The 71,568-nt window shown below is 42.3% G+C and overlaps 1 protein-coding gene across 1 annotated transcript; it reads right to left on the bottom strand.

Annotated features, from left to right (window-relative positions):
• Window positions 1-20,413: 20,413 nt before the first annotated feature.
• Window positions 20,414-54,379, bottom strand: LOC306989703 (uncharacterized protein). The gene is made up of 11 exons (XM_079595623.1): window positions 54,304-54,379; window positions 54,034-54,100; window positions 53,879-53,902; window positions 52,673-53,044; window positions 52,498-52,572; window positions 49,384-49,764; window positions 49,216-49,302; window positions 49,019-49,114; window positions 21,482-48,796; window positions 21,160-21,198; window positions 20,414-21,024 (listed from the first exon to the last, which is right to left on the bottom strand). Exons 2-9 carry the CDS (start codon window positions 54,098-54,100, stop codon window positions 21,510-21,512), a joined length of 28,389 nt encoding a protein of 9,462 aa, XP_079451749.1. The 5' UTR covers window positions 54,304-54,379; the 3' UTR covers window positions 20,414-21,024; window positions 21,160-21,198; window positions 21,482-21,509.
• Window positions 54,380-71,568: the final 17,189 nt, after the last annotated feature.

Below are 71,568 nucleotides of genomic sequence, written 5' to 3'. Positions count from 1 at the left end.
CAAGCTGCTCGTTTTGTAATGCTATCATGTTTGCCCTAGAGATACGCTTGAGCTTTTGTGCTGTTCTCGGCGGGTCTGTTGCCACAGATCTATATGGTCTTTTAAAATACTCGACAGGGGGTGTTTGATTACCCTGATGTATTCAGAGAGAGTGAAAAGAGACAGAAAGGCACAGAAGAGAGCATGTGCTTGAAAAGGGGCTCTTAAGTATGTATTTTTCTTCTGTAATACTTTAAATGCTTTCTCTTGTCAGCTCAATTTGCAGAATCAACTATAATAAGTGTGCCATTATTAGGTTGACTAACCTGGAAAGTGTAAGATTGTGATAATTTTAATGCAATAAAAATGTGCAGCATGAAGCAAACCACACTGAACAGAATACCTTCCTTTTCCAGAGTGAGGAATGAAAAATTTGCACAAACCTGAATAATACAATAAATGCATGTTGTGTTGTTACGTCATTAAAAAAATTATAAAATAATGTTTCACACAAAACAGAATTAAAATGCAATACATTTTGATTTAACACTAAAAGTGTTTTGTTGTGTGTGGTAATATTGCACAAATATGCTTCGCACATGCTTCATATTATGCCACAAAAAAAAAATCTATTAACCTTAAAGTACTAAAAATCGAATTAAAAAGACTGTATCTTCTGTCAGAAAGATGACACCTGAATTTGATTAATAAAATGTTTTATACAAAACTGAATTAAAATGCAACACATTTTAATTTATCACTAACTTAACACTTAGTAGTTATTGTTGTATGTGGTAATATTTCACAAATATGACTTTGCATATTAAAATACTAGACACATACACACAGCAAGTTATTACCATTTTTTATCCACTGCAACGTGGAAAATGTGTCTTCCATACTGAAACCAGACCTTTTCTAATGCAGGGCCTCAGGCCATGAGAAAACACACACACACACACACACACACACACACACACACACACACACACACACACACACACACACACACACACACACACACACACACACACACACACACACACACACACACACACACACACACACGCACGCACGCACGCAGGAGTGTCTGCAGCGAGATCATGTCGAGATCAGATCTAGTGCTTAAGCAAACGGTCCAGATGACTCAGATTGAAGGACCGCCGGCTGACAGATTCCTCATGAAATAAGCGGAACAGAAGCAGCTGGAGGCTTCAAGTCTACAGGGACATTTTCCCTCCGTTCGACTCATTCAGATATAACAAGCACAAATATCCCTGCAACTCTCCTGGGCAAATTCAGATTCAACAAACATGCATTTGATTTGATTGTATTATTCAAGTTTATGCAAATTACCCATTGGAAATGGAAAGTTAAGTCATGCGCATTGCATTATGGGAAACGGTATTCTGCGCAGTATTCTGTGCAGTGTTTTGCTGTACTTTTTACTGCACAAAAAGCATCTTAGTCACAGTTTTACACTTTTCAATGAATTATAGTTAACTTTGCATATTAATCTAAGATGTGAAAAGGTCTTTTAACATGCAAATTTCACTCACACTCTGCAAATTCTGATAAATCACTTACAGATCCAGCACCTTCCTTCCTTCCTTCCTTCCTTCCTTCCTTCCTTCCTTCCTTCCTTCCTTCCTTCCTTCCTTACTTCCTTCCTTCCTTCCTTCCTTCCTTCCTTCCTTCCCCTTCCTTCCCCTTCATTCCTTCCTTCCTTCCTTCCTTCCTTCCCTTCCTTCCTTCCTTCCTTCCTTCCTTCCTTCCTTCCTTCCTTCCTTCCTTCCTTCCTCCCTTCCTTCCTTCCTTCCTTCCTTCCTTCCTTCCTTCCTTCCTTCCTTCCTTCCTTCCTTCCCTTCCTCCCTTCCTTCCTTCCCTTCCTTCCTTCCTTCCTTCCTTCCTTCCTTCCTTCCTTCCTTCCTTCCTTCCTTCCTTCCTTCCTTCCTTCCTTCCTTCCTTCCTTCCCTTCCTCCCTTCCTTCCTTCCCTTCCTTCCTTCCTTCCTTCCTTCCTTCCTTCCTGTGATACATTTATTTTAATTATTAAGTGATACATTTATTTTACGTTATTAAGTGATACATTTTTATTTTACGTTACAAAAAAGATACATTTTTGGGAATTTTTTTTTTTTTTCATTTATATGCTCTTTAATTGTTTTTTATTGTCTTGTGACTTCATTGCAATTTCTAATAAAAAAAGAAAAAAAAATCAACAAATTCTAATAACCATTAAAAAAATATCTAAACACGTATTCTAATTACTTTAGTTTACATATCGGGTATAGTATAATATTTAAAAGATGGCATTTAGAATTAAATAAAATAACATTTAATATTTGTGTAATCATCATTTCATAAAAGCAAACTGGCAGTGCTGTATTTTAAATATATTCACTCTGCTCTGCTTTGTGTCTGATGGCCTTTAACTGTGATAGATGTTGACGATATCTCACCTGACTCAACTATCAGTACGTTCCTCTGATTCTGTTGTTTACATCGTGGTAATCGTAGCTAAGGCGCTGATCTGTAAAACCATTTCAAGTAAACACACCCCGTGAATGCACCAAAACTAACTTTTCCATTTGAACCCCAATAACCGCACGGCTCCAGCTGTGACTCGTTCGCACTTTAATGTCCTCTTATTTGAGTGAAACTTTTCTGTCTGTCAACAGAAATAAAGCTATAGGGATCTTCACCGCCTTTTGCACAGGCCCATTGAGATAACCATTAACCAACACGCACTCTCGCTGTTTCGGGATAGCGGTAATAATAATAATCCAGAAATAAGTCGTGGAGTTTGGGCTAGTTAATCGTGTGGTTCCTGGAGGGGGCCACATTAACAGTAAGTGAGTGTAAGTGACAGAGATTGGCCTAAGTACAATCTCAGCATGAGTCCGGTTTTTGGCTCTAATTCACATCTGAATGAAATCACTCCCGCTAGGATCTCATCAGCGTTATTACCCCCGCGTTTACCCTACGTTTATACCGTTGTCCGCTAGCTTCCTGTGGGGTTGTAGATGTTTTAACTCGACATTATCTTGCATGCGTTCCGTTGAAGACGCGTCTTAATGTCGGTGATGTGATTTTGGGCGGGGGGGTGCATGAGACGCTTTTAGTTTCGAAGAAGGAAGATCAAAAGATTAGTGATATGACTGTTTGTTAAAGTGTAGCTTGCCATCATTTTTGGAAATATGATTACTGCAATGCAGTTCAAATTGAGGGTGTATTAGAGGGAGTCCCGGACCCCCAAAGTATGAATGTGCTTCGAATCATTGCTGATCAACACATACATCTTATTTTTCTGCATTTCTCAGTTCCTGCTCATCTCTCATGCTGGCGATTGCTGTCGGTCGAGCCGATGTTGCTGCGTCAGGATGCTCTTCAACTTCTTATTGAGTGTTTTCTTTTGTCATATCGCTGTTGATGACATTTTAGAAAGGCAATAAGGTTGATGGCTTCTTGCTTTATTTTAACACTTTAAGAATCCATTTTCTGTACAGTACATTAATTTCACTTCTAAAACGAGAATAATATATGATTTTTGGTATCGCAGAGAGGATCGAGAGTGTATTTGACTGCAGGCCATCACAGAAACTCGTCTGTCGCCAACACGTTCATTTAATTCATTCTTGGGTAAAGATGCCTCTCACGGATTGCTGCTCTCGCTCAGATAAATTGATCTGTCGGGTCACCTACGGCGCTGACTCCTCGGCGGCGGGGCAAACAGGGAGGCCCAGAGCAAAGCTATCTTATAGCAATATCAATAAAACTCTACAGTATACACCCACTGAGCTGTGTACACAGACACAACACTGCGCTCCAGCCCTCCGCTCAAATCAAATTGTGCAAAATCATTGGGCCATGACCGACAAAATGGGGTGTAAATGTTAAATACAGTCCGATATTAGGCACAAGCGCATTAGAGAAGCATTTCAGCCAACAAACATGAGTCGACAGAATTGCGTTTAGCTCCTAAAGCCTTTCTGACACAGTCTTGTGTAGTGAAAATATCCCAGAACAGCCGCAATGCTGATACCTCTAAAATGAGTATTACTGGAATATAGTTGGATCAAAAAATCATTTAATTTGGCTTTTTTTCTGAGCAAATATCATATGGCATATCATGTAAATAAGTCTGTTAATTCACTTAAAGTAAAAGACTTTGTGGGCTTTAGCAGTGTCTTAATGACAGTTATGGCCTTAAGAAGAACATCCAGGGACTTCTCGTCTGATTTGTTGCAGCTCAGCAGTACTTGTCCCCTTAATGAATTTTTAATATCCTTAATGACAGCAAAAGAATGATGTAATTAAGAAGGCCAAGTTTGGAAAAATGCTGACCGGCACTCTTTTTGGAGAACATCTTAATAGCACTTCCCATAAATTAACATATTATCTTAATGAACAGATTGCCTTCAAGGGAACTTCTTGATCAGGTTGATGCGAGTCTTGAGATAAATTAATTAAGCAGAATACAAAAACGGATTAAACATGCACATTTGCACACATAAAGTTTGGCATTTTTATAATGTTTCTTCTTAAATTGTCATTAACAACAATAGGAATGTATATATTTTATGAACCATTTGATGTATATAGAATATTGAATTCATACGTGGATTTATCAAATGATGCTAGTTAAATATGCCATCAAATTTATTGTGTGCAACAGTGCCTGCACCATTTTAAGCAGCGCTGGTTCCGGAAATATTTTTCCCATTAATTTTTTTCCCATAGGGAAATCTTTGTTAAAGAGTTATATACCATGAACTGAGCCAATCAGCTACGAGGTGAATGACAACATTACAAACTTTGATTTGAAGTTAAGAAAAAAGAGTTGAAAATCGAACAAAAGGTACAAGACTGTGTACTTTTCGTGAGGGAAAGAACTACAATCTCATGAACAGATGGAGAAACAAATGATGGAGAAATCTAAAACTACTATATATATAAAGTTTATTGCAAAATATGCATATATAAAGTACAAACATTTTGATAGAAAGATCGAGTCAATAATGTCATTCGCTGTGCTTCATGGAAGTGGGCGGAGCTAAAGTGCTAGAGTTTTTCAACTCTCTGATTGGTGTAATTTTCTGTACAGCATCATGGGTAATAATTTTTTTATAATTATTATTAATATAATTATTTATATATAATAGGTAATAATTTTCACCAAGAATTCCACTGTTAAATATAGTTATTTAAAAACAAAATGATCTTCAAATACCAACAACAACCTTGTAGCTCACAGTTTATACGTTATCTTTCAAAATCAATTTCAGTTTTTACTTCCGGAACCCCACTGTTGCAATAAAGCATTTATCTCATTTGACATCATAACAGTTCCATAATTGCTAAAAACTGAAGTAGTCAAAAGCCTTTGGTTTGTCACAGCCATGAGCCATGATTTGCATGAAGCCACAGAACTTGATTTCTTCTGGGTCTTTCGCCTGTATGTGCAGAACGAGCAGGTAAGATCCAGCATGATCACTGCAGAGTAAGAGAGTAGATATCCTTCAGCTAACGGTTTTATCTTACTCAGCGAAGGAGGGCCCTTGTGTTATTGATTAAAAACAGAAGGAAGAAGAATCCCACAGGCACTAAAAGGAACAGGCAATGATTAATGTCCCTCTCGGAAAAAAGAAATTATATGGAATAAATTAAACTACTGCGGCAGCAAATTGAAAAATAAGGACGCAAATGAGGTTTGAATACTTAATATCTTTTGAAGAGAAATAGTCAATGAAGCACAAAAACGATGAGGGATTGGCAAAGAAATGTGATATTAGCACTAATGACCCAGGCAAGGTTTGCTGTACTGTCAGAATTCACCTGTCATGTGTGATGTTACACCAAAGCAGTGAAACAGTGAGGAGTGTGTTTATCAAGGATGTGTGTAACGTGCAGAGAGCTGTCCGCTCGATCATCTCGATGTCCACTGCGACTCCTAAACAAACGGATTATTTGTTTGAGTTTTTCCAGACTTTTTAATGCTTGTCAGTGGAGAAAGATTGATGAATGTAGTTACATCATCTACCAGCAGGGGCAGCATTGGTGTCTATTCAGAACACCGTAGGTTTATATTTCAAAAAAATATTTCAACTACTGTCATATATTTAGAACATTTATTTTATTTTATATCATTACTTTTCTATTGTGGTTTTTATTATTTTTCGGTGTAAATAATTTGTTTATATTTTATTATTATGTTTTAGTAATGTTATTGTGTTTTGTAATTTATATTATTATTATTTTTTAAACATGTCTGTGTAGTTTCATTCATTTTTAATTATCAGTTTAAGTTAAGATATAATAACCCTGTTTTGAACATATTTCAATGTTTATAAAACATTTGAACGTGAACAGATGATCCATGTCACTCATCTATCATTACAACCTTTAAGAGTTCCTCAAGTAGAGCACAAAAGATGTTCAAACTGGTTTATAACAAATGATTTCCAATGCAAATGATTTATACAAGCCCACTATAACTTATAGCGAATGATTCATATTTCATTGATGGTTATTCTTCTTTGTCTTTCCTTAAAAAGGTCAAACTGTTGAAACGGGCCTTCGATACATCACACACTGTCATCAGACATCATCAGCTCCTGTTGCAACATCAATTAGGTGCCGGTGATGGCACAGCTATCCCACAATGCACTTGTGATGTCCTTTGCACGAATTGCGCTTCTCCAGTCAAGCATACAGTCTAAAGGAAGTGTAAAACCTTAAGGGTGTGTGTGTGTGTGTGTGTGTGTGTGTGTGTGTGTGTGTGTGTGTGTGTGTGTGTGTGTGTGTGTGTTGTAGCCACACCCCATTACCTGAGACGGATGTTTGGTAGGGAGGGACATTAAAACACTGATCGGCCACATGGAACCTTTAATTAGCCTCATTCTGCAGAACACACTGATGCCTGCACAGATGCTCCAAACACATCACAGCACAACCGTTCTGCCACACACACACACACACACACACACACACACTCACACACACACACACACACACACACACACACACACACACACACACACACACACACACACACACACTCACACTCACACTCACACACTCACACTCACACTCACACACACACACACACACACACACACACACACACACACACACACACACACACACACACACACACACACACACACACACACACACACATTAATAAGTTGTTTTCCTCATGGGGACCAAATAATGTCTCTACAAGGTCAAGGTTTTTGGATATTGCCATTTTTAACTTAGATTCTGTCAGGGCCACTATCATCAAATATGATTGACAATTAGCATACAGTTAGGATTGGCGGTATGGTTCTGTTCTGGGCGAGAACTCCCTGCGCATCCATGAAGCCGAGCATTACAGTTTTTTACAGTCGCTAGGACACATTTCTCAATACTTAAGACACTTTTTCAACTCTTCACACAGTTCTCCTAACCAACTTTCAGCTCGGCACAGCGGTTCAGTTCACATTCAAAATGCACTAAACTACCAAATCACTTCATACATGTCTCAAATCAACACATTCTTCAAAACACTAGAGAAGGTTGACAGCCAATAAACACACTTTATCACCCACAAAACAATGACCTAAAAAACACTAACAACAGGAGCATTATACAATGTTTTCTTCTGTAAAACAAGGACACATCTCTACTGTATAGAATTCACTGCAATATATGTTACTAGAATGAATCAGACATGATGCAGATGCTTCAATACTTTATATATTATAAATATATATATTTTTTTGGACTGAGTAATTCCAAAGTACAAACATTTGTCTACACACCATCCACCGATACAGATACAACAGCTGTGGTTGGTCCAATTGTTTTTATACCATTTAATTTTTAGATTCAAAATATATTTCATTACAATATTACTGTAGAAATGTGGCAAAATGCTGTCGTATACAGTTTTGTATTATGTTATTGTTTTGAAATTAAGTTTAACAGTTTAATAACAGCATGTAAGCATGTGCAGATCGGGCTGTAGATACACAGAGCTTTGGCGGTTGTTGTGTCAAAGTGAGAAAAGAGTTAATGTCATTTGAAAGATGTCGTCATTGAATGCATTTTCTGCCAAAGCAATGATAAATTATCCACAGTTTAGCCCACACACACTTCTGTTGTGCTCACTGTGTGAAGAGTGAAGAAAAAGTGACCTAAGTATTGAGAAATGTGTCCTAGCGACTGTAAAAAACTGCAATAAGAGCAGGAGACCAGTAATAACCCCCTTACGGGAACCAACAGAACCAACATGAATGTATTGCAGATATCATTAATTCAAGATTTTAAAAGTACAACATAATTTATTCTGATTCGAGGGGAATCAGAAGGCCAAATCCTGACTGGCGAGAGGTGGAGCTGGGGAGGGAGGAGGGTAATTTGCTCCTGAGAAACGCTATAGCTGCTGATAATACTGAAGGAGATTATATACTGTATATGTATACAGTGATAGGCGTTGTATTCCTGTGGATCAGCTGAGAGTCACTGATGCGAGCTTGACTAACGTGATCTGCCAGAACTGACGCTACGCTTGAAGAGAGTCTGTGTGTTCAGTGGTTTGGGCTGAATTATTTAATTATTTAACACAAATCTGAATGTTTGAGAAATATCAACACGGTAAGAATCAAACGTGGACAGTATAGTATTTTTATATTATTTTCTACATTTTAGACCTGTAGTTTAGTTGAGAAAAAAAAAAAAGTTAATATATTAAAGCTTCTTTAACGTCACCGGCCTGGATACATGACTGTCTGCTCTTAAAAGATATTTGTCTAACTCATTTCAAGGATTTATGTATATAATACATGTACATACAGTATATATCTGTTATGAGTTCTGCTTTGTGGTGTAAAAAAACACATTATTCCATCAAGTAGTTTAAAGCAGTGTAATGGGGTTGTATAGTTGTTCTAATGGTTAGCAGGATCTAAACAACACAATCACTGTTAGCAAGACATTATGTGTCAATATACAGCGTATTTAAAGACGCCGCACACTTGCAGGGCTTGTGTATCATAGACATTTTAATGGATTCTGGCATCAGCCTCCTTGTGTTCTCTCAAATCTTATTAAACTGTGTTTATTATCATAAAAGCTATGAACCACAGAGGCAAAACAAACATGTAACATTTTTCTTGTAATACTGGCTTGTTACGAGATGCTTTAATACCTATGAAATCCTTCGAAATGACTATAAATTTGACTTGTTCCGACTTTTGATTGGTATTTCATTAGCATGAACTTCCTTCTGAGTGACAAATTCAAATTAATTACTCACTTCTGGGATTTTATCTGTTGATGGACAATCTTTATTTAATAGTATACAAGCAGCTTTCTTTCCGGAATGAGGTCCGTAAACTCCCACGATAAAATCAGAAGCTGTCAGACTGAGTTTTCTGTGTTTACCTTCAGCTGACTCTCATAAAAAATAAGAAAATAAAAGCATGTCTTATTCTAGAAGGGAAATAGATGTAGTGTTGTTATGAGTGATGGAGTTTAGTGACCAGGGAATTCTTTCTTAAAATTGTATTTGCTCTTTTAAAGGAATTAGTTTTCTGTATGTTTTTAAGTTTTAATTAAAATGTTCATTAAATTGAAATGATAGAGGGTTGGTTTGGTGGCGATGAGGAATAATTATTGTTTTTATTTGGTTATCACAGTAAATTCTGCACAAATTTGTGTCACTCCATAATCCCATTATTCATTTATTTTTTATAATAAAGTATATGATTTAATTCCAAGATGAGCTCTGCTTTAGCTTATTCTGATGACTCTCTCTCTCTCTCTCTCTCTCTCTCTCTCTCTCTCTCTCTCTCTCTCTCTCTCTCTCTCTCTCTCTCTCTCTCTCTCACACACACACACTCACACACACACACACACACACACACACACACACACACACACACACACACACACACACACACACACACACACACACACACACACACACAGACACACACACACACACACACAGACACACACACACACACACACACACACACACACATAATTGGTGCATTGTACCTGAACATGTACAGTGGCTGATTTGGCCCACATTTCAGTTTTGCCCCATTGGTCTTGTGAGGTGATGGCAAAATGTCAAAGTGAAACGCAGCAATTTGCTTTCCACACAAAATAATCATGTTTTCCTCCAGGAACAAGGATATAGGATATTAAAGCGGATGCAAAGACAACATTTCCAAGTGAAAGCAGGCGCCTGAATGACAGTTTATTTTTTTTCTCATTCCCTGCCTTTCTGTTCCACAGAGGTTTTTCAGAGAACAAACCTAGAACATTCAGAGAGATTAAAACAATACTGAATGTGTGAAAATAAACTGTAACCTCACACTTTTTACTTCCAGAGAAGAAGTGGGAACAATGGGAGAAACCCCCCCGCTATTTAGTGCATTCATGTATAATTTGGAGGAGAAGAGGCGCAGAGATTTTGTAAAGTCGAGCGATGCATTAAGCGTTTTGTCTTCTACACAGCTGCATTCATCAGTGTCACACACACTCGGGTTTATAAATCTAAATGCACTGAAGCGTGTGTCTGACTCCAGCCGCCTGTGACTCTCTCTGGGAGAGTGTGTGTATATTAGCTGTGGAAATTCCTACTGTGATGGTTTAAAAAAAAAAAAAAAACATTGTCCAGTTTGTTGGATAATAATAATTCAAACTACATCTATAGTGGGTTAGTGTTTCTGTAACTTGCCCTACAGTGGTGACCGGGGGAAGTTGTCACACAGGGAATTTGTCACAGTATCTCTGTAACTATGAGATTTCTAATTATATAAATTTTGTTTCCTCTAGCTTCTAGCTTCCTCTCATACTTTTATACACATTGTTTTATCCCATAATATCTAAATAATTAAATGCTCAAAGAGAATAAATGTTGAATACTGATTTTTTTTTGTTAGATACTGATTTCTTTTAACTTCATTTAAAACACAGAATGATGTCATCAGTAATAACTGCACAAAAAACAACAACGCATAAACAATACAAATTATGTTTCATATTAACACGTTCACATCTGGCCTAAGTATATGGAGAAAGAGAGAAACAGTGTTATTTTAGTATTATTTACATAGTATTATTTAAATTATAACAAATTTGAATTAGCATTCAATTTTAATTTTGAGTATTGTTAGTTAACATAACACTGAGATGCAGTGTACGAGTCAACAGCAGAACCGAACACAAGTAGGCAGCATTGTTTAGTTATGTAGAAACTATGTAGAAACTCTGAAAATCAATCTAGTACTGTAATAATCACAGCAGTGGTTTTCAGCTGGTGGCTTAAAACCCCAAACTGGGTCACAGTTCTGTTGTGAACTTACCTTGAGGTTTGAGAGTTGACTGAAATACTGACTACAGCAGCGACAGTAATGTCCGAGTATCTCCAGGAAATCTCCCAAACATAAATGAAGTTTGTTGGAAAATGGAAAGAGTCACAGCATCCTCTAGTGTCAGACTGAAAACTGCACATATAAAACAGAACTCGTGTAGATGGTTTATCTTCGCTACAGGTGAATCTTCCTTCAAGTAGTCTATCACAGAAGCTGTATTCACACACACACAAAAAGTTTCTCCCATGAGATAAAAATGGAATTAAAAATGGCAAAATGTACAAATTATGGATGAGTTTAATAAAATAATGCATTTTTTATAATGTTAAAGGTTCACTCAGGATTGATATAACAATTGCCCTTCTTCTGGAACTACATTGTCTTTTTTTTATTTATTACCATTTTAGAAAATCAGACCAAAGTTTAAAAAAAAATACAAAATACAAAAAAAGAAGCTGTTCAGACTAGGATTAGTTGTTCATCACCTGAACTACTAGAAGGCTCAGTGTCTCTCTATTGAGTGGGTCAGGAGTCTAAAACAGTGATTTGAAAGAGCAACAATACTTACAACTGTCAGCTACTTACTGTATTTTACTGTCTTATATTTGACTATTGCTAAAATTGATCATCTATTTCTCTGATTTGCATCACTTCAATACGCCTCACACAATTGGCAGCATCACTTTAAGCATAACACTATTTATACACTCAGTCATGTGTGAGTGAGTGAGTTCCTTCATTTTCTTTCACTTTATTGGTTAGTTTAATTTGGTTATGCTCTGTCAGTGAGTATACACAATATAGTGTTTATACTGGAGGAAGATTGATGGGTTCTAGATCAACTTTCTTATCTTGCTTGCTGTGTGCATAAAGTCTGGTCAATAATATTAATAATTGTAAACTCATAACAATAATCACTATTATTATTATTATATATTACTATTATTGGAGTATGTTTCACAAGAAATGTATTTTCTTTCCACTTCAAAATGTTTTTTTTTTCATTGTATACTGAGGTTTTTATAAGATAACGATTTCTTCACTGGATTTTTCACAACCCAAGCATTAAACCTATTTTAAAACACATAATGCATACAGATGATACACTGCGCTGGCAACAAAAAGAGCATAAAAACCATAACATATAAATGTATGTATTTTGTATGTATGCAAATTCACATGTGTATACATGGTGAGACGAAGTGAGAGAAACGTAGACAAAACTGAACACAAGAAACCAGCATTGCTTGATCTGAACACAAGAAGGCAGCATTGCTTGATCTGAACACAAGGAGGCAGCATTGCTTGATCTGAACACAAGGAGGCAGCATTACTTGATCTGAACACAAGGAGGCAGCATTGCTTGATCTGAACACAAGGAGGCAGCATTGCTTGATCTGAACACAAGGAGGCAGCATTGCTTGATCTGAACAGAAGGAGGCAGCATTGCTTGATCTGAACAGAAGGAGTCAGCATGGCTTGATCTGAACACAAGGAGGCAGCATTGCTTGATCTGAACACAAGGAGGCAGCATTGCTTGATCTGAACAGAAGGAGTCAGCATTGCTTGATCTGAACACAAGGAGGCAGCATTGCTTGATCTGAACAGAAGGAGGCAGCATTGCTTGATCTGAACACAAGGAGGCAGCATTGCTTGATCTGAACACAAGGAGGCAGCATTGCTTGATCTGAACACAAGGAGGCAGCATTGCTTGATCTGAACACAAGGAGGCAGCATTGCTTGATCTGAACACAAGGAGGCAGCATTGCTTGATCTGAACAGAAGGAGGCAGCATTGCTTGATCTGAACAGAAGGAGGCAGCATTGCTTGATCTGAACACAAGGAGGCAGCATTGCTTGATCTGAACAGAAGGAGGCAGCATTGCTTGATCTGAACACAAGGAGGCAGCATTGCTTGATCTGAACACAAGGAGGCAGCATTGCTTGATCTGAACACAAGGAGGCAGCATTGCTTGATCTGAACACAAGGAGGCAGCATTGCTTGATCTGAACACAAGGAGGCAGCATTGCTTGATCTGAACACAAGGAGGCAGCATTGCTTTATCTGAACACAAGAAACCAGCATTGCTTCTGCATTTAGTGATGTAGAAACTCTGAACTTTAATGTCTCATACTGTAATGCTCTCAACAGATGGGTTGGAAAATGGGTCACAGTTCTGTTCTGAATCTTTAATTTTCCAATAAAGATTTGCCATCAGTCCCTACAGTATAATGTTATGAGATTGTACTAAATCCAGCAAATATTCAAAACTGCATTGTTGGAAAATTCAAAAAGTCAAAGCACCCTCTAGTGTCAAACTGAAAAACTGTACATAAATAAATACATAAAATACCTACTCTATATCATCTCTACATTGTGTCACTATTAGAAGAACCAAATTTGACGGTAAATCTTTAAAATCAGGTTCCATTTGTTAACAAGGTTAATAAATGCAGTAAAATGTAATGTAATGTAACTAGTTCATATAAACTAATGCATTAACTGAAGTTAACAAATGAGACCTTATTTTAAAGTGTTAACCATTTTACTATGATTTTTTTGATAATTTCTCAAGAATTTTAAGTACTGTCCCCGTCTCAAATATCTTAAAAGCAATTTCTCATCATAAACCCACAGATGTCTTTTTTCAAAAAACTGCTCCAAACTTCTCAATCCAGCAACTCGACCAGTTCTAAGCTTTGGGTGTAACAGTTCTGGAACATCATGAGTATAGTGTAATTCTCTGATGTTTGATGCAGAAACCTGAGCGAGGTGAGATGGGATCAGAGCACTGTTCTGTGACCGAGACAGAGTGCCTGTTCTGGAGCCGTCCAGCCTCACAGTGTGTGTGACGACTCTTAGACACTCTGGAGGAGCATTTGAATTTCACACCCAGAAAAAAGCAGCCCGTCATTTAAAAAACTCCTATTCCTGTGTCAGGTGGACTTACAGGTAATCAATCACCATGTCACAGTGATACTTTTCACTTCACATTTCTGGATCAGATTGCACCTAAACACCACACATGTGCTTATTGAACATGTAAGGCTGTCTAAATCGGTCCAATGGCAGTATCCGATAGAACGAGTGAAGGTCTCTGCGCGTTACTGTCTTTTCCGCATGGCAAAGTAATTTAGTTCCAATTAAAGTTATATGACTCCATTTTATCACGACCTCAAATTTAGGTTAGAATGGCAATTGGTAAATGGTCATTTATATAATAGTTTAGCAGCACATCTGAATATTCTTTTCAACTCTTTACTTTTATATTATACTATATTTTACCTGTTCATAGGAAGCTATGCCAAGCTCGCCATCTTCGGTCACTAAACAGAGGTAATTGGCTATATACCTGAGATGGTCGCATTCGCGCTTACAGAATCAAAGATACTTTTATGTAGCCCCCTTGGTTTTGTATACACTTGAATTTAAAGTAACGTTTACTTCAGGCAGAGGTATGGCCACTAGATATAAGTCGACCAACATTACTTCTCTTATATAGCTTTGTATTGGCCATGCCGTGGTTTCCCACGTACATCTAAAGTACCATTAAATTAAAACAGAGGTTAGACACACCCAAATTTAGGTTGGTCAAGCAGCATTTTGCTGTCCTAAACAGAAATTCACTTCTTGTCTTTACAAAACCAAGTACCCTTGAATTAGTGCCAAATATTAGTCGTCACTAACCTGATGCACATTTTGCGGTAACATACAAATCTGTTTAATCTACTTGGGAAAACTATTTCAGAGCAAGTCAGAATAAAATCAAATGTAACAATTTATTATGTCAGGTAAATGTATCATGCCAATTTCATAATTAGTTCAAAGATAATCAATACAATACCATGAAATGCTCAGAGATAAAGAGTAAAAGAAATACATGATGCTGAGTGTCTGGCCCACACTCCACATCACGGGCTAATTTGAATCGCCCTGAGCCTCTTGATGCATTTCTTTATACAGAAAGTTCGTTCACGGAAACATTAGCTATCAATGGGAATTTGCATTCAGAGTTTACATCTTTTGGGCAGGATACCATTTGCCTGGAACACACTGTGCAAGATTCTCTAAACTCTTAAGAACTTTATTACCTTTTGTTTAGTTCTTTGGGAATGAGATATTTGTACCAGTCACCCTGAGACATTTCAAATTATACCAAACATGTATAATACTGTATGATAACTATTCACATTAAAACATATAGATTTTTTGAGTGAATTTCCGGTGATCTCAGCATGAGAGAGAGAAGGAACGGGGGAATGGGGGGTCAAGGCAAAGACACGTAGATTAGGATAATTCTGAGGTGAGACTTGCGTCTTGAATGGTGATGCTAATTTCACAAGAGAGAGTTCAAATGTTGATTTCCTTGTGTTAGTTGCCCTCTCTTCCAGTTCTTAAAATGTTTCCAGTCTTACAAATATTTCAATATCATATGCATAATGGGAAGATATACACACACTAAATAAGTTCAACATTTAAAAAAGTGCTTTTCTCCTCATTAAATATGGCGAACAAGTACTTTTCTGTAACATTTTAATGTACTTCCAAACACTTCTCATTGTTTGTTACACAAATCAAAGTGACTTCAGTATACTGCACAAGGTGAAAGTCTCAGCGTAGAAGCCATTTAGTGCTACATTTCAGCACTTGACTGCCTGTCAACTTTCATTTGTAAGAGTTTTACACCAAAAGCAAAGAGAGAAATTCACACACAACACTCAGATATAACAACCCAGGGAAAGAGGTATTTATTGCAGGCTTTTTGCGACCTCTTCAGGAGAGAGCATGTGCATCTCCGTCAAATTGGTGTGTGTCTTTAGTAAAATAGGCCTACAGGCTACAGGTTTATGTACATTTTATGTTATCTATAAATTCGTTATTGTGCTGTAGGCCTACATGTATATCGTTTAATTTGATTCAAAGCAACATACATGGGTGCGATATGAATCACCTAAACAAGTGTCGCGTCAATCTTTTCGCGAAGAGACAGAATATAAATACGTATAATGTTAGAATATGTTCTCAGAACTGTACACTGATTGTTTATGGACCGGTTATGGAGTCAGTCACAGCATATCTCGGCTATGAGTAAAACGCACGGCGGCGTCTGAAGTTAGAAGATCCGCTGCTGAACATGATACAAGTGCCAATACATATTATTGTGAAAAGATTCAGGGAATCCAGAGAAATCTCAGTCTGTGTTGGGTAAGGCAGGAGAACCTCTGTTGAATGAGCGTGACCTTCGACCCCTCGGATGGCACTGCATGATAATCCGTCATGCTACTCTGATAAATACAGACATACTTACATAAATACATACTTTGGAAAACTGTTTTCACTTAACACAGTCTGACTCTGCATCAAGAAATGTCACTTGAATCTCTGTTACTCAAGGAGAAAGCTATACATCAGTTCTCTGGGCCCGAGCTCATCTCAGACGGTCTAGAAGACACTGGAAATGTGTGCAGTGGTCAGACGAGTCCATGTTTTGGCTTGTTTTAGGGAAAAACAGACATTGAGTTCTCAGTCCCAAAGACGAAAGGGACCAACCAGACTTTCCTCAGTGACAGGTGCAAAAGCAAACATCTGTCATGGTATTGGGGGGCATCAGTGCTAACGGCATGGGTAACTTCAACTTGCATTTGTGTGAAGGTGCCACTGACATGGAGGCATTTATTTGAATCATACATAGACATAAACTACCATCAAGATGACATTTTTCCTGGGAAGAAAGACAACGCCAGGCCTCATTCTGCACATAAAACGTCTCAGGTTACGTATGTAACCATGGTTCCCTGAGAAAGGGAACGAGACGATGCGTCGATGACACTTTGGGAACGCCTACAGCGTGAACGTATCTGAAGCAGCTGTGTCAACTTAGTCCAAAGGAATGAATGAATGAGCGCCACGTGCGGGTGACGTCATGACCAGGAAGATACAAAAGCGAATCCGGTGAAACCGGCACTTCAGCATAAAATTGCCGATGCAAGACAATCACAGGAATGCAGGAAGTATGGCAGGGCGACGCATCGTCTTGTTCCCTTTCTCAGGGAACTATGGTTACATACGTAACCTGAGACGTTCCCTTTCGAGGGAACTCGCGATGCGTCGATGACGCTTTGGGAACGAGAATACCCAAACCGCCATAGTTCCAAATGCCTGAGTGTAATACTGTCATCCAGAAAACACTAAGCACTAAGAACATGGGACCCTGTGGCAGCATCCAGGTCCAGGCCATAAGATCTGACGAATGTAAGCGGAGAGGAAAGCCCGCCGCATCACAAACGTCTTGGAGAGAAACTCCAGAAATTAAGGCTTTAGAGGCCGCCATACTTCTAGTAGAATGAGCCCTGACCAACAAGGGGCACTGAAGATCTCCGACTCTCTTAAGGGACGATATGGCTAGGAGGAAAATAGTCTTAAAGTAAGAAATTTTTCTGAGACTGAATCTAGGGGCTCAACGGAGCCCCAGATAGGCCTTCTAAAACCAAAGCCAAATCCCAAGCCGGCATCCTAGTGCAAGTTGCAGGCCTTAGCCTCAGGGTGCCACGAAGGAAATGAGTAATCAGGGGGTCTCGACCCAAAGATGTACCACCCACCGGGGTGTGGAAAGCCGCAATAGCCGCCACAAAACCTTCAAGGTGGACGGACATAAACCTGACGCAAAGCGCTCCTGCAGGAACTCCAGTACTGTGTTTACTGAACAGGAAACCGGATCCCATTGACGCTGGTGACACCAAGAAGTGAAAAATCTCCACTTTAAAGTGTACAACTTCCTTGTAGCGGGAGCTCTGGAGCTTAGAATGGTCTCAACAACCTCGGTTGAGAGACCACTCTCTACGAATTGGGCCCCCTCAGAGGCCAAACCCATAGTTTCCAAATCTCTGGTCGGGGGTGAAATATTGTGCCCCCGGCCTGAGACAGAAGGTCTCTCCTGATCGGAATCTCCAAGGGAGAACCGTCTTGGAGATGAATCAGGTCCGCAAACCAGATTCCTCCAGAACTCCTGGGAGCAGAGCAACAGGGGGAAAGGCGTACAGCCATAGCCTCGGCCACGTCTGTACCATAGCATCCATCCCCAGTGGGGCTGAGTGAGTAAGGGAGAACCAAAGTGGACAGTGCGTCGTGTGATGAGACGCAAACAGGTCCACTTGAGCCTGGCCATAAAACTCCCATATCTTCTCCACCGCCTCAGGGTGGAGACTTCAATCCCCTGGCCTCAGCTCCTGCCTCGACAGGACGTCTGCACCGAAATTATGTACCCCCGGAATATACACTGCCCTCAGAGAGCGTAATTCCGGCAAGCACAAGGTCCTCAGGTCTGGGAGGAAGTGCCTCAACGCATTGAAAACGACCATCATCTCCAGGCAATTTATGTGCCAAGAGAGATGATGACTCCTCCACAGACCCTGAGCTGAGCGGCCTTCCATTACCGCTCCCCAGCCAGTGAGGGAAGCATCTGTCGAGATCGCAACTCGATGCAAAGAGCTCCCAACACCGGCCCCGGGACAGGAACCAATGTTTCCTCCACATAACCAAGGCGCGGAGCACCGCCGCGTGATCTTGATTACCCGAAGTGGGTTTCCCCTCGGGGAGAACCCTCTGGTCCTGGGCCACCACTGCAAAAGGTCTCATGTACAGCAGGCCAAAGGGTATCACATTGGACGCCGCTGCCATGAGGCCCAACAGTCTCTCGAACTGTTTTACAGTGCGTGACTGGCCTAGCTTTAGCTCTTTCGTGGCTGTAAGGATAGCAGCTACACAAGCGGGTGATAGAACGGTCCGCATCGTGACTGAATCCCATAAAAGTGGTCCTCTGAAATGGAGACAGCACACTCTTCTTGGCGTTTGAGCCCCAACCCCACCGCATATAAGCGAGAACAACATCTCGGTGCCGAACCGCTAACTGCTCTGATTCCGCTAGAATCAGCCAGTCGTCTATGTAGTTCAGAATACGTACCCTGCAGCATGGCGGGGCCAGAGCTGCATCTACGCATTTCGTGAACTTGCGGGATGATAGTGCTAGACCGAACGGAAGTACCCGATACTGGTATTCTTTGCCCCCGAAAGAAAACCTCAGGAACTTCCTGTGCTGAGGGAGGATGGAGATACGGAAGTAAACGTCTTTCAGATCTATTGTAACAAACCAGTCCTCGGATCTGATTTGAGTCACAAATCTAAAATGGGACGCAACCCCCCATCCTTTTCGGAACAATGAAATAGCGGCTGTAAAAACCTGATTCCCTGTCGGGTGGATACACCTGCTCTATAGCCTCCCTGGCTAACAGAGCTTTCACCTCTTGCTCCATCACCAGAGCCTGCTCGGGACGCACTAACGTGAGCAACACCCCGTTGCAGCGAGAAGGACGAGAACCGAACTGAATTCTATATCCTTTCTCTACTATATGCAGGACCCATTGAGAAATATTTGGCAGGATCTTTCACTCTGACAGAAATTCTACTAAGGGAACCAGCCCCTCGGGGTTGGTTTTTATTTTGTTTTTTAAGTGAAAAAATATTTGTTTGATGTTTTGTTTTTTTTGATAATTCTGTTGACAAGAAAACACAAACACTCCCTATACATTTTAAACACTTAAAATCTCTTATTAGTTCAAAAATATTTCATCAACTGTAATTGCAACCCGTAAAATCATGCAATTATCAGTGGGATACGCACAGCATTATTCATGCAACCAATCATGTGAGAGCATAGGAGGGATTTTCGTTTTCATTTTTTGGAACTCAGTGTAATGATCTATTGATGAGTCTATTAATTCACAGGGAATGCCATGACTCAGTCTGGAATGATTGACAGCTCACAGTTAACTTGGCTCTTGTTGACTTCACAGTACCTCAATTTAATCATTTTTTGTATTATAAATGAAAGTATGTTACTGTCCACATCTGTCTACAAACACTGATGAATAAGTAAACTATGGAGAAATACACAGTAGTTGTGTTGCACGATTGGAAAAATGTAAACATTGAAGTTGTTTCAATGTTTGTTGTTTCAGATTGTTTTCATGAATTATATTGTCAGCAAGAATTTGACCACATTTTTAATACTTTTTTAACCTTTAATGTTGAGCAGATTCATCAAAGAAGCTTTCATTTCATCATCACTGTTTTTATTTATTTTACCATTTAACTTTTATACTTTCTATAACAAACTAGTTAATTTTTCTGACAATAATTAATTTTACTTGGAATTAGATATTACTTTTATTAAATAATTTTCAGACCTCATACAGGTAAAATCTCAAAATCTGTGATCAGTGCAAGGAATTATAACATTTCTGTGAAAAATAATGTATTACCCAATAACAGAAGTAATTTTACAAAAATAAAGCTTTTTTTTTTTACAATCAATTCTTTAAATTACTCAAATAATAATCAAGTCAAGATTATGACCATAAAAAAGCCATTATTGCTAGATACAGCAAATAAGTTCCTTCACACATAAAAATAATTAAATAGTTAAACAGTTTAATTCCTTCTCCTTTGTTTTAGTGTATTGTGGACAATAAATATTACCAACAAAAAAAAAACATTTCTAAATAATTTAAACTAGAGGTAATTGTTTGTGGAAATAGAAGATGGTTAGCTCTCAGGAGTGAAATAAGCAACATTACAGCGCAGATCCGAGGCCCTGGACTTGGTTCTTTATTTTTTCTGCAAGTAGAAGAAAGAATATTATATAGTATAATAGTATAATGATGAAAAGCATAAAATGAATATGTAGAACATTTACATAATCTGCCATAAGTGAAAAAGAAATAAGTATACATGTATTAAATGTTTGTTTACCTGAGCTCTCTTCATTGATATGGAAGCGCTGTTATTATTCTTGAAATAAAATGGATAATCAAATTGATTAATGAATGAATGATCACACATATTTATTGATAAGTATTCGCTTATTTAGATGTCAATTAACCAAAGTTTTTGCAAATCTAACAAAAGTAACAATTTATGAGCTTAAAATAATAAACCTGCATTACAATGATTTACGTAAAACAATTTGTCGGTATTATACTTAACACAATTTGGCTAAATTACCTTTGTATGTAAAATATTAGCTTTTTCGTAATTTGAAAGTTTTCCTTGTATTATATTGTTGTTGTGGTACCTGGGATTGTTTTGCCTGTTGTCTTTCTTTATTGTGATGTGGTGCCAGGTGTTGTGGTCTCAGTTGTGGTGCTTTCTGTTGGTGTAGTAGCCACAGTTGTGGTACTTTCGGTAGTTTCAGGAGTTGTTGTGCCTGTGGTCGTACTTTCTGTTGTTGTAGTGCCTAAAGTTGTGGTCTCGTTTGTGGTACTTTCCGCTGTTGTGGTCTCGGCTGTTGTGCTTTCTGGAGTTGTAGTGCCTGTGGTTGTACTTTCTGTTGTCGCAGTGCTTCCTGCTGTTGTGGTCTCAGGGGTGGTGCTCTCTGCTGTTGTTGTCTCAGTTGTGGTACTTTCAGGAGTTGTTGTGGCTGTGGTTGTACTTTCTGCTGTTGTTGTTTCGCTTGTGGTCATTTCTGTTGCTGTGGTGCTGTCTGTTGTTGTAGTAGCCACCACAGTTGTGGTACTTTCAGGAGTTGTTGTGGCTGTGGTTGTACTTTCTGTTGTTGTGGTGCCCGGTGTTGTGGTACTTTCTGCTGTTGTTGTTTCGCTTGTGGTACTTTCTTTTGCTGTTGTACTTTCTGTTGTTGTAGTACCCACAGTTGTTGTCTCAGGTGTGGTGCTTTCTATTGTTGTGGTCTCAGTTGTGGTGCTTTCTGTTGCTGTGGTGCTTTCTGTTGTTGTTGTTGTTGTACCCACAGCTGTGGTCTCAGGGGTGGTGCTTTCTACTGTTGTTTTCTCAGTTGTGGTACTTTCAGGAGTTGTTGTGACTGTGGTTGTACTTTCTGTTGTTGTGGTGCCCGGTGTTGTGGTGCTTTCTGTTGTTGTAGTACCCACAGCTGTGGTCACAGGTGTGGTATTTTCTGATGTTGTGGTCTCAATTGTTGTACTTTCTGGAGTTGTCTTTCCTGTGGTTGTACTTTCTGCCGTTGTAGTCTCACTTGTGGTACTTTCTGTTGCTGTGGTGCTTTCTGTTGTTGTAGTACCCACAGCTGTGGTCACAGGTGTGGTACTTTCTATTGTTGTGGTTTCAGTTGTGGTACTTTCTGTTGCAGTGGTACCAGCAGTTGTGGTGCTCTCTGCTGTTGTGGTCTCGGCTGTTGTGCTTTCTGGAGTTGTAGTGCCTGTGGTTGTACTTTCTGTTGTCGCAGTGCTTCCTGCTGTTGTGGTCTCAGGGGTGGTGCTCTCTGCTGTTGTTGTCTCAGTTGTGGTACTTTCAGGAGTTGTTGTGGATGTGGTTGTACTTTCTGTTGTTGTGGTGCCCGGTGTTGTGGTACTTTCTGCTGTTGTTGTTTCGCTTGTGGTACTTTCTTTTGCTGTTGTACTTTCTGTTGTTGTAGTACCCACCACAGTTGTGGTACTTTCAGGAGTTGTAGTGGCTGTGGTTGTACTTTCTGTTGTTGTGGTTCCCGGTGTTGTGGTACTTTCTGCTGTTGTTGTTTCGCTTGTGGTACTTTCTTTTGCTGTTGTACTTTCTGTTGTTGTAGTACCCACAGTTGTTGTCTCAGGTGTGGTGCTTTCTATTGTTGTGGTCTCAGTTGTGGTGCTTTCTGTTGCTGTGGTGCTTTCTGTTGTTGTTGTAGTACCCACAGCTGTGGTCTCAGGTGTGGTGCTTTCTACTGTGGTTGTACTTTCTGTTGTTGTGGTGCCCGGCGTTGTGGTACTTTCTGCTGTTGTTGTTTCGCTTGTGGTACTTTCTGTTGCTGTGGTGCTGTCTGTTGTTGTAGTAGCCACCACAGTTGTGGTACTTTCAGGAGTTGTTGTGGCTGTGGTTGTACTTTCTGTTGTTGTGGTGCCCGATGTTGTGGTACTTTCTGCTGTTGTTGTTTCGCTTGTGGTACTTTCTTTTGCTGTTGTACTTTCAGTTGTTGTAGTACCCACAGTTGTTGTCTCAGGTGTGGTGCTTTCTATTGTTGTGGTCTCAGTTGTGGTGCTTTCTGTTGCTGTGGTGCTTTCTGTTGTTGTTGTAGTACCCACAGCTGTGGTCTCAGGTGTGGTGCTTTCCGCTGTTGTTTTCTCAGTTGTGGTACTTTCAGGAGTTGTTGTGACTGTGGTTGTACTTTCTGTTGTTGTGGTGCCCGGTGTTGTGGTACTTTCTGCTGTTGTTGTTTCGCTTGTGGTACTTTCTTTTGCTGTTGTACTTTCTGTTGTTGTAGTACCCACAGTTGTTGTCTCAGGTGTGGTGCTTTCTATTGTTGTGGTCTCAGTTGTGGTGCTTTCTGTTGCTGTGGTGCTTTCTGTTGTTGTTGTAGTACCCACAGCTGTGGTCTCAGGTGTGGTGCTTTCTACTGTTGTTTTCTCAGTTGTGGTACTTTCAGGAGTTGTTGTGACTGTGGTTGTACTTTCTGTTGTTGTGGTGCCCGGTGTTGTGGTGCTTTCTGTTGTTGTAGTACCCACAGCTGTGGTCACAGGTGTGGTATTTTCTGTTGTTGTGGTCTCAGTTGTTGTACTTTCTGGAGTTGTCTTTCCTGTGGTTGTACTTTCTGCCGTTGTAGTCTCACTTGTGGTACTTTCTGTTGCTGTGGTGCTTTCTGTTGTTGTAGTACCCACAGCTGTGGTCACAGGTGTGGTACTTTCTATTGTTGTTGTTTCAGTTGTGGTACTTTCTGTTGCAGTGGTACCAGCAGTTGTGGTGCTCTCTGCTGTTGTGGTCTCGGCTGTTGTGCTTTCTGGAGTTGTAGTGCCTGTGGTTGTACTTTCTGTTGTCGCAGTGCTTCCTGCTGTTGTGGTCTCAGGGGTGGTGCTCTCTGCTGTTGTTGTCTCAGTTGTGGTACTTTCAGGAGTTGTTGTGGCTGTGGTTGTACTTTCTGTTGTTGTGGTGCCCGGTGTTGTGGTACTTTCTGCTGTTGTTGTTTCGCTTGTGGTACTTTCTTTTGCTGTTGTACTTTCTGTTGTTGTAGTACCCACAGTTGTTGTCTCAGTTGTGGTGCTTTCTGCTGTTGTGGTCTCGGCTGTTGTGCTTTCTGGAGTTGTAGTGCCTGTGGTTGTACTTTCTGTTGTCGCAGTGCTTGCTGCTGTTGTGGTCTCAGGGGTGGTGCTCTCTGCTGTTGTTGTCTCGGTTGTGGTACTTTCAGGAGTTGTTGTGGCTGTTGTTGTACTTTCTGTTGTTGTGGTGCCTGGTGTTGTGGTACTTTCTGCTGTTGTTGTTTCGCTTGTGGTACTTTCTGTTGCTGTGGTGCTGTCTGTTGTTGTAGTAGCCACCACAGTTGTGGTACTTTCAGGAGTTGTTGTGGCTGTGGTTGAACTTTCTGTTGTTGTGGTGCCCGGTGTTGTGGTACTTTCTCCTGTTGTTGTTTCGCTTGTGGTACTTTCTTTTGCTGTTGTACTTTCTGTTGTTGTAGTACCCACAGTTGTTGTCTCAGGTGTGGTGCTTTCTATTGTTGTGGTCTCAGTTGTGGTGCTTTCTGTTGCTGTGGTGCTTTCTGTTGCTGTGGTGCTTTCTGTTGTTGTTGTAGTACCGACAGCTGTGGTCTCAGGTGTGGTGCTTTCTACTGTGGTTGTACTTTCTGTTGTTGTGGTGCCCGGCGTTGTGGTACTTTCTGCTGTTGTTGTTTCGCTTGTGGTACTTTCTGTTGCTGTGGTGCTGTCTGTTGTTGTAGTAGCCACCACAGTTGTGGTACTTTCAGGAGTTGTTGTGGCTGTGGTTGTACTTTCTGTTGTTGTGGTGCCCGGTGTTGTAGTACTTTCTGCTGTTGTTGTTTCGCTTGTGGTACTTTCTTTTGCTGTTGTACTTTCTGTTGTTGTAGTACCCACAGTTGTTGTCTCAGGTGTGGTGCTTTCTATTGTTGTTGTCTCAGTTGTGGTGCTTTCTGTTGCTGTAGTGCTTTCTGTTGTTGTTGTAGTACCCACAGCTGTGGTCTCAGGTGTGGTGCTTTCTACTGTTGTTTTCTCAGTTGTGGTACTTTCAGGAGTTGTTGTGACTGTGGTTGTACTTTCTGTTGTTGTGGTGCCCGGTGTTGTGGTGCTTTCTGTTGTTGTAGTACCCACAGCTGTGGTCACAGGTGTGGTATTTTCTGTTGTTGTGGTCTCAGTTGTTGTACTTTCTGGAGTTGTCTTTCGTGTGGTTGTACTTTCTGCCGTTGTAGTCTCACTTGTGGTACTTTCTGTTGCTGTGGTGCTCTCTGTTGTTGTAGTACCCACAGCTGTGGTCACAGGTGTGGTACTTTCTATTGTTGTGGTACTTTCTGTTGCAGTGGTACCAGCAGTTGTGGTGCTTTCTGCTGTTGTGGTCTCGGCTGTTGTGCTTTCTGGAGTTGTAGTGCCTGTGGTTGTACTTTCTGTTGTCGCAGTGCTTCCTGCTGTTGTGGTCTCAGGGGTTGTGCTCTCTGCTGTTGTTGTCTCAGTTGTGGTACTTTCAGGAGTTGTTGTGGCTGTGGTTGTACTTTCTGTTGTTGTGGTGCCCGGTGTTGTGGTACTTTCTGCTGTTGTTGTTTCGCTTGTGGTACTTTCTGTTGCTGTGGTGCTGTCTGTTGTTGTAGTAGCCACCACAGTTGTGGTACTTTTAGGAGTTGTTGTGGCTGTGGTTGTACTTTCTGTTGTTGTGGTGCCCGGTGTTGTGGTACTTTCTTTTGCTGTTGTACTTTCTGTTGTTGTAGTACCCACAGTTGTTGTCTCAGGTGTGGTGCTTTCTATTGTTGTGGTCTCAGTTGTGGTGCTTTCTGTTGCTGTGGTGCTTTCTGTTGTTATTATAGTACCCACAGCTGTGGTCTCAGGTGTGGTGCTTTCTGTTGCTGTGGTGCTTTCTGTAGTTGTTATAGTACCCACAGCTGTGGTCTCAGGTGTGGTGCTTTCTACTGTTGTTTTCTCAGTTGTGGTACTTTCAGGAGTTGTTGTGACTGTGGTTGTACTTTCTGTTGTTGTGGTGCCCGGTGTTGTGGTACTTTCTGCTGTTGTTGTTTCGCTTGTGGTACTTTCTTTTGCTGTTGTACTTTCAGTTGTTGTAGTACCCACAGTTGTTGTCTCAGGTGTGGTGCTTTCTACTGTTGTTTTCTCAGTTGTGGTACTTTCAGGAGTTGTTGTGACTGTGGTTGTACTTTCTGTTGCTGTGGTGCTTTCTGTTGTTGTTGTAGTACCCACAGCTTTGGTCTCAGGTGTGGTGCTTTCTACTGTTGTTTTCTCAGTTGTGGTACTTTCAGGAGTTGTTGTGACTGTGGTTGTACTTTCTGTTGTTGTGGTGCCCGGTGTTGTGGTGCTTTCTGTTGTTGTAGTACCCACAGCTGTGGTCACAGGTGTGGTATTTTCTGTTGTTGTGGTCTCAGTTGTTGTACTTTCTGGAGTTGTCTTTCCCGTGGTTGTACTTTCTGCCGTTGTAGTCTCACTTGTGGTACTTTCTGTTGCTGTGGTGCTTTCTGTTGTTGTAGTACCCACAGCTGTGGTCACAGGTGTGGTACTTTCTATTGTTGTTGTTTCAGTTGTGGTACTTTCTGTTGCAGTGGTACCAGCAGTTGTGGTGCTCTCTGCTGTTGTGGTCTCGGCTGTTGTGCTTTCTGGAGTTGTAGTGCCTGTGGTTGTACTTTCTGTTGTCGCAGTGCTTCCTGCTGTTGTGGTCTCAGGGGTGGTGCTCTCTGCTGTTGTTGTCTCAGTTGTGGTACTTTCAGGAGTTGTTGTGGCTGTGGTTGTACTTTCTGTTGTTGTGGTGCCCGGTGTTGTGGTACTTTCTGCTGTTGTTGTTTCACTTGTGGTACTTTCTTTTGCTGTTGTACTTTCTGTTGTTGTAGTACCCACAGTTGTTGTCTCAGGTGTGGTGCTTTCTGCTGTTGTGGTCAATGCTGTTGTGCTTTCTGGAGTTGTAGTGCCTGTGGTTGTACTTTCTGTTGTCGCAGTGCTTGCTGCTGTTGTGGTCTCAGGGGTGGTGCTCTCTGCTGTTGTTGTCTCAGTTGTGGTACTTTCAGGAGTTGTTGTGGCTGTGGTTGTACTTTCTGTTGTTGTGGTGCCTGGTGTTGTGGTACTTTCTGCTGTTGTTGTTTCGCTTGTGGTACTTTCTGTTGCTGTGGTGCTGTCTGTTGTTGTAGTAGCCACCACAGTTGTGGTACTTTCAGGAGTTGTTGTGGCTGTGGTTGTACTTTCTGTTGTTGTGGTGCCCGGTGTTGTAGTACTTTCTGCTGTTGTTGTTTCGCTTGTGGTACTTTCTTTTGCTGTTGTACTTTCTGTTGTTGTAGTACCCACAGTTGTTGTCTCAGGTGTGGTGCTTTCTATTGTTGTGGTCTCAGTTGTGGTGCTTTCTGTTGCTGTGGTGCTTTCTGTTGTTGTTGTAGTACCCACAGCTGTGGTCTCAGGTGTGGTGCTTTCTACTGTGGTTGTACTTTCTGTTGTTGTGGTGCCCGGCGTTGTGGTACTTTCTGCTGTTGTTGTTTCGCTTGTGGTACTTTCTGTTGCTGTGGTGCTGTCTGTTGTTGTAGTAGCCACCACAGTTGTGGTACTTTCAGGAGTTGTTGTGGCTGTGGTTGTACTTTCTGTTGTTGTGGTGCCCGGTGTTGTAGTACTTTCTGCTGTTGTTGTTTCGCTTGTGGTACTTTCTTTTGCTGTTGTACTTTCTGTTGTTGTAGTACCCACAGTTGTTGTCTCAGGTGTGGTGCTTTCTATTGTTGTTGTCTCAGTTGTGGTGCTTTCTGTTGCTGTAGTGCTTTCTGTTGTTGTTGTAGTACCCACAGCTGTGGTCTCAGGTGTGGTGCTTTCTACTGTTGTTTTCTCAGTTGTGGTACTTTCAGGAGTTGTTGTGACTGTGGTTGTACTTTCTGTTGTTGTGGTGCCCGGTGTTGTGGTGCTTTCTGTTGTTGTAGTACCCACAGCTGTGGTCACAGGTGTGGTATTTTCTGTTGTTGTGGTCTCAGTTGTTGTACTTTCTGGAGTTGTCTTTCGTGTGGTTGTACTTTCTGCCGTTGTAGTCTCACTTGTGGTACTTTCTGTTGCTGTGGTGCTTTCTGTTGTTGTAGTACCCACAGCTGTGGTCACAGGTGTGGTACTTTCTATTGTTGTGGTACTTTCTGTTGCAGTGGTACCAGCAGTTGTGGTGCTTTCTGCTGTTGTGGTCTCGGCTGTTGTGCTTTCTGGAGTTGTAGTGCCTGTGGTTGTACTTTCTGTTGTCGCAGTGCTTCCTGCTGTTGTGGTCTCAGGGGTTGTGCTCTCTGCTGTTGTTGTCTCAGTTGTGGTACTTTCAGGAGTTGTTGTGGCTGTGGTTGTACTTTCTGTTGTTGTGGTGCCCGGTGTTGTGGTACTTTCTGCTGTTGTTGTTTCGCTTGTGGTACTTTCTGTTGCTGTGGTGCTGTCTGTTGTTGTAGTAGCCACCACAGTTGTGGTACTTTCAGGAGTTGTTGTGGCTGTGGTTGTACTTTCTGTTGTTGTGGTGCCCGGTGTTGTGGTACTTTCTGCTGTTGTTGTTTCGCTTGTGGTACTTTCTGTTGCTGTGGTGCTGTCTGTTGTTGTAGTAGCCACCACAGTTGTGGTACTTTCAGGAGTTGTTGTGGCTGTGGTTGTACTTTCTGTTGTTGTGGTGCCCGGTGTTGTGGTACTTTCTGCTGTTGTTTTTTCGCTTGTGGTACTTTCTTTTGCTGTTGTACTTTCTGTTGTTGTAGTACCCACAGTTGTTGTCTCAGGTGTGGTGCTTTCTATTGTTGTGCTCTCAGTTGTGGTGCTTTCTGTTGCTGTGGTGCTTTCTGTTGTTGTTATAGTACCCACAGCTGTGGTCTCAGGTGTGGTGCTTTCTGTTGCTGTGGTGCTTTCTGTTGTTGTTATAGTACCCACAGCTGTGGTCTCAGGTGTGGTGCTTTCTACTGTTGTTTTCTCAGTTGTGGTACTTTCAGGAGTTGTTGTGACTGTGGTTGTACTTTCTGTTGTTGTGGTGCCCGGTGTTGTGGTACTTTCTGCTGTTGTTGTTTCGCTTGTGGTACTTTCTTTTGCTGTTGTACTTTCAGTTGTTGTAGTACCCACAGTTGTTGTCTCAGGTGTGGTGCTTTCTATTGTTGTGGTCTCAGTTGTGGTGCTTTCTGTTGCTGTGGTGCTTTCTGTTGTTGTTGTAGTACCCACAGCTGTGGTCTCAGGTGTGGTGCTTTCTACTGTTGTTTTCTCAGTTGTGGTACTTTCAGGAGTTGTTGTGACTGTGGTTGTACTTTCTGTTGTTGTGGTGCCCGGTGTTGTGGTGCTTTCTGTTGTTGTAGTACCCACAGCTGTGGTCACAGGTGTGGTATTTTCTGTTGTTGTGGTCTCAGTTGTTGTACTTTCTGGAGTTGTCTTTCCCGTGGTTGTACTTTCTGCCGTTGTAGTCTCACTTGTGGTACTTTCTGTTGCTGTGGTGCCTTCTGTTGTTGTAGTACCCACAGCTGTGGTCACAGGTGTGGTACTTTCTATTGTTGTTGTTTCAGTTGTGGTACTTTCTGTTGCAGTGGTACCAGCAGTTGTGGTGCTCTCGGCTGTTGTGCTTTCTGGAGTTGTAGTGCCTGTGGTTGTACTTTCTGTTGTCGCAGTGCTTCCTGCTGTTGTGGTCTCAGGGGTGGTGCTCTCTGCTGTTGTTGTCTCAGTTGTGGTACTTTCAGGAGTTGTTGTGGCTGTGGTTGTACTTTCTGTTGTTGTGGTGCCCGGTGTTGTGGTACTTTCTGCTGTTGTTGTTTCGCTTGTGGTACTTTCTTTTGCTGTTGTACTTTCTGTTGTTGTAGTACCCACAGTTGTTGTCTCAGTTGTGGTGCTTTCTGCTGTTGTGGTCTCGGCTGTTGTGCTTTCTGGAGTTGTAGTGCCTGTGGTTGTACTTTCTGTTGTCGCAGTGCTTGCTGCTGTTGTGGTCTCAGGGGTGGTGCTCTCTGCTGTTGTTGTCTCGGTTGTGGTACTTTCAGGAGTTGTTGTGGCTGTTGTTGTACTTTCTGTTGTTGTGGTGCCTGGTGTTGTGGTACTTTCTGCTGTTGTTGTTTCGCTTGTGGTACTTTCTGTTGCTGTGGTGCTGTCTGTTGTTGTAGTAGCCACCACAGTTGTGGTACTTTCAGGAGTTGTTGTGGCTGTGGTTGTACTTTCTGTTGTTGTGGTGCCCGGTGTTGTGGTACTTTCTCCTGTTGTTGTTTCGCTTGTGGTACTTTCTTTTGCTGTTGTACTTTCTGTTGTTGTAGTACCCACAGTTGTTGTCTCAGGTGTGGTGCTTTCTATTGTTGTGGTCTCAGTTGTGGTGCTTTCTGTTGCTGTGGTGCTTTCTGTTGCTGTGGTGCTTTCTGTTGTTGTTGTAGTACCGACAGCTGTGGTCTCAGGTGTGGTGCTTTCTACTGTGGTTGTACTTTCTGTTGTTGTGGTGCCCGGCGTTGTGGTACTTTCTGCTGTTGTTGTTTCGCTTGTGGTACTTTCTGTTGCTGTGGTGCTGTCTGTTGTTGTAGTAGCCACCACAGTTGTGGTACTTTCAGGAGTTGTTGTGGCTGTGGTTGTACTTTCTGTTGTTGTGGTGCCCGGTGTTGTAGTACTTTCTGCTGTTGTTGTTTCGCTTGTGGTACTTTCTTTTGCTGTTGTACTTTCTGTTGTTGTAGTACCCACAGTTGTTGTCTCAGGTGTGGTGCTTTCTATTGTTGTTGTCTCAGTTGTGGTGCTTTCTGTTGCTGTAGTGCTTTCTGTTGTTGTTGTAGTACCCACAGCTGTGGTCTCAGGTGTGGTGCTTTCTACTGTTGTTTTCTCAGTTGTGGTACTTTCAGGAGTTGTTGTGACTGTGGTTGTACTTTCTGTTGTTGTGGTGCCCGGTGTTGTGGTGCTTTCTGTTGTTGTAGTACCCACAGCTGTGGTCACAGGTGTGGTATTTTCTGTTGTTCTGGTCTCAGTTGTTGTACTTTCTGGAGTTGTCTTTCCCGTGGTTGTACTTTCTGCCGTTGTAGTCTCACTTGTGGTACTTTCTGTTGCTGTGGTGCTTTCTGTTGTTGTAGTACCCACAGCTGTGGTCACAGGTGTGGTACTTTCTATTGTTGTTGTTTCAGTTGTGGTACTTTCTGTTCCAGTGGTACCAGCAGTTGTGGTGCTCTCTGCTGTTGTGCTTTCTGGAGTTGCAGTGCCTGTGGTTGTACTTTCTGTTGTCGCAGTGCTTCCTGCTGTTGTGGTCTCAGGGGTGGTGCTCTCTGCTGTTGTTGTCTCAGTTGTGGTACTTTCAGGAGTTGTTGTGGCTGTGGTTGTACTTTCTGTTGTTGTGGTGCCCGGTGTTGTGGTACTTTCTGCTGTTGTTGTTTCGCTTGTGGTACTTTCTTTTGCTGTTGTACTTTCTGTTGTTGTAGTACCCACAGTTGTTGTCTCAGGTGTGGTGCTTTCCGCTGTTGTGGTCTCGGCTGTTGTGCTTTCTGGAGTTGTAGTGCCTGTGGTTGTACTTTCTGTTGTCGCAGTGCTTGCTGCTGTTGTGGTCTCAGGGGTGATGCTCTCTGCTGTTGTTGTCTCAGTTGTGGTACTTTCAGGAGTTGTTGTGGCTGTGGTTGTACTTTCTGTTGTTGTGGTGCCTGGTGTTGTGGTACTTTCTGCTGTTGTTGTTTCGCTTGTGGTACTTTCTGTTGCTGTGGTGCTGTCTGTTGTTGTAGTAGCCACCACAGTTGTGGTACTTTCAGGAGTTGTTGTGGCTGTGGTTGTACTTTCTGTTGTTGTGGTGCCCGGTGTTGTGGTACTTTTTGCTGTTGTTGTTTCGCTTGTGGTACTTTCTTTTGCTGTTGTACTTTCTGTTGTTGTAGTACCCACAGTTGTTGTCTCAGGTGTGGTGCTTTCTATTGTTGTGGTCTCAGTTGTGGTGCTTTCTGTTGCTGTGGTGCTTTCTGTTGTTGTTGTAGTACCCACAGCTGTGGTCTCAGGTGTGGTGCTTTCTACTGTGGTTGTACTTTCTGTTGTTGTGGTGCCCGGCGTTGTGGTACTTTCTGCTGTTGTTGTTTCGCTTGTGGTACTTTCTGTTGCTGTGGTGCTGTCTGTTGTTGTAGTAGCCACCACAGTTGTGGTACTTTCAGGAGTTGTTGTGGCTGTGGTTGTACTTTCTGTTGTTGTGGTGCCCGGTGTTGTAGTACTTTCTGCTGTTGTTGTTTCGCTTGTGGTACTTTCTGTTGCTGTGGTGCTTTCTGTTGTTGTAGTACCCACAGCTGTGGTCACAGGTGTGGTGCTTTCTACTGTGGTTGTACTTTCTGTTGTTGTGGTGCCCGGCGTTGTGGTACTTTTTGCTGTTGTTGTTTCGCTTGTGGTACTTTCTGTTGCTGTGGTGCTGTCTGTTGTTGTAGTAGCCACCACAGTTGTGGTACTTTCAGGAGTTGTTGTGGCTGTGGTTGTACTTTCTGTTGTTGTGGTGCCCGGTGTTGTAGTACTTTCTGCTGTTGTTGTTTCGCTTGTGGTACTTTCTGTTGCTGTGGTGCTTTCTGTTGTTGTAGTACCCACAGCTGTGGTCACAGGTGTGGTACTTTCTATTGTTGTGGTACTTTCTGTTGCAGTGGTACCAGCAGTTGTGGTGCTTTCTGCTGTTGTGGTCTCGGCTGTTGTGCTTTCTGGAGTTGTAGTGCCTGTGGTTGTACTTTCTGTTGTCGCAGTGCTTCCTGCTGTTGTGGTCTCAGGGGTTGTGCTCTCTGCTGTTGTTGTCTCAGTTGTGGTACTTTCAGGAGTTGTTGTGGCTGTGGTTGTACTTTCTGTTGTTGTGGTGCCCGGTGTTGTGGTACTTTCTGCTGTTGTTGTTTCGCTTGTGGTACTTTCTGTTGCTGTGGTGCTGTCTGTTGTTGTAGTAGCCACCACAGTTGTGGTACTTTCAGGAGTTGTTGTGGCTGTGGTTGTACTTTCTGTTGTTGTGGTGCCCGGTGTTGTGGTACTTTCTGCTGTTGTTGTTTCGCTTGTGGTACTTTCTTTTGCTGTTGTACTTTCTGTTGTTGTAGTACCCACAGTTGTTGTCTCAGGTGTGGTGCTTTCTATTGTTGTGGTCTCAGTTGTGGTGCTTTCTGTTGCTGTGGTGCTTTCTGTTGTTGTTATAGTACCCACAGCTGTGGTCTCAGGTGTGGTGCTTTCTGTTGCTGTGGTGCTTTCTGTTGTTGTTATAGTACCCACAGCTGTGGTCTCAGGTGTGGTGCTTTCTACTGTTGTTTTCTCAGTTGTGGTACTTTCAGGAGTTGTTGTGACTGTGGTTGTACTTTCTGTTGTTGTGGTGCCCGGTGTTGTGGTACTTTCTGCTGTTGTTGTTTCGCTTGTGGTACTTTCTTTTGCTGTTGTACTTTCAGTTGTTGTAGTACCCACAGTTGTTGTCTCAGGTGTGGTGCTTTCTATTGTTGTGGTCTCAGTTGTGGTGCTTTCTGTTGCTGTGGTGCTTTCTGTTGTTGTTGTAGTACCCACAGCTGTGGTCTCAGGTGTGGTGCTTTCTACTGTTGTTTTCTCAGTTGTGGTACTTTCAGGAGTTGTTGTGACTGTGGTTGTACTTTCTGTTGTTGTGGTGCCCGGTGTTGTGGTGCTTTCTGTTGTTGTAGTACCCACAGCTGTGGTCACAGGTGTGGTATTTTCTGTTGTTGTGGTCTCAGTTGTTGTACTTTCTGGAGTTGTCTTTCCCGTGGTTGTACTTTCTGCCGTTGTAGTCTCACTTGTGGTACTTTCTGTTGCTGTGGTGCTTTCTGTTGTTGTAGTACCCACAGCTGTGGTCACAGGTGTGGTACTTTCTATTGTTGTTGTTTCAGTTGTGGTACTTTCTGTTGCAGTGGTACCAGCAGTTGTGGTGCTCTCTGCTGTTGTGGTCTCGGCTGTTGTGCTTTCTGGAGTTGTAGTGCCTGTGGTTGTACTTTCTGTTGTCGCAGTGCTTCCTGCTGTTGTGGTCTCAGGGGTGGTGCTCTCTGCTGTTGTTGTCTCAGTTGTGGTACTTTCAGGAGTTGTTGTGGCTGTGGTTGTACTTTCTGTTGTTGTGGTGCCCGGTGTTGTGGTACTTTCTGCTGTTGTTGTTTCGCTTGTGGTACTTTCTTTTGCTGTTGTACTTTCTGTTGTTGTAGTACCCACAGTTGTTGTCTCAGGTGTGGTGCTTTCTGCTGTTGTGGTCTCGGCTGTTGTGCTTTCTGGAGTTGTAGTGCCTGTGGTTGTACTTTCTGTTGTCGCAGTGCTTGCTGCTGTTGTGGTCTCAGGGGTGGTGCTCTCTGCTGTTGTTGTCTCAGTTGTGGTACTTTCAGGAGTTGTTGTGGCTGTGGTTGTACTTTCTGTTGTTGTGGTGCCTGGTGTTGTGGTACTTTCTGCTGTTGTTGTTTCGCTTGTGGTACTTTCTGTTGCTGTGGTGCTGTCTGTTGTTGTAGTAGCCACCACAGTTGTGGTACTTTCAGGAGTTGTTGTGGCTGTGGTTGTACTTTCTGTTGTTGTGGTGCCCGGTGTTCTGGTACTTTTTGCTGTTGTTGTTTCGCTTGTGGTACTTTCTTTTGCTGTTGTACTTTCTGTTGTTGTAGTACCCACAGTTGTTGTCTCAGGTGTGGTGCTTTCTATTGTTGTGGTCTCAGTTGTGGTGCTTTCTGTTGCTGTGGTGCTTTCTGTTGTTGTTGTAGTACCCACAGCTGTGGTCTCAGGTGTGGTGCTTTCTACTGTGGTTGTACTTTCTGTTGTTGTGGTGCCCGGCGTTGTGGTACTTTCTGCTGTTGTTGTTTCGCTTGTGGTACTTTCTGTTGCTGTGGTGCTGTCTGTTGTTGTAGTAGCCACCACAGTTGTGGTACTTTCAGGAGTTGTTGTGGCTGTGGTTGTACTTTCTGTTGTTGTGGTGCCCGGTGTTGTGGTACTTTCTGCTGTTGTTGTTTCGCTTGTGGTACGTTCTTTTGCTGTTGTACTTTCTGTTGTTGTAGTACCCACAGTTGTTGTCTCAGGTGTGGTGCTTTCTATTGTTGTGGTCTCAGTTGTGGTGCTTTCTGTTGCTGTGGTGCTTTCTGTTGTTGTTGTAGTACCCACAGCTGTGGTCTCAGGTGTGGTGCTTTCTACTGTTGTTTTCTCAGTTGTGGTACTTTCAGGAGTTGTTGTGACTGTGGTTGTACTTTCTGTTGTTGTGGTGCCCGGTGTTGTGGTGCTTTCTGTTGTTGTAGTACCCACAGCTGTGGTCACAGGTGTGGTATTTTCTGTTGTTGTGGTCTCAGTTGTTGTACTTTCTGGAGTTGTCTTTCGTGTGGTTGTACTTTCTGCCGTTGTAGTCTCACTTGTGGTACTTTCTGTTGCTGTGGTGCTTTCTGTTGTTGTAGTACCCACAGCTGTGGTCACAGGTGTGGTACTTTCTGTTGCAGTGGTACCAGCAGTTGTGGTGCTTTCTGCTGTTGTGGTCTCGGCTGTTGTGCTTTCTGGAGTTGTAGTGCCTGTGGTTGTACTTTCTGTTGTCGCAGTGCTTCCTGCTGTTGTGGCCTCAGGGGCGGTGCTCTCTGTTGTTGTTGTCTCAGTTGTGGTACTTTCAGGAGTTGTTGTGGCTGTGGTTGTACTTTCTGTTGTTGTGGTGCCCGGTGTTGTGGTACTTTCTGCTGTTGTTGTTTCGCTTGTGGTACTTTCTGTTGCTGTGGTGCTGTCTGTTGTTGTAGTAGCCACCACAGTTGTGGTACTTTCAGGAGTTGTTGTGGCTGTGGTTGTTGTTTCTGTTGTTGTGGTGCCCGGTGTTGTGGTACTTTCTGCTGTTGTTGTTTCGCTTGTGGTACTTTCTGTTGCTGTGGTGCTGTCTGTTGTTGTAGTAGCCACCACAGTTGTGGTACTTTCAGGAGTTGTTGTGGCTGTGGTTGTACTTTCTGTTGTTGTGGTGCCCGGTGTTGTGGTGCTTTCTGTTGTTGTAGTACCCACAGCTGTGGTCACAGGTGTGGTATTTTCTGTTGTTGTGGTCTCAGTTGTTGTACTTTCTGGAGTTGTCTTTCCTGTGGTTGTACTTTCTGCCGTTGTAGTCTCACTTGTGGTAGTTTCTGTTGCTGTGGTGCTCTCTTCTGTTGTTGTCTCAGTTATGGTACTTTCAGGAGTTGTTGTGGCTGTGGTTGTACTTTCTGTTGTTGTGGTGCCCGTTGTTGTGGTACTTTCTGCTGTTGTTGTTTCGCTTGTGGTACTTTCTTTTGCTGTTGTACTTTCTGTTGTTGTAGTACCCACAGTTGTTGTCTCAGGTTTGGTGCTTTCTATTGTTGTGGTCTCAGTTGTGGTGCTTTCTGTTGCTGTGGTGCTTTCTGTTGTTGTTGTAGTACCCACAGCTGTGGTCTCAGGTGTGGTGCTTTCTACTGTTGTTTTCTCAGTTGTGGTACTTTCAGGAGTTGTTGTGACTGTGGTTGTACTTTCTGTTGTTGTGGTGCCCGGTGTTGTGGTGCTTTCTGTTCTTGTAGTACCCACAGCTGTGGTCACAGCTGTGGTATTTTCTGTTGTTGTGGTCTCAGTTGTTGTACTTTCTGGAGTTGTCTTTCCTGTGGTTGTACTTTCTGCCGTTGTAGTCTCACTTGTGGTACTTTCTGTTGCTGTGGTGCTGTCTGTTGTTTTAGTAGCCACCACAGTTGTGGTACTTTCAGGAGTTGTTGTGGCTGTGGTTGTACTTTCTGTTGTTGTGGTGCCCGGTGTTGTGGTACTTTCTGCTGTTGTTGTTTCGCTTGTGGTACTTTCTTTTGCTGTTGTACTTTCTGTTGTTGTAGTACCCACAGTTGTTGTCTCAGGTGTGGTGCTTTTTATTGTTGTGGTCTCAGTTGTGGTGCTCTCTGTTGCTGTGGTGCTTTCTGTTGTTGTTGTAGTACCCACAGCTGTGGTCTCAGGTGTGGTGCTTTCTACTGTTGTTTTCTCAGTTGTGGTACTTTCAGGAGTTGTTGTGACTGTGGTTATACTTTCTGTTGTTGTAGTACCCACAGCTGTGGTCACAGGTGTGGTATTTTCTATTGTTGTGGTCTCAGTTGTTGTAATTTCTGGAGTTGTCTTTCCTGTGGTTGTACTTTCTGCCGTTGTAGTCTCACTTGTGGTACTTTCTGTTGTTGTAGTACCCACAGCTGTGGTCACAGGTGTGGTACTTTCTATTGTTGTGGTCTCAGTTGTGGTACTTTCTGTTGCAGTGGTACCAGCAGTTGTGGTGCTTTCTGCTGTTGTGGTCTCGGCTGTTGTGCTTTCTGGAGTTGTAGTGCCTGTGGTTGTACTTTCTGTTGTCGCAGTGCTTCCTGCTGTTGTGGTCTCAGGGGTGGTGCTCTCTGCTGTTGTTGTCTCAGTTGTGGTACTTTCAGGAGTTGTTGTGGCTGTGGTTGTACTTTCTGTTGTTGTGGTGCCCGGTGTTGTGGTACTTTCTGCTGTTGTTGTTTCGCTTGTGGTACTTTCTGTTGCTGTGGTGCTGTCTGTTGTTGTAGTAGCCACCACAGTTGTGGTACTTTCAGGAGTTGTTGTTGCTGTGGTTGTACTTTCTGTTGTTGTGGTGCCCGGTGTTGTGGTACTTTCTGCTGTTGTTGTTTCGCTTGTGGTACTTTCTTTTGCTGTTGTACTTTCTGTTGTTGTAGTACCCACAGTTGTTGTCTCAGGTGTGGTGCTTTCTATTGTTGTGGTCTCAGTTGTGGTGCTTTCTGTTGCTGTGGTGCTTTCTGTTGTTGTTATAGTACCCACAGCTGTGGTCTCAGGTGTGGTGCTTTCTGTTGCTGTGGTGCTTTCTGTTGTTGTTATAGTACCCACAGCTGTGGTCTCAGGTGTGGTGCTTTCTACTGTTGTTTTCTCAGTTGTGGTACTTTCAGGAGTTGTTGTGACTGTGGTTGTACTTTCTGTTGTTGTGGTGCCCGGTGTTGTGGTACTTTCTGCTGTTGTTGTTTCGCTTGTGGTACTTTCTTTTGCTGTTGTACTTTCAGTTGTTGTAGTACCCACAGCTGTGGTCACAGGTGTGGTACTTTCTATTGTTGTTGTTTCAGTTGTGGTACTTTCTGTTGCAGTGGTACCAGCAGTTGTGGTGCTTTCTGCTGTTGTGGCCTCAGCTGTTGTGCTTTCTGGAGTTGTAGTGCCTGTGGTTGTACTTTCTGTTGTCGCAGTGCTTCCTGCTGTTGTGGTCTCAGGGGTGGTGCTCTCTGCTGTTGTTGTCTCAGTTGTGGTACTTTCAGGAGTTGTTGTGGCTGTGGTTGTACTTTCTGTTGTTGTGGTGCCCGGTGTTGTGGTACTTTCTGCTGTTGTTGTTTCGCTTGTGGTACTTTCTTTTGCTGTTGTACTTTCTGTTGTTGTAGTACCCACAGTTGTTGTCTCAGATGTGGTGCTTTCTGCTGTCGTGGTCTCGGCTGTTGTGCTTTCTGGAGTTGTAGTGCCTGTGGTTGTACTTTCTGTTGTTGCAGTGCTTGCTGCTGTTGTGGTCTCAGGGGTGGTGCTCTCTGCTGTTGTTGTCTCAGTTGTGGTACTTTCAGGAGTTGTTGTGGCTGTGGTTGTACTTTCTGTTGTTGTGGTGCCCGGCGTTGTGGTACTTTCTGCTGTTGTTGTTTCGCTTGTGGTACTTTCTGTTGCTGTGGTGCTGTCTGTTGTTGTAGTAGCCACCACAGTTGTGGTACTTTCAGGAGTTGTTGTGGCTGTGGTTGTACTTTCTGTTGTTGTGGTGCCCGGTGTTGTGGTACTTTCTGCTGTTGTTGTTTCGCTTGTGGTACTTTCTTTTGCTGTTGTACTTTCTGTTGTTGTAGTACCCACAGTTGTTGTCTCAGGTGTGGGGCTTTCTATTGTTGTGGTCTCAGTTGGGGTGCTTTCTGTTGCTGTGGTGCTTTCTGTTGTTGTTGTAGTACCCACAGCTGTGGTCTCAGGTGTGGTGCTTTCTACTGTGGTTGTACTTTCTGTTGTTGTGGTGCCCGGCGTTGTGGTACTTTCTGCTGTTGTTGTTTCGCTTGTGGTACTTTCTGTTGCTGTGGTGCTGTCTGTTGTTGTAGTAGCCACCACAGTTGTGGTACTTTCAGGAGTTGTTGTGGCTGTGGTTGTACTTTCTGTTGTTGTGGTGCCCGGTGTTGTGGTACTTTCTGCTGTTGTTGTTTCGCTTGTGGTACTTTCTTTTGCTGTTGTACTTTCTGTTGTTGTAGTACCCACAGTTGTTGTCTCAGGTGTGGTGCTTTCTATTGTTGTGGTCTCAGTTGTGGTGCTTTCTGTTGCTGTGGTGCTTTCTGTTGTTGTTGTAGTACCCACAGCTGTGGTCTCAGGTGTGGTGCTTTCTACTGTTGTTTTCTCAGTTGTGGTACTTTCAGGAGTTGTTGTGACTGTGGTTGTACTTTCTGTTGTTGTGGTGCCCGGTGTTGTGGTGCTTTCTGTTGTTGTATTACCCACAGCTGTGGTCACAGGTGTGGTATTTTCTGTTGTTGTGGTCTCAGTTGTTGTACTTTCTGGAGTTGTCTTTCGTGTGGTTGTACTTTCAGCCGTTGTAGTCTCACTTGTGGTACTTTCTGTTGCTGTGGTGCTTTCTGTTGTTGTAGTACCCACAGCTGTGGTCACAGGTGTGGCACTTTCTATTGTTGTGGTCTCAGTTGTGGTACTTTCTGTTGCAGTGGTACCAGCAGTTGTGGTGCTTTCTGCTGTTGTGGTCTCGGCTGTTGTGCTTTCTGGAGTTGTAGTGCCTGTGATTGTACTTTCTGTTGTCGCAGTGCTTCCTGCTGTTGTGGTCTCAGGGGTGGTGCTCTCTGCTGTTGTTGTCTCAGTTGTGGTACTTTCAGGAGTTGTTGTGGCTGTGGTTGTACTTTCTGTTGTTGTGGTGCCCGGTGTTGTGGTACTTTCTGCTGTTGTTGTTTCGCTTGTGGTACTTTCTGTTGCTGTGGTGCTGTCTGTTGTTGTAGTAGCCACCACAGTTGTGGTACTTTCAGGAGTTGTTGTGGCTGTGGTTGTACTTTCTGTTGTTGTGGTGCCCGGTGTTGTGGTACTTTCTGCTGTTGTTGTTTCGCTTGTGGTACTTTCTTTTGCTTTTGTACTTTCTGTTGTTGTAGTACCCACAGTTGTTGTCTCAGGTGTTGTGCTTTCTATTGTTGTGGTCTCAGTTGTGGTGCTTTCTGTTGCTGTGGTGCTTTCTGTTGTTGTTGTACTACCCACAGCTGTGGTCTCAGGTGTGGTGCTTTCTACTGTTGTTTTCTCAGTTGTGGTACTTTCAGGAGTTGTTGTGACTGTGGTTGTACTTTCTGTTGTTGTGGTGCCCGGTGTTGTGGTGCTTTCTGTTGTTGTAGTACCCACAGCTGTGGTCACAGGTGTGGTATTTTCTGTTGTTGTGGTCTCAGTTGTTGTACTTTCTGGAGTTGTCTTTCCTGTGGTTGTACTTTCTGCTGTTGTAGTCTCACTTGTGGTACTTTCTGTTGCTGTGGTGCTTTCTGTTGTTGTAGTACCCACAGCTATGGTCACAGGTGTGGTACTTTCTATTGTTGTGGTCTCAGTTGTGGTACTTTCTGTTGCAGTGGTACCAGCAGTTGTGGTGCTTTCTGCTGTTGTGGTCTCGGCTGTTGTGCTTTCTGGAGTTGTAGTGCCTGTGGTTGTACTTTCTGTTGTCGCAGTGCTTCCTGCTGTTGTGGCCTCAGGGGTGGTGCTCTCTGTTGTTGTTGTCTCAGTTGTGGTACTTTCAGGAGTTGTTGTGGCTGTGGTTGAACTTTCTGTTGTTGTGGTGCCCGGTGTTGTGGTACTTTCTGCTGTTGTTGTTTCGCTTGTGGTACTTTCTGTTGCTGTGGTGCTGTCTGTTGTTGTAGAAGCCACCACAGTTGTGGTACTTTCAGGAGTTGTTGTGGCTGTGGTTGTTGTTTCTGTTGTTGTGGTGCCCGGTGTTGTGGTACTTTCTGCTGTTGTTGTTTCGCTTGTGGTACTTTCTGTTGCTGTGGTGCTGTCTGTTGTTGTAGTAGCGACCACAGTTGTGGTACTTTCAGGAGTTGTTGTGGCTGTGGTTGTACTTTCTGTTGTTGTGGTGCCCGGTGTTGTGGTACTTTCTGCTGTTGTTGTTTCGCTTGTGGTACTTTTTTTTGCTGTTGTACTTTCTGTTGTTGTAGTACCCACAGCTGTGGTCTCAGGTGTGGTGCTTTCTACTGTTGTTTTCTCAGTTGTGGTATTTTCAGGAGTTGTTGTGACTGTGGTTGTACTTTCTGTTGTTGTGGTGCCCGGTGTTGTGGTGCTTTCTGTTGTTGTAGTACCCACAGCTGTGGTCACAGGTGTGGTATTTTCTGTTGTTGTGGTCTCAGTTGTTGTACTTTCTGGAGTTGTCTTTCCTGTGGTTGTACTTTCTGCCGTTGTAGTCTCACTTGTGGTAGTCTCTGTTGCTGTGGTGCTCTCTGCTGTTGTTGTCTCAGTTATGGTACTTTCAGGAGTTGTTGTGGCTGTGGTTGTACTTTCTGTTGTTGTGGTGCCCGTTGTTGTGGTACTTTCTGCTGTTGTTGTTTCGCTTGTGGTACTTTCTTTTGCTGTTGTACTTTCTGTTGTTGTAGTACCCACAGTTGTTGTCTCAGGTTTGGTGCTTTCTATTGTTGTGGTCTCAGTTGTGGTGCTTTCTGTTGCTGTGGTGCTTTCTGTTGTTGTTGTAGTACCCACAGCTGTGGTCTCAGGTGTGGTGCTTTCTACGGTTGTTTTCTCAGTTGTGGTACTTTCAGGAGTTGTTGTGACTGTGGTTGTACTTTCTGTTGTTGTGGTGCCCGGTGTTGTGGTGCTTTCTGTTCTTGTAGTACCCACAGCTGTGGTCACAGGTGTGGTATTTTCTGTTGTTGTGGTCTCAGTTGTTGTACTTTCTGGAGTTGTCTTTCCTGTGGTTGTACTTTCTGCCATTGTAGTCTCACTTGTGGTACTTTCTGTTGCTGTGGTGCTGTCTGTTGTTTTAGTAGCCACCACAGTTGTGGTACTTTCAGGAGTTGTTGTGGCTGTGGTTGTACTTTCTGTTGTTGTGGTGCCCGGTGTTGTGGTACTTTCTGCTGTTGTTGTTTCGCTTGTGGTACTTTCTTTTGCTGTTGTACTTTCTGTTGTTGTAGTACCCACAGTTGTTGTCTCAGGTGTGGTGCTTTCTATTGTTGTGGTCTCAGTTGTGGTGCTCTCTGTTACTGTGGTGCTTTCTGTTGTTGTTGTAGTACCCACAGCTGTGGTCTCAGGTGTGGTGCTTTCTGCTGTTGTTTTCTCAGTTGTGGTACTTTCAGGAGTTGTTGTGACTGTGGTTATACTTTCTGTTGTTGTAGTACCCACAGCTGTGGTCACAGGTGTGGTATTTTCTATTGTTGTGGTCTCAGTTGTTGTACTTTCTGGAGTTGTCTTTCCTGTGGTTGTACTTTCTGCCGTTGTAGTCTCACTTGTGGTACTTTCTGTTGTTGTAGTACCCACAGCTGTGGTCACAGGTGTGGTACTTTCTATTGTTGTGGTCTCAGTTGTGGTACTTTCTGTTGCAGTGGTACCAGCAGTTGTGGTGCTTTCTGCTGTTGTGGTCTCGGCTGTAGTGCTTTCTGGAGTTGTAGTGCCTGTGGTTGTACTTTCTGTTGTCGCAGTGCTTCCTGCTGTTGTGGTCTCAGGGGTGGTGCTCTCTGTTGTTGTTGTCTCAGTTGTGGTACTTTCAGGAGTTGTTGTGGCTGTGGTTGTACTTTCTGTTGTTGTGGTGCCCGGTGTTGTGGTACTTTCTGCTGTTGGTGTTTCGCTTGTGGTACTTTCTGTTGCTGTGGTGCTGTCTGTTGTTGTAGTAGCCACCACAGTTGTGGTACTTTCAGGAGTTGTTGTGGCTGTGGTTGTACTTTCTGTTGTTGTGGTGCCCGGTGTTGTGGTACTTTCTGCTGTTGTTGTTTCGCTTGTGGTACTTTCTTTTGCTGTTGTACTTTCTGTTGTTGTAGTACCCACAGTTGTTGTCTCAGGTGTGGTGCTTTCTATTGTTGTGGTCTCAGTTGTGGTGCTTTCTGTTGCTGTGGTGCTTTCTGTTGTTGTTGTAGTACCCACAGCTGTGGTCTCAGGTGTGGTGCTTTCTACTGTTGTTTTCTCAGTTGTGGTACTTTCAGGAGTTGTTGTGACTGTGGTTGTACTTTCTGTTGTTGTTGTGCCTTGTGTTGTAGTGCTTTCTGTTGTTATAGTACCCACAGCTGTGGTGCTTTCTGGAGTTGTAGTGCCTGTGGTTGTTCTTTCTGTTGTTGTACTACTTTCTGTTGCTGTGGTGCTGTCTGTTGTTGTAGTAGCCACCACAGTCGTGGTCTCAGTTGTGATACACTCTGCTGTTGTACTTTCTGCTGTTGTAGTACCCACAGTTTTGGTCTCAGGTGTGGTGCTTTCTGTTGTTGTGGTCTCAGTTGTGGTTCTTTCTGGAGATGTAGTGCCTATAGTCGTACTTTCTGTTTTAGTGCTTTCTGTTGTTGTAGTTGCCACCATAGTTGTGGTCTCAGTTGTGGTGCTCTCTGCTGTTGTACTTTCTGGTGCAGTGGTGCTTTCTGTTGCTGTGGTGCTTTCTGTTGTTGTTGTAGTACCCACAGCTGTGGTCTCAGGTGTGGTGCTTTCTACTGTTGTTTTCTCAGTTGTGGTACTTTCAGGAGTTGTTAAGACTGTGGTTGTACTTTCTTTTGTTGTGGTGCCCGGTGTTGTGGTGTTTTCTGTTGTTGTAGTACCCACAGCTGTGGTCACAGGTGTGGTATTTTCTGTTGTTGTGGTCTCAGTTGTTGTACTTTCTGGAGTGTTCTTTCCTGTGGTTGTACTTCCTGCCTTTGTAGTCTCACTTGTGGTACTTTCTGTTGCTGTGGTGCTTTCTGTTGTTGTAGTACCCACAGCTGTGGTCACAGGTGTGGTACTTTCTATTGTTGTGGTCTCAGTTGTGGTACTTTCTGTTGCAGTGGTACCCGCAGTTGTGGTGCTTTCTGCTGTCGTGGTCTCGGCTGTTGTGCTTTCTGGAGATGTAGTGCCTGTGGTTGTACTTTCTGTTGTCGCAGTGCTTCCTGCTGTTGTGGTCTCAGGGGTGGTGCTCTCTGCTGTTGTTGTCTCAGTTGTGGTACTTTCAGGAGTTGTTGTGGCTGTGGTTGTACTTTCTGTTGTTGTGGTGCCCGGTGTTGTGGTACTTTCTGCTGTTGTTGTTTCGCTTTTGGTACTTTCTGTTGCTGTGGTGCTGTCTGTTGTTGTAGTAGCCACCACAGTTGTGGTCTCAGTTTTGGTACTTTCAGGAGTTGTTGTGGCTGTGGTTGTACTTTCTGCTGTTGTTGTTTCACTTGTGGTACTTTCTGTTGTTGTAGTACCCACAGTTGTTGTCTCAGTTGTGGTGCTTTCTGTTGCTGTGGTACCCACAGTTGTGGTCTCAGGTGTGGTGCTTTCTATTGTTGTGGTCTCAGTTGTGGTACTTTCTGTTGCTGTGGTAACCGCAGTTGTGGTTCTTTCTGCTGTTGTGGTCTCGGCTGTTGTGCTTTCTGGAGTTGTAGTGCCTGTGGTTGCACTTTCTGTTGTCGTAGTGCTTTCAGCTTTTGTTGTCTCAGGGGTGTTGCTCTCTGCTGTTGTGGTCTCGGTTGTTGTACCTTCTGGAGTTGTTGTTCCTGTGGTTGTACTTTCGGCCGTTGTGGTCTCACTTGTGGTACTTTCTGTTGCTGTGGTGCTTTCCACAGTTGTGGTGCTTTCTGTGGTTGTAGTCTCTGCTGTTGTGCTTTCTGGAGTTTTTGTTCCTGTGGTTGTTCTTTCTGTTGCCGTAGTGCTTTCTGCTGTTGTGGTCTCAGGGGTGGTGCTCTCTGCTGTTGTAGTCTCGGTTGTTGTACTTTCAGGAATTGTTGTGGCGGTGGTTGTACTTTCTGTTGTTGTGGTGCCCGGTGTTGTTGTGCTGTCTGTTGTTGTAGTAGCCACAGTTGTGGTCTCAGTTGTGGTGCTCTCTGCTGTTGTACTTTCTGTTGTTGTTGTAGTACCCACAGTTGTTGTCTCAGGTGTGATGCTTTCTATTGTTGTGGTGTCTGGTGTGGTGCTTTCTATTGTTGTGGTCTCAGTTGTGGTACTTTCTGTTGCTGTGGTACCCGCAGATGTGGTTCTTTCTGCTGTTGTGGTTTTGGCTGTTGTGCTTTCTGCTGTTGTAGTCTCGGTTGTTGTACTTTCTGGAGTTGTACTTCCTGTAGTTGTACTTTCTGTTGTTGTGGCACTTTCTGTTGCTGTGGTGCTGTCTGTTGTTGTAGTAGCCAACACAGTTGTGGTCTCAGTTGTGATGCTCTCTGCTGTTGTACTTTCTGTTGTTGTAGTACCCACAGTTGTGGTCTCAGGTGTGGTGCTTTCTGTTGTTGTGGTTTCAGTTGTGGAACTTTCTGGGGATGTTGTGTCTATAGTCTTACTTTCTGTTGTAGTGCTTTCTGTTGTTATAGTTCCCACAGCTGTGGTCTCAGGTGTGGTGCTTTCTACTGTTGTTGTCTCAATTGTTGTACTTTCTGGGGTTGTCATTCCTGTGGTTGTACTTTTTGCCGTTGTAGTGTCACTTGTGGTACTTTCTGTTGCTATGGTGCTTTCTGTTGTTGTAGTACCCACAGCTGTGGTCACAGGTGTTTTAATTTCTATTGTTTTGGTCTCAATTGTGGTACTTTCTGTTGCTGTGGTACCCGTAGTTGTGGTGCTTTCTGCTATTGTGGTCTCAGCTGTTGTGCTTTCTGGAGTTGTAGTGCCTGTGGTTGTACTTTCTGTTGTCGTAGTGCTTTCTGCTGTTTTGGTCTCAAGGGTGGTGCTCTCTGCTGTTGTGGTCTCGGTTGTTGTACCTTCTGGAGTTGTTGTTCCTGTGGTAGTACTTTCTGCCGTTGTGGTCTCACTTGTGGTACTTTCTGTTGCTGTGGTACCCACAATTGTGGTGCTTTCTGCTGTTGTGGTGCTTTCTGCGGTTGTTGTCTCGGATGTTGTGCTTTCTGGAGTTTTAGTGCCTGTGGTTGTTCTTTCTGTTGTCGTAGTGCTTTCAGCTGTTGTGGTCTCAGGGGTGGTCCTCTCTGCTGTTGTGGTCTTGGTTGTTATACCTTCTGAAGTTGTTGTTCCTGTAGTTGTACTTTCTGCAGTTGTGGTCTCACTTGTGGTACTTTCTGTTGCTGTAGTGCCCACAGTTGTGGTGCTTTCCGCTGTTGTGGTGCTTTCTGCGGTTGTTGTAGTACCCACAGCTGTGGTCTCAGATGTGGTGCTTTCTACTGTTGTTTTCTCAGTTGTGGTACTTTCAGGAGTTGTTGTGACTGTGGTTGTACTTTCTGCTGTTGTGGTCTCGGCTGTTGTGCTTTCTGGAGTTGTAGTGCCTGTGGTTGTACTTTCTGTTGTCGTAGTGCTTTCTGCTGTTGTGGTCTCAGGGGTGGTGCTCTCTGCTTTTGTGGTCTCGGTTGTTGTACCTTCTGGAGTTGTTGTTCCTGTGGTTGTACTTTCTGCCGTTGTGGTCTCACTTGTGGTACTTTCTGTTGCTGTGGTACCCACAGTTGTGGTGCTTTCCGCTGTTGTGGTGCTTTCTGCGGTTGTAGTCTCGGATGTTGTGCTTTCTGGAGTTGTAGTGCCTGTGGTTGTTCTTTCTGTTGTCGTAGTGCTTTCAGCTGTTGTGGTCTCAGGGGTGGTGTTCTCTTCTGTTGTGGTCTCGGTTGTTATAACTTCTGAAGTTGTTTTTCCTGTAGTCATACTTTCTGCCGTTGTGGTCTCACTTGTGGTACTTTCTGTAGCTGTGGAACCCACAGTTGTGGTGCTGTCCGCAGTTGTGGTGCTTTCTGCGGTTGTAGTCTCGGATGTTGTGCTTTCTGTAGTTGTGGTGCCTGTGGTTGTTCTTTCTGTTGTCGTAGTGCTTTCTGCTGTATTGGTCTCAGGGGTGTTGCTCTCTGCTGTTGGGGTCTCGGCTGTTGTGCTTTCTGGAGTTGTAGTGCCTGTGGTTTTACTTTCTGTTGTCGTAGTGCTTTCTGCTGTTGTGGTCTCAGGGGTGGTGCTCTCTACTTTTGTGGTCTCGGTTGTTGTACTTTCTGGAGTTGTCGTTCCTGTGGTTGTACTTTCTGCCTTTGTGGTCTCACTTGTGGTACTTTCTGTTGCTGTGGCACTTTCTTTTGTTTTAGTACCATCAGTTGTGGTCTCAGGTGTGGTACTTTCTGCTGTTGTGGTCTCAGTTGTGGTACTTTTTAAAGGTATTTTGCCTGTAGTGGTACTTTCTGTTGTTGTGCTTTCTGTTTCTGTAGAGGCCACAGTTGTAGTCTCAGTTGTGGTGCTTTCTGCTGTTGTACTTTCTGTTGCTGTGGTGCTTTCTGTTGTTCTAGTTGCCATAGTTGTGGTCTCAGGTGTGGTGCTTTCTACTGTTGTGGTCTCAGTTGTGGTGCTTTCTACTGTTGTGGTCTTAGTTGTGATACTTTCAGGAGTTGTTGTGCCTGTCGTCGTACTTTCTGTTGTTGTAGTGCTGTCTGCTGTTGTAGTCTCGGCTGTTTTACTTTCTGGAGTTGTTGTGCCTGGGGTCGTACTTTCTAAAGGTTTTTTGCCTGTAGTGGTACTTTCTGTTGTTGTGCTTTCTGTTGCTATAGTACCCATTGTTGTGGTCTTAGTTGTGGTGCTTTCTGCTGTTGCACTTTCTGTTGCTGTGATGCTTTCTGTTGTTCTAGTAGCCACAGTTGTGGCCCCAGGTATGGTGCTTTCCTCTGTTGATATCTCGGTAGTGTTTTTTTCCGCTGTTGTGATACTTTCAGGAGTTGTTGTGCCTGTTGTCGTAGTTTCTGTTGTTGTGGTGCTATCTGCTGCTGTGGTCTCGCTTGAGGTAATTTCTGTTGCTGTGGTACCCACAGTTATTGTGTTTGCTGGAGTTGTAGTGCCTGTGATTGTACTTTCTGTTTTCGTAGTGCTGTGTGTTGCTGTGGTCTCAGGGGTGGAGCTTTCTGCTGTTGTGATCTTGCTTGTGGCACCCACAGTTGTGTTGCTCTCTGCTGTTGTGGTCTCGGTTGTGGTACTTTCTTTTGCTTTGGTGCTTTCTGTTGTTGTTGTTGTAGTAACATCAGCTGTGGTCTCAGGTGTGGTACTTTCTGAAGGTGTTGTGCCTGTAGTGGTACTTTCTTTTGCTGTGCTTTCTGTTGCTGTAGCCACCACAGTTGTGGTCTCAGGGGTGGTAGTTTCTGCTGTTGAGGTCTCAGTTGTGGTGCTTTCTGTATTCTTCTCAGATTTGGTGCTTTCTGCTGTTGTTGTACTTTCTGTTGTTCTGGTCCTAGGTGTTGTGGTCTCAGTCGTGGTGCTTTCTGGAGTTGTGGTACTGACAGTTGTTGTCTTAGGTGTGGTGCTTTCCGCTGTTGTACTTTCTGTTGTTGTGGTGCCCGGTGTTGTGGTCTCAGTTGTTGTGCTTTGTGTTGTTGTGGTCTCGTTGTTGTTAATTTCTGTTGTTGTGGTACCCACAGTTGTGGTGATTTCTGCTGATGTGGTCACAGCTGTTGTTCTTTCTTTGTTTGTGGTGCCCGATGTTGCGGTCTCAGTTAAGATGCTATCTACTGTTGTCTTAACCGTGGTGCTTTCTGCTGTTGTGTTCTCGGTTGTGGTACTGTCTGGAGTTGTCGTCTCCATAGGCTTACTTTCTGTTTTTGTGGTTTCCATTGTCATTGTTGTATCCACTGTTTCTGTAAGGGGCAGTAAATATATTTATATATTTTTACTTAAATATGTTTTAATATGTTTGTATTAATTTATAATTTGATCTGTTATTTCACAAATCAAATTCAAATCAAAATTGGGAATTCCATGTTTCACAAACTTTTTAACTTATATAAATGGAACTCATAACATCTGATCTCGTAATTCAAAACTAAAACACATAATTTTCACATTGCATTTTAAATTACCAGTGTCCATTGTTGTAGTATCTATAAATGTAGTTGTTATGGTTGAAGTGGTCTCCATCATAATAGTAGTATAGAAAGTCGTGTTGTGCCCAATATCTGGGGGAAAAAATCAAAACAAATTTGATAAATACTTAAACAATATACAATTAATCACACACACACATACACACACACACCCACCCACACACTTCCATTACCTGTTGCCATGTCCATGGTTGTAGTTTCTGTGGTTAACATCGTCTCCGGAGTGACAGTAGTATAGGTAGTGTTTGTGTTCCTTACATCTGAAAAATATTGATGCACTGTAAACCAACAAAGCTACAATTATAACTTATGTAAACAAGGGAAGGTGTAAATGTATTTACCTGCACAGTACGCCAAAGAGCAGAAATCTGGCTTTATAAACTCATAAACATAATAATTGCCAGAGCAGGCTTTGACTTTAATGGGATTGGATTGGAAATAGCAGCAGTTATTGCTCCAGTGACCGCAGACGCCTCGAGTGACCACTCCATCCTCAACTGTTGGATGTCCTCCGTTCAGCCACAGTGGAGCGTGAGTGCCACAACTATACTCATCAACACATGTGTCTGGCATCTGAACGCTCTGACTCTGAATGAAGAGACGGTACCAGCCGTTCCAGCTGACCTCACAGTCACACATTATTTCAGAGGAAATTTGATTGTTGGTGGCTCTCCATGAATTATCCAAGACAGTGTAGTTGTAACAGGGGTCAACAGGGGGAGCTGTTGTGGGGGGGGGAAATTCAGATTAAGTCAATTTCTACTATATACCTATAGTTTTTTACTATTGGATTAGTTATAAAATCTTAAACCAGTTTTTGTGTATGAGCATCTCGTTTACATCATTTAACATTGTCAAAAGGAAATGAGCAGTAGACCTTAAGTCCCATTGTACTGAACTTATTACTAGCAGTTTGACTTAAGAATGCTTTCTCTCACTCTATACTTTGCCTTTTTACTATAACTCACTTAGTTATAATGGTTGCTTTTTAAAAAATTTTAACCAATCTTAAAGTGCATATCTAGACTCAGGGGCGCCAATTTCTACCGTGCTCCCCTAAAAATGTGTGATTAGCTCTGTGATCGCCTTAGTCCCCTTTCAAACTCATATGAAAATGGCAGCATGCTTCAGCTCCTCCATGTCTTTTAGTCTGCATTATCTTGCGTGTTCTTTAATCCGCAGTGGTGGCCAACACCAGAAGCAGAGGACAAGGTGTGTGCATTTATTGATAGATTGTTATGAAATATGCATCTGTGCAGTTCTTTGTCATAAATGCAGTTTACATAATGTGATGCCAGAGCCATAAATGATGGGTTCCCATCCACTGTAAAAATGTTATCATTGTGTTCACCTCTCATCACACTACAGTTGTCTTCCTCCAGTGAAAATGGAGTGCTTCAGACCCATTAACACATACTTTAGTTGAAAATTTTATATTTAAATTAAAATGGATTATTGTGGATGTGTGGCATTAGATTAACATGCAGTCATGCACATAAATAATTTAACACAATCACACTGTAACAATGAATTATTTGTTTAACCTGGTTGCCTTAAAATTATGAGTTATTTTTAAACCAATCAAAACTCTTCGAAGTGTTACTTTTTAAATTATTTTCCAAAACCAAACTACTTTTTTTTTTTTTTTTTTACTAGTATAATTGTATACATTTCAAAAATATATGGTAAGTATTAAACACAAATAATTGACTGCTCTCATTCCATTTACGTCAGTATTTAGTAGATGCACCTTTAACAACATTACAGTCTTGAGTCTGTGTTCTCTATCTATATAGATATTTCACATCTGGCAACAGTTACTGTAATCTTCCCCCTATGCAGAACCATTCAAGGTCTGTCAGATTGCATGGATGGAGATTGGGATTTGACAGAATTTTTTCAAGGCCTGTAAATCAATTGAGATCTGAACTCTGACTTGGTCACTCAATGACATTATTATTGTTGGTGTTTTTCAGCCATTTCTGTGTAGATTTTGGCTTGACATTTAGGGTCATTGTCTTAATGGAAAACTAACCTTCCCATTGCAGAGAATATCCGTTTCTTAATTATTGATAAAACTGTATACTAAATGATTCCAGTGATTTGAAAACGTTCTTGTATCCATGCCATGGATAGCAAAGCTACCAAAAGTTATTTTTTTTCTTCATGATGTAAATTATGCCAAATTACTGACTCACCAGCTAAAATCAATTGAAACTCCCTGACTACACACAAGTGTTCTATTATGTGTACTATTTATTATTTGTCACATTACAGGGGGTGAATACTTAAGAAATCAATTAGTTTGAATTTGAGATTTTAGGATTTTAAATGTACCCAAGCTAATTTTTGGAACATTTCTACTTTGCTCCAATTCATTTCCCCAGACCCTTTTTACTTTTGTGATTGAAAACAATGCAGCTGCACTTATAGGACCTATCTTGCACCCAGCGCAATTGACTTTGAACACCAACGCATGTATCATTCCTATTTTGCACCCGCGCACAGCGGACTTTTCCCTCCACAGATGCACGTCGGTAAATTAGGGAATGAACTTGCCCTCGCAGGGGCGGGTCGGCGCAAAGAGGAGGCGTGTTCCGGCGCAAAAGTTCCCTGGTGCTATTTTCCAGTTTTAGAAAGCAATTGCGCCACTGACCAGGAAAAAAACTGTCTAAAGACAGTGGCGCGTTGCGCGTTACTGGTATTTTAAGGGCGCGTGCTTTGCCATAATGTAGCGTGTTAACGCGCATCCACTTTGATTCTCTAATATAAACAGACGCAGCAGTTTTCATTTTTGCAAATCATACATTATTACAAGGAAAAATATTAACACACGAGGGAAAGTGAAGATGTGAAAAAGATCTAGATTTAAAAAAAAAAAAATCTAGATTAGGCTACACATTTACCCAAATTATACGCCTGTTTAACCGTAGCTAATTTGAGTGAGTTTCTCCCATCATCCCCAATGTCACTTCTCTGTGTTTTACGGTCCTGACGAGAACGTCGGCCTCCTCGGCTGTGAACCGCTCCTGGCGTGCGCCTGGCAACCCCCCCGTTATAATAGCAATCCGCCATGGAACTAGCGCGCCGGCTCTTAAAGGGAATGTGAGAGGACGCTCTGATTGGTTTATTTCACGTTACGCCCAAACCACACCTATGAATAATGAAGCTACTTCAGACCAACCCCTTTTAGATTTGTGCCGGGCGCAAGAGTCGTTTATCCCGCCGGGAAAATAGCAACAGCGCCCGGATCCGCCCACAAAGTTACTTGCGCTTTGCGCTTTGACACTTGCGTTTCAGATCGTTAAAATAGGGCCCATGATCTGCAAACGACTCACTAATAGTGATGATGCAAACCTTAATCAAAATCACAGCTGCACATTACACACACATACTTTACAGGTCAACAAATTGGATCTGATCTGAACAAAAATACTTCAGAAACATCACATTACCAGTCGTAATAGCCATGGATGTCATTTCTATAGCTGGGGTTGAGATGGTATAGGTGATATTGATGTTCCTTATATCTGACAAAAGTAAAGAGATAAGATCAAAATGAAATCAACAAAAATGCTATTTTGACTTAATTATGTAAAAAAAGAGAAAGAAAAATGGAAATATATTTACCTGCACAGTACGCTAAATAGCAGAAAGATGGTTTCACAAACTCATAGACATAATAATCTTCTGGACAGGCTTTGACTCTAATGGGATTGGATTGGAAAGCGCAGCAGTCATTGTCATAGTGACCGCAGACATCTCGAGTGACCTCTCCATCCTCAACTGTTGGATGTCCTCCGTTCAGCCACAGTGGAGCGTGAGTGCCACAACTATACTCATCCACACATGAGTCTGGCATCTGAACGCTCTGACCATCAAAAAAGAGTCGGTACCAGCCGTTCCAGCTGACCTCACAGTCACACATTATTTCAGAGCGATATTGGTTGTTGGTGGCTCTCCATGAATCATCCAGAGCATTGTAGCTGTTGCAGGGGTCAACTGTTATGGAAACATTAAAATAATGTTTGTAAATATTTGTAAATTCATATTTCAATGCTACATACCATTATTACACATACTATTTAAAATTAGATCAAGAATGAGCATCTCTTTTCTTTTAGCTGTGACAAAGGTATACAGCCTAACATTTAAGTATTGATAAGTATTGTAATGTGTTGGTTGCCTAATGTTTTAAAGTATTGAAATGTGGAATGTTATCAACAGATACCTCAATATATCAACAGTGACAGAATGATTGACAGGCCGGTTTGTGGTTTCACACCTACACTATGTGGTTTTCAAGATGAAATCCTATGACGCAGTATACAACCCTTTAGATACGTATACACCGTATTGTGATTCTCAAAAATATACTTTCTTGTGACAAACAGTACATACTTTTAGACCATAGTTTTAGGGCAAATTGCAACACAGCACAATTTTTTTTCATGATCCGTGCATTTATCTGAGACTTAAATTATTGCACTTTTTAATAAACTATAGTGGGGAACTTCTGATTCCATTTACAGTTTTTCCTCAATCTTTTTTTTGCATTTCTCCATACTAAGGTCCTTACTCTTTAAAACTATTAATTCATTGATCCAATCGGACTCTTACTTTAGCCAACAATTTTTAATGCAAAATGTACATAAAGTGCCGACTTTTCAGCTTAAAGTCTCTGTACTATTGAAATAACATGTTTATCATAAAGTTCCATAATGAAGATCTTTTTTCCCCACATGCTTTGTTTGTCTAATAGAAAGCTAGAGATAGAAAGGGGAAGCAGTATTAAAACTGGTGAAGATGAAGTAGAAGATGAATGAAAAGAATTACCTGATTGTCCATCAATTATTTTACCTTTAAAACAAACAAATAAAAAATGTAAGAACAATGATTTTATTTTGAAAGATGATACAGTCAATCACTTATTTGAATATACTGTAACATCATTCCAGCCAAATTAACTTAAAAGATGTAAAAACACTCACCAAACAGCAATATTGAAACACACAATGAGAATGGAAAACTCATTGTAATAAACAACACCTCCTGCATCTGCACACATGAACATAAACATGTGAAATATGTGTTTCTATATTTATTATATTACATTTATTGTTGTCAACACTTGGGAAAACAACTTGTTATTATAAAGTGTTACCAAAACCAATATTACAAAATAATTCAGATTTACCAAAAGCAGATTACTGAAAGAGTAATTACAGCTCAAAGTGATCAAATAAACTCAGTGACATTACCTGATACAAAATGTTGCTTCACAAACTCCAAAACACAGCGAAGCTTAGTTAATCCAGTTGCAGAATGAAGAATGAACTACAAGCCTCACAATCTTTTGACTGTATTAAGTGTGGGTGGACCTTTTCTAGATGGGTTGTCAACTCTAACAATACCCCACCTCCAACAACAACATTTCTTTCCCCATGTTATAAGACGCCAGTCGTTTAGCAGGTGTTCAAATGTTTCTTTGTAGACCTGCTACTCAGAAACATTTATTTTTAGTCTTTAAATAGATGAACGTAGATAGAATTGACTATCAAATTAATCTGAATTATAATCGTTCCCAAAATCTTTACAGTCTCTCAGCCTGTTTTACAGTTTGTTTTTACACATTTAGTCAAACTAAATTCAATCTTCTCAAAACAGTTAACAGAGCCACTTGAAATGTTTGTAATTTTCCTAAATATTATTGTAAATATTTGATGGTTTAATACAAATTACATAGCCTACATCATTTAAAAAAATAAAAAACAATTTACACAAATTTATCCTATCCAAGTTTCAATTGTTAACACAGGCAACTACAATTAAGCCATACGTCCACAAAGTACATTTTATTAAACTATTCAGAAAACAATTATGATTTCCCTTTATATAGGAAAGGCGAGTTTATTTATATAGCACATTTCATACACAATGATTTGACGCTTGAAATGAACAGAAGATGCAAGTGCGAGTAAAGGAGGTTCATTGGAAGCACAACAGGAAAGTTGTCAGATGAGTAAAGTAACCAGAACAGTCTCTGTGGTAGCGCAGGAATGCAGGTGGACAACCCGATCTTCTGAGGAAGGTAATGGAGCCAACAGGAATCCAGTAACCCAGAATCTCCGGGGCTTGAAGATATGAGTCCTCCGGGAAAAGGCAGCTGGACAGAACAGGTGAGTAAATCCAGAGCGAAACAGGTAGAACACGAAGACACGAAGAAGACCAGACACTGCACCGGGAAACATGCAACAAAGACAAGACGAAACTGTGAGCCTAAGTAGGCGCTGCTGACGAGCTGCAGCAAAATATAGCGCTATGTGAGACCAGGGTCTCAAAGGGACAGACAGTAGTTGGAGTACCCCATCTGGGGGTCGATTAGGCGTCTTACCAGTGGCGCAAGCCAAAACAAAACTGCAAGTGTCACGAGCCATTAATGGCCACCATTGTTGCTTTACCAAAAGATTGGTGCGGTTTACTCCTGGATGACAAGCCACGTTGGAACAATGACCCCATCGAATAACGTCAGACCATAACCCCTCCGGCACAAACAATGGACTCTTTGGACAACCGGGCGGAGGCGTTACCCCTTCTAAGGCCGTCTTGACCTTCGATTCGACCTCCCATGTGAATGTGGAGATAACTAGTGTCTCGGGTTAAACGCACTCGGGAGCAGACGGGCGTTTGTATAGATCAAAAACACGAGATAATGAATCGGGTTTTATGTTTTTGGAACCCGGGCGGTACGAGAGGGAAAAATCAAAATGGCCGGAAAAAAGTGCCCAACGAGCTTGCCTGGAGTTGAGTCTTTTGGCAGATCATATTCCAGGTTCTTGTAATCGGTCCAAACGATAAAAGGTAACCCCAAACCTTCTAACCAATGACGCCACTCTTCCAACGCTAACTTGACTGCCAACAACTCTGTTACCAATGTCATAGTTATGTTCGGCAGGTGATAAACGGTGGGACAAAAACGCGCAAGGGTGCACCTTGTCATCTTGTCAACGGAAGAGCGTTGGGAGAGAACTGCACCTACCAGGGGCAGGGCCAATCAAAATGGGGGCAGAAACAAATCAGTGCTTTAGGTTGGTGAATGCAGCTTCCGCTGTATCGGACTACCTGAACGTCGTTCTGGGGGAGGTCAAGGCAGTCAGAGGAGCGGTTAGTTGGCTGAAGTTGAGAATGAATCGTTGATAGAAATTGGCGAACCCCAGAAACCTCTGTAGGGCCTTGCGGGAATCTGGAGTTGGCCAATCTATCACAGCCTTAACCTTGTCAGGATCCATACGCACTCCCTCAGAGGAGATGATGTAACCTAGGAAAGGAACAGACTGTGCATGAAAAGCGAATTTCTCCACCTTGACAAATGTGTCCACCTTGAAGCACTCGTCTGACGTGCTGAACGTGTTCCTGGAGAGAAGAAGAAAACAGCCCGAACTGGACAGCCCGAACGTTATAACCAGATATTAAAATGGCCCCTGGGGGTGTTAAACAGTCACACACCTTTTTGCCATTCCTTAAAAAAACATAGTACATACCTGTCATTTCCAAGGTGTTTGATTTTTCACTTTACCAATGCTAATGTGAATGTTGAAAAGTCAGCAGGACTCATCAGTTGGGCATCTGGTCCCTGAAAAAAACAAACAGCTGTGAACATGCTGATATCAAGAGAAACTACTAGGGCTGCACGTTTTGAGGAATATATTTTAGATTTGTTCTGGTTAAAATAGCTTTTTAAAATGTACAAAATACACACACATATATATAATAAACACAAGGTTTGTTGTGCCTTGTAGGCATATACGTGCAGGGCTGCGTAAAATAATAATAACAATAGTATAGCAGGCATCGTTAAAAAGGAAGACTTCAGGAACACTACACTAGAGAAAAATATATTGATTATCATATGTTACTTCAAAAGTTTACAATCGAAATGACGTTATGAAATGAGATTGGAGTAAAAACGTGAAGCCTAATGTTTGGTGCGTTTTGCTTTTCAAACGCACAGCGCGACTGACTCACTAACAGCGCGTGCAGAGAACATTTATTGAAGCATCGCGCAACAGGTTTGTGCACCGCGGCAGCGGTCGCGGCAGCTGTGGTGTGAAGCCCTCATCGTGTGAAGACCGAAGAGTGTAAAGACCAACGACTCTACCTGTGCGACTCCACCGAGCAAGGACACCGACAAGGCAATTGAGTATTAATTTCTATCTCTGTTTTATCTTATTGTCATTTCCTCTCTTTTCTACTCAACTGTCAACTGATCTTTCTGTTTGTGAGCTCTTACACCATGTGTTTTATAATCCCTACTATTACTAACATTCGTAAATCCAATGTCACACGTCGGAGGCGGCACAATTCTAACAACCTGCGTACCCTTCCCATCTTCTCTTTTCCTATTGGTCTCTGGAATTGCCAGTCCGCAGTTAACAAAGCTGATTTCATTACATCTATTTCTAGTCATTCAGGTCTCAGCCTTCTGGCCCTGACTGAGACCTGGATCAGACCAGAGGACACTGCCACACCGCTCTCCTCTAACTTCACTTTCTCACACACCCCTCGCCTGACTGGAAGGGGTGGAGGTACTGGTCTGCTCATCTCAAACGATTGGAAATGTAATAATTTACCACCTCTGTGTAACAACAACTCATTTGAATCACATTCTATTACCATCACTAGTCCTATTAAAATTCATTGTGCAGTTATATATCGTCCCCCAGGTCAGCTTGGCAGTTTCTTAGAGGAGCTTGATGTGCTACTCTCATCCTTCCCAGAGGATGGCACTCCTCTCATAGTTCTTGGAGACTTCAACATCCACCTTGAAAAACCTCAAGCTGCTGATTTCCACACTCTGCTTGCCTCATTCGATCTCAAACGAGTATCGACTGCGGCTACTCACAAATCGGGTAACAAACTGGACCTTATTTACACACGCTACTGCTCCACTGACCATACTCTTGTCACTCCACTGCACACCTCAGATCACTTCCTCCTCACTCTCAACCTCAATCTGCCTAAGAACACAACACGCACTCCTCCACAGGTCACCTTTCGGCGTAACCTACGCTCACTCTCACCCTCTTGTCTATCCTCTTTGGTCTCGTCCACACTTCCTCCACCAGACCAGCTCTCAGCACTAGATACTAACAGTGCAACTGATACTCTTTTCTCCACTCTAACATCCTGCTTGGACAACTTCTGCCCCCTTTCCTCCAGGCCAGCCCGCACCCCCTGGTTATCTGATGTTCTCCGTGAACATCGTGCTAAACTCAGGGGTGCAGAGAGGAAGTGGCGCAAATCCAAAGATCATACTGACCTTGGTCTTTATCAATCCCTCCTCTCTTCCTTCTCTGCTAACATATCTACTGCTAAATTGACTATCACAACAAAATTAACAATTCTTCTGACTCTCGCATGCTTTTCAAAACCTTCTCCTCCCTTCTTAACCCTCCTCCTCCTTCATCAACCCAAACAGATGATGATTTTGCCACATTCTTCATAAACAAAACTACCACCATCAGCAGCCAATTTACTAATCCACAAATTAACACACACATTTTACCAGCTAACACACACATTCTACCCTCTTTCTCCTTGCTTTCAGAGACCGAAGTCTCCAAACTCCTCCTTTCCAATCGCCCTACTACCTGTCCGGTTGATCCTATTCCCACTAACCTACTTCAAGCTATTTCTTCCTCTGTTATACCCACACTCACACACATCATAAACACATCTCTTCACACTGGTACATTTCCCACAGCATTCAAGCAGGCTCGGGTAACCCCACTGCTTAAGAAACCCACTCTAAATCCAGCACATCTGGAGAATTACAGACCGGTATTCCTTCTTCCATTCGTCGCAAAAACACTTGAACGAGTTGTTTTCAACCATATCTCCTCCTTTCTTACGCAGAACAACCTCTTGGACAACAATCAGTCTGGCTTCAAAAGCGGACACTCAACTGAGACTGCTCTGCTCTCAGTAATTGAAGCTCTGAGATTGGCAAGGGCAGCTTAAAAGTCCTCAGTTCTCATCCTGCTGGATCTGTCTGCTGCCTTTGACACAGTTAACCATCAGATCCTCCTGTCAATCCTAAAGATGAAGGGGATCTCGGGAACTGCACTCCAGTGGTTCAAGTCATATCTCTCGTGTAGGTCCTTTAGGGTGTCGTGGAGGGGTGAGGTGTCTAAGACCCAACATCTAGCCACTGGTGTGCCTCAGGGCTCAGTGCTTGGACCACTTCTCTTCTCAATCTACATGACATCACTAGGATCTGTGATTCAGAAACATGGCTTTTCCTACCACTGCTACGCTGATGACACACAACTCTACCTCTCATTCCAGCCTGATGATCCGACGGTAGCCGCTCGCATCTCAGCCTGCCTAACAGACATTCCTGGCTGGATGAAGGACCACCACCTTCAACTAAACCTTGCGAAGACAGAGCTACTTGTAATCCCGGCTAACCCAGCACTTAATCACAACTTCACCATCCAGTTAGGCTCGTCATCCATAACTCCATCAAGATCAGCCAGGAACCTGGGAGTTGTAATTGATGACCAATTGAATTTCACAGACCACATCGCTAGCACTGCCCGGTCATGCAGATTTGCCTTGTACAACATAAGAAGGATCAGGCCCTTCCTATCAGAGCATGCTACACAACTCCTTGTTCAGGCGCTTGTTCTATCCAGACTGGTCTATTGTAATGCTCTCCTGGCTGGTCTCCCAGCTTGCACTGTCAAACCTCTGCAACTGATCCAGAATGCTGCAGTCTTCAACGAGCCGAAGAGAGCACACGTCACTCCTCTCCTCACGAAATTGCACTGGTTGCTGGTTGCCGCTCACATCAAATTCAAGTCACTGACGTTTGCCTACAGAACAACCACTGGCACTGCTCCCCTGTACCTGAACTCATTACTTCAGACTTATGTGCCATCCAGAAACTTGCGCTCTGCAAGTGAGCGGCGTCTGGTGGTGCCATCTCAAAGAGGCACGAAATCTCTCTCTCGGACCTTCACCATGACTGTTCCCTGCTGGTGGAATGATCTGCCTAACTCAGCCAGAGCTGCTGAGTCTGTAGCCATCTTTAAGAAACTGCTTAATACGTATCTTTTTCGGCAGCACTTGAGCACTTGATCCAGTACTACTAACACTTTCTTATCTATTCAAAAAAAAAAAAATTGCGTTGGATTGTACTGTGAAGGGTCATAGCACTTACGTACTGTTGTCCTACTGCTAGTTTAATTGCTTCTATTGTTTCTCATTTGTAAGTCGCTTTGGATAAAAGCGTCTGCTAAATGAATAAATGTAAATGTAAGTTCAACTGCAATGTGAAGTTTATGCAACAATAACACTAACTAATATAATTCAGAATTATTTCTTACTTTAAAATCTTCCTTGTCTTCAAATCACGTTCTTCTTCTTCTGATGTAAATCCAATGTAAGCTCACAGCGTGTCTTCCAAACTTGACAACAGCAGAGGATTAATGAAGTTTGGTGCATTGTTTTTAAGGTCATGAGCGCGTTTGCGTGACGCATGGATGATTTGCATGTCAATATATTTTGCGCATGTGATTGTGGTCACATTAACACTAATGAGCAAGGGTTTGAGAAACTGGACATCTTGTTGGTTTTATACAAATTACTTAAACAGAGAATATTTGTGTTCGTTTTGAATCAGGTCATTTAAAACTAGACACTCAAATGTTTATAAATATATAGAGCTCACAAATGTGTGACAAGTATTCGCTGAGTTTTGTTTACGTTTAGAGACGTGCTCAAGAAAAAAAAGTTCACGAGACGGAGGCAGAAAGCACACCCTGTTTATTTTCTTTATTTTACAAACGCACAACGTTTTGTCTTGATTGTAAGTGGACACATACAAAAGTAGACATCTCACAGATTCTTTTTTCATATTTCTTAAGTCTGTATGACCATAAATGACGGAGTATTTTAAGTCTATGTTGCTGCTATGAGGGAAAAAAAAACAGCAAAGGGTTAACCCAGAGGGTTAAGCTAAAAATAACTTACTCAACTTCACATATCAACCTGCGATAGCTAGCTTTAATCTAATTCATTCCTAGCACAAAACGCTAGTATTTTGCTAGCCTGTTAGCGTGCCATCCGTGTGCTCTTTATTTATTTAATTTGCTCGCACTCTCGCGCCAGTCAACAAACACGGTAAGTCATGACTTCTCTCATTGTCACTTGCACTTCATGTAACATGTATAGCATAGCTTTCTCTGTCAGCACAGGATTTACATGTGATAAATGCAGGGAGATAGTCAGGCTGACGGAGAAGATTTCAGAACTAGAGACATGCATCCAAACTTTAATTGAGGATAGTAATAGTGCAAGGGCTTTAGATACTGCTTTGGATGCGACTAGTTTAGTGAACACTGTACATTGTTCGGTTCCGGCTGAAGTAGAGCCCGTGCAGCAGGGCAATTGGGTGACGGTACGACGCTAGTTGCGGGACAAAACACTGCTCTTCTGTTCCGATTACTACATTAAACAGGTTCTCCCCACTCAGTAAAACACGCACTGAGAATCATGTTGAATGTGCCCTAGTTCTACCAGAAAGACTCGGGAGATAAATTGATATAACAGCGTATATATTTATTAACAGCCCAGCAAGCATGAATTTATAAAGTTCTTTGGCGTAGGCCCCGTCCTTAGAGAGCAATGCGAGGGTAGCGGAATCTGCATATCCTGCTTGAAGACGAAGGCAGGGGCGCAGCCGACCCCCCTGGAGGTTAAGGAAGGGACCATCCTGGTGGTGGTGGGGAGGATGAAGGGGAAGGTACCATCTTGGTGGTGGTTGGGGAGGATGGAGGTTATTGGCAGCGTCAGCATCTGCGAACTCAGACGAATGTAAGTACCGAACTTTTATACTGTGAGTGTTAGCACATGATTGGTTAGAAGTGAAGTATTACGTGGCACGCTGATTGAGTCTTCCTGGCAGAACTTACGCTAAAGCTTTCATTTATTGGCGATTCTATTACACGGAACGGGAAAATAGAGACACCAGCCACCATAGTCACATCAAAGCAAATTTAAAAGTGCTGGCTAATGCTAAACGTAAATTCTCTAAGATTATTATTCATGTCGGCACTAATGATGTTCGACTCCGCCAGTCGGAGATCACTAAAATTAACATTAAAGAGGTGTGTGAACTTGCAAGTACGATGTCAGGCACTGTAATTTGACTTCCACATATCATCAATTACACTTTTAACTTTTAAGTTAAAAGAATCAAGGAGAAAATCAACAGAGTCGGCAGATATGCTTGGTGTTAAAGACATAGCCTTGATAAATCATTTAAGCATATCTTCTTGACAGTCACAGATCTAGCTTCAATGGCAGGAGAGATCAATATATCAAAGAAAATGCAGAAATTATCAGACAGTGCTACATCCTTAATAACAATCGATGAAATGTTTAGACCCTTACTGATAAGTAAATCTAGAGTGTGTCCACGATTGTGTGAGGGTCCATGTACCATACATGCCAACCCATCGCTTTTTTTTTTCCCGGGAGACTCCCGAATTTCAAAGCCCCTCCCGAAAATCTCCCGGACCGACCTTTCTCCCGAATTTCTCCCGATTTCAACCTGGACAACAATATTGCTACACCATCCGTCACTGGGCGCCATTTCAGACCGAACAATAATAAAGGTTACACCTCGAAGTCAAGCGCGGCAATCAGAACGGAAAAAAGTAGCAGAAGAAGAAGGGGAAAAGGAAGAAAGAAGAGACCATTGCGAATAAAAAGAGAAAATATGCCTGCAAATTGTGTGTGTGATAGGGGTGGAAGTGGAACGGTACATGTATTCGTATCGAACCGAATCGGTAGGGGCGTCGCGGTTCGGTGCACGAATATGGCTGCTGTGACATCATCCAGGTGAATGCTGCACATTGGTGGTGGTTGAGGAGATTCCCCCTTCTATGTAAAGCGCTTTGAGTGCAGAGAAAAGTGCTATATAAATGTAATGAATTATTATTATTTTAAGTGTTTCAAAAAGTTCATTGAAATTCTTCTTAAAGGCTATGTTGCAGGTTAGAGTACCCAGTGAGCCAATATATAGAAAAATAATGTAGGAACTATATTTAAATATAAACATATACTTATAAAACGCTATTTAGGCTTCTGGAGTCGTTTTTGTGAGAAAATGTTATTCCGCATTTGAAAACCGCCAAACCGGAAGTGACGTAACGGGAGGGAGAGCGGTCAAAGTAAAAAATAGGAAAGCAATGGATCGGAATGACATTTCGGACGCTGAGGAAATTGTAGCCTAAATATTTACTTGTATGACGGACCTCAGCCATATAATTATGTGCCTCATATGAAGCCAAGAGAGCAGACAGGCCAGGATTAGACAGAACAACGGTCAGAGGAGACGCATTGAGCTGTGGTGTGAGGAGAACAGGGCAGGGGTCTTGATGAGAGAACAGTGTTAGCTTATAGATTTATTCACATTAGCCGACGATATGTATAACACTATGCTCAGATCACAATATTGTACAGATTATTATCATGTATCAGGCAAAAGTAAAACTATTATTTAGACCCTTACCTGCATGTGTTGTGTATGTCAGCCATTAGGAGACAGTTTCAAGAGGAAGAGGGACATTATAAAGGCTTTGAATAGTCCCATTTGGTGACAATGAATACAAAAATAATCACAATCACAACTGTCTTACTGTATACAAACTTTATATGTAGAAACAGCCAACACAAACATTAAAATTCGGAGTACATATTGGAAATTAACTTAATATATTATATTTATAATAAGTGTCGGCTGCAGACTAATAACAAACACATAAATGCATTACATTACAAGTTTATGTAGGATATGTTAATTAAATTAAGACAAGGCACATTAAGACAGGTACATGTATGCATTTTGTAAAATAGATGTATAATAAGTGATCTCTGACGGATCCGCGACCGTCATGTTTCCCGCCGGCGGCCGAAACACAATCTGACGGCGGACCGGGCGACCCGATGAAGGAGCCGGGACAGTGTGCACATATCGCCGTCATCATATAACTCCATGTCGCCGAGATTATAATAATCCGGTCTTTAGTGAACGCTACACACTGCCTCGTTTTTCAAAGCAGATGCAGAAGTGAAGTCCCGTCTCTTACCCTGCACAAAACACACACGGGAGATAGCACCGTCCTTTTTCTAGCTCGGATTCTTCTGAAACCTGTAGACTTGATGTCCTGACAGGCCATAATTCACAATAATTTACCACAACGATGATTAATTGAAATACAATAACCACCGAAAACACACTGAATCACGACCGCTCCAACTGAATACCAACCTACTCTGCACTGAGCAAACGCAGAGCCCGGCGGCAAACGACTCCCTGTCGTGACGTAATATGACGCGATGGTGAAAAAAAGCGTTTTTTCAACACGGTCAAGAAAACAGTCCCGTTTTCTACTAAATTTGTGCCCTTATGCCTTGCAAAACGATTTTTAATCCTGCATTTACTTTTCATATGGTATTTTCATACAAGGTTATATATTAATTTTGAAGAAGAAAAAAACCTTCAAGATGCCCTTTAAGGCATTCTGACTGCTCTTTATTAATATCATTCTTCCCCACATGAACGATGAGTCGATTTGCAGTCTTATGTTTCATCAGAATGCTCTCAAGGTCCCTGTTTACATCAGCAAGCAAGATGTTGCTTCTGGAAGGCAGCATGTAGTTGTATCCCTGCTACTAGTGTTTCTGATTATGGAGTCACCCACTATAAGTCCTGGGCTCGGCTGCGCTCTGAGCTGAGTGCCGCTTTCTGCTCGACCTTGAGCGCGAGTTAGCATCAGTGTTAGCTACTGGCTTATTCAGTCTGTGTTCGATCACATTCATCAAATTTGGGGATTCCTCATTCATCAATACTTCAAATCTGTTCTCAAGATGTATAGGCGGTGGTAGGAGACCAGTGTGTGCAATCCTTTTAGGGCCGTATCTGGGATAGAGGATGCTACTGCGGCAATATGTGATACTCGTGACAATCTGATGTCTCGCGTGCCTTTGGGTCTCGCTCCCTGTTTGTGCCATCGATTTGTAAGTCGATCGGCTTGTTTCTCTACACTCAGTATGGCCTGTTGAGGAGCACTAGATTCATGGGGCTCACCGGCTGTATGCTGAGGGCGTCCATGACGGAGCTCTGTTGTGTTCCGTCTGCTTTGGTGGTCCCGCAAATAACTTTGTTTGAAGAACTGCAATCCTCTGTAAAAGTCTGTGGCAGTTACTGCAGCACATAGATTCCAGAAGAGGCATTTTATCTTATCCTTATGCAGTTGTGTTTTCTCTTATCCTTATGAATGTAGGCAGATGTGTTTTCTCTTCCCCGGAATGTAAGCTTTCAGTGTGAGGCTGGTCGAATAAAATAATTCTGCTTTTTTGTAGTAATCCAAGCGTATGAGCACTGTGCTGATTTGCTGAAGTTAAAATTAGGTGATAAAAGGAGATAAAATATAAAAATATAAAAGCGATAGACGGAGCAGTATGCAAGAGCGTCCAAACAGTAGCTGAGCAAGAAGTACAAGTACATATAAATAAGTTACCAGAAGAATAAGAAGAGGAAGAAGTGCCATTGGCAGAACAAGAGGAGAAGAAAGGGTTGATAAGGAAGAAAGAGATGATGGAAGAAAAAAAAGGAGAAGATGTATAAGAAGGAGAGGAAGAAGAGAGAATAAGACTGGAGGGGGTTGTAAGAGAAAGATAATGTGTTGTAAGAATTGGAGAGAAGAGATAGAGAGAGTTCAAACGAGTTCATCTAACTTATGAATCAGCGATCAGAGGATCTCAAATCACAGTCTGGCATGTGTGGTCTTGAGGTCATCATATACAACACCTGATTTTATACATTTTAGACTTTTGTTTTATTAAATGTGTTATTGATAAGAATGGTAGGCTTACATTTACTACATTATGCAGTGAACCTGAACTACTTTTTGCTGTATATGTTTCTGCATTCAATGTTTTGAGATCATTAAACTTAGTTTAGAGAATTTGTGTAAAATCAGTTGAGAAACAACTTTTCATGACATTATAAAACCATAATGACAAATTGCTTTGAATTTAAATCATGCTGTTCAGTGTTAGTGTAATGTTTGATGAGCCACCAGTCCATCAGAGGGAGCATCACCTGAATATTGAACTCTGTTACTTCCTGTTCCTGCCACATCAGTTCCTGTCTTGTCATTTCCTGTCACCCTGTATTTAAGCCATGTGCTATCACTGCCTTATTGCAAAGTATTGCCAGTTCTCTGCCTTACTAAGCATTCTACCATTCTCTATTGATGATTACTGTTATGACCATTGTTTTGATTCACGCTTTTGGATTGCTGTTTTTTGGATTTGTCTGCCATTGGATTGCTTTACCTGTGCTTCGACCAAGGCCTGTGACCTGACTACGAGTTGTGACTATTGTTTGGATTTTATGCTCAGATCCTTTAATAAAGACCCGCTTATGGATTCCACTCAGCCTACATCTTCCTTACAGTTAGGGTCATAGTCAGGGGCGGCGTTTGCATATGGCAGAGTATGGCCATTGTCATACCCTAGCAGTCAGAGTTTAGATAAAACATCAGCTGATGATGATGCTCGTTAAAGATTTTATGAGGCCTTTAACCCCCTAATTTTCCACCCAGCCCCCCAAAAAATGGGTTTCATGATTGCCTCAGTCACCTTTAAAAGTCATATGAAACCGGCTCCTCGAAGCAGCTAATATCTCCTCAGCGTCAGAACAAAAGCAGATGACAACCAACGTGCGTGCATTTATTGATATATCGTTGATATAAATGCATCTGTGTAGTTCTTTGTTTGTCATAAATGCAGTTTACATTATATGATGCTGGAGCAATTCAACACGGTTTCCCACTGTAAAATCTGGCCTTTTTTATTTAATTATGAAATTCCTTACATCCAAATGACATGAGACTTTGTGACTTTTCCTACACTTGCTATACTTTATACTTAGGTGCAATAAAGTTGCTAAACATTTTTTTTTATTCATTTATTCATGAGTGATCATGATAATTATTCATGATAATTATTCATTTGATAATAAATCCGAAGGCAAAACACGCGATAAGTGACCAATCACGATGAGCGCTGCACTGCTCTTATGATCTTAACGCCTTCTCTGATTGGATCAGAAAAAAAAACAACGTGTTTTTATTATCTTAACAATGGCAGATTTTAAATGAACACATAACTGTATTATACATGTTTACATTATTGCAAAAGTATTATTATTTAAAAAAAAATGTGTGGAGTGAGAGTGCGCAGCTATAGACCCCTTTTCAGTTAGTAAACATGGTGACGCCTCAAAAAGGGTCTATTGCATCACTTAATCGGGCGTCTTTTTGATTAGCCTGTCATACTTTTTGATTAGCCTGATAAGCCTGTGCATTTTGTTTGGTATAATGTGAGGTATATCTTTCGGTAATGTCGTTGTTCTATGTATGTCCAGAAAGAATGCCATACTCTAGGTTTTTGTGAAACGCCGCCACTGGCCATATAGTTTGTGAGTAAAATCAGATTCCCAGATTCAATCTCCCTGTAATCATTTTTGTTTGATGAACAAAGGCCTGGAACATGTTACATGAATTAAAGACCCATTGTGATATTGTTGTCAATTTCAATTACTATAGGCTACTAGCAAATGAATATGGAATTATGAATCATGTGTGGATCACTGCCCTGTTGCTCTTTTGTGGCCTCGCCCGTGACATAAATAGCAGCAACATTATGATGTGCATGCATGTGTGGTATTTTTGTGTGTGGCAAAATGCTGCCTCTTTTTACTTACAAGCTATTCTAAGAATATTGACAGCTTTGACTGGGAGTACCAGCTGTCAGTCAGCTCGTACGCAGACACACCTATGTGAACATTTATCATGATCTGGTGATCAGAGCAATAACTGAACCTCACCCTAACTGAACCTTCTGAAAGAAAACTGCAACCAGTGCTGCAACATTCTTCGGATCCTTTACAAAGGAACTTGCATTGCCACACACATTTGACGCAAATACGTATCAGTATCATCACTATTGAAATAAAACAATTTCACAGATGGTATTACAAATATCAATATCACGTTATAAAATAGACAGATTATGAAATTTCATTTTTCCTCTTATTTCATATTTGAACAACAATGATTCTGATGGCTTTTTTTTTGCATGGTCTCTTAGGTAAATATTAATTTATTACATTATACATGCTGCAAATCCAAATTAAAAAGCTAATATTTTTATGCTAGTAGGTGAGCACATAACATTCATAAAAAAATGACAAAAAATACATTTTGGAACAAGGAACTAGTCACTTCAATATTCCTAATTTGGTAACACTTCATAACGTTCAGTTGTTAGTCATTTATAAGTGGTTAGTTAATGATTAATACAAAACATTTATAAATGATTAGCAAGTGATATACTAACATTTTATGTATGTTTTGTAAATTCCGTTACCTACGGAATGTTATCTACGAATGATGTGTAACACATTTACAAGTGATGAATAGTTTACACTTTAGATTAGGGGATGCAGAAATAGTTGTAAATTATTTATTCATGCGTTTGCACATCATTGTGTTGAACACTGTTACTTACCTGTTACAAATGATCTGTACGTGTATACAAGGCATTTACAACACTTTCTGCACCCTCTAATTGCTACATACATACAAAAAAAAAACATAATTTATTAAACATTTTAGAAACGCATATTCATGTTTTATAAATTACTTATAACTGAATCTACAAAACATACATGCAATAATTAACATATCACTTATTAATCATTTATGAACGCATTGTCGTGTTAAATAATTAATGAATTATTTACTAATCACTTGTAAATGACTTGTAACGGAATTTACAAAACATACATCAAATGTTAGTATATCACTTGCTAATCATTTATGAATGTTTTGTAAATGATTAGTTCATAATTAACTAACCACTTATAAATGACTTACAATGACTTGCCAGTCAGGCAAGGGGAGAGGTGGCGGGGTCTGTGTCTACATTAACAACAGGTGGCCTCACACCAGACGTGGAGATGCTGACCCTGACCTTGCGTCCCTTTTACCTCCCGAGGGAATTCCCCGCTGTGGTTGTCACCTGTATGTACATCCCTCCTAGTGCTAACACCAAGGTAGCCGCGGAGATACTAGCCGAGGTGGCTAACTCCATGCTAGCCAGGTATATATCAGGCGTTTATATCAGGGGACTTTAATAAATGCATCCTCGGTGATGTTCCTCCGTCCTTCCAACAGTATGTGGATGTTCCCACAAGAAAAGAGAACACTCTGGACTTGTGTTATGGTAATATAACTGATGCCTTCAGCGCTCGGGCTCAACCTCCACTCGGCTTCTCTGAGCACAATGTCATGTTCCTTCTGCCGCAATACAAACCGGAACTGAAGCGCATCAAGCCACAAACGCACAGCATCACCCAATGGTCGGAGGACGCAATTACACAGTAGCAGGGCTCTCTCTCATGCACCGACTGGGACGGTTTTCAGGGAAGTTTGGATGAGCGGATTTCACTAACGGACTACATAAAGTTCTGCATCACCACAACTATTCTGACAACGAACACCAGATACCCAAATTATAAGCCCTGGATCACAACCCATATCAAGCTCACTCTCAAACAAAAACAAAAAGCTTTCAAGCAGGAGGACTGGGCCACTCTCAAACTACTCAATAGACAGACAAAAAAACGACATCACCAAAGCCAAAATGAAATATAAAGATAAAATGGAGCAGGAATTCAGTAACATGAACACAAAACAAGCTTTTCAAAGAGTCAAAATACTAACTGGACATCACAGCACCACAGCACATCACAGCACCAGACCCGTTAACCTCTGCCAACACCCTAAATAACTTTTTTGCTCAGCGCCCTCCCCCGCCAAGAACCCACACACCCCCCCTTCACAGGGGAGGATGTCCGACAGCAGCTGGCCAGGTGCAAACCTAGCAAGGCAACAGGGCCAGACGACATCCCAGCAAGGATGCTTAAGCTCTGTGCCATGGAGCTCTCTCCCATTTTCCACACCATCTTCTGTGAGTCATATAGGACAGCGTCAATACCCATCCTCTGGAAAACCTCAACCATTGCACCTATCCCAAAGAAACCCCGCCCCTCAGAGCCTAACCACTATCGACCAATTGCACTCACACCCATAATCATGAAATGTTTGGAAAAATGAATCCTCCACCTCATCTTGCCAACCTTCAGACAACACCTGGACCCACATCAATTTGCATATAGACCCGGACGAGGTACGGAGGACGCAGTGGTATGCCTTCTCCATCCTATTCTTCAACACCTACAGACATCTGGAAACTTCCTCTTCATTGATTTCAGTTCCGCTTTCAACACAATCCAACGTCACCAGCTCATCAAGAAATCACATTACCTCAACATCCCCCCACCTCTCATTCACTGGATCCATAACTTCCTCAGCAACAGACCGCAGACCGTTAGAATTGGCTCAACAACATCATCAACCATCATCACCAACACTGGTGCCCCACAGGGCTGTGTTCTCAGTCCCTTTCTCTACACCCTGTACACCAACGACTGCAATAGCCCATCACCCGTCACAACTTACTACAAATACGTTGATGACATTGCCATAGTTGGATTACTCAACAACAACAACTCCATCACAGCATATCAGGACTCAATTTCAGTTTTCACAGTGGTGTCAGAACAATTACCTCCAACTGAACACAGACAAAACAAAAGAGTTGGTCATGTACACATCAACCAAATCACCACCTGGACTGAACCATACCCACATCCACGGTCAACCAATCGAACAGGTAAGCAGCTTTAAATACCTGGGACTCATTATAGATAATAAAATCAACTTCAAGGATGTGCACAACAAAGACTACATGTAATACGCAAACTGAAAGCCCTCTCTGTTGCCCCTCACCTCCTGCTCCTACTTTACAAAAGCATCATTCAACCCACCCTGCTGTACTGCTCAACCTGTTTCTACACAATGCTAACCGCCACCTGCAAAAACAAACTCACTAAAACCACACATATTGCCTCCAAGATCATCAATCTTCCCACACCCAGCCTATCGGACATGAATAACACAGCCATCACACGCCTAGCACGCGCAATAGCAGCTGACACAGACCACCCCCTGAATACATTCTTCACACTACTCCCATCCGGTCGCAGATACAGAGCACTAACCTGGACTAAAGCCTATTTTTTAAAAAAGTTTTGTCCCCACCACCATCACAGTGCTGAACAAACTGTAATACTGCCACCCCTCACCTCAGTTGCCTTGTAGTTTTCACATCTGACGTGTTTATGTGGGTGTCTTAATGAGTGTGTGTTTGTATATGTACTTGGATATGTGTTACATGTTCTATGTGTTCCTCATATGTTATATTTCTGTGTTATGGAAAAGAAAAAAAGATGTGTGGAAATGATTATCCCTATGGGACAA

Source organism: Phoxinus phoxinus, assembly GCF_949152265.1.
Source record: "Phoxinus phoxinus genome assembly, chromosome: 21".
In the NCBI taxonomy this organism is placed as follows: Eukaryota; Metazoa; Chordata; class Actinopteri; order Cypriniformes; family Leuciscidae; genus Phoxinus; species Phoxinus phoxinus.
Note: the sequence above shows the minus strand (reverse complement) of the source record. Positions and strands in the feature narration are given on the sequence as shown.

Excerpts from the sequence above, each read along its gene's own strand:
- LOC306989703 (XM_079595623.1), bottom strand. The coding sequence starts at position 54,100 with ATGCAGGAGGTGTTGTTTATTACAATGAGTTTTCCATTCTCATTGTGT. Across the intron at positions 53,045-53,878 it reads AATAATTGATGGACAATCAG|TTGACCCCTGCAACAGCTAC; the intron begins GTAATTCTTTTC and ends TTTCCATAACAG. Across the intron at positions 48,797-49,018 it reads TACTACAACAATGGACACTG|AAACAGTGGATACAACAATG; the intron begins GTAATTTAAAAT and ends TGCCCCTTACAG.